The sequence below is a fragment of the Solanum stenotomum genome, chromosome 2, assembly GCF_019186545.1.
Source record: "Solanum stenotomum isolate F172 chromosome 2, ASM1918654v1, whole genome shotgun sequence".
Taxonomy (NCBI): Eukaryota; Viridiplantae; Streptophyta; class Magnoliopsida; order Solanales; family Solanaceae; genus Solanum; species Solanum stenotomum.
In genome coordinates this window covers 40,570,915-40,643,003 of record NC_064283.1, presented here as the reverse complement: position 1 = coordinate 40,643,003, position 72,089 = coordinate 40,570,915, and the positions used below count along the sequence as shown (strand labels likewise).

The window sequence follows — 72,089 nt, the reverse complement described above, 5'->3', positions numbered from 1 at the left end:
GTCGAGTATCCTTGAGTTGAGTCAAGTTGAGTGAGATTAGACGAGGTTAGTATGTTCCTTTTTATCAGTTCAAGCTTATGTTTATGATTTAGAGTTCCCCTTACATGCTCATACATTCAATGTACTGACACCATTTGGCATGAATCTTTCATGATGCATATGGATCCTCCCTAAAGAAGTATAAGCGATCGTTATCAAGTAAAGAACCCAACTTGTAGGTTGGGGTCGATCCCACGAGGAATATGGTTTAGACTTTAACCCGCGATTATATTTGTTTAGTCAATGTACTTCCAAAACAAATATTTAAAGGGGGGGGATTTGTGAAACAAATTCTGGAAATTATGTGAACAATCAGTGAACAAGATTCAAACTTTAGGTGTTATCAAGATGAGAGAGAAACTAGGGTGTACGTGTTCCCCATAAGCTCATAACGCGGTAATCCTAGTAATAGTAATCCTTTCCTAGTGTATTACATGCAAAGTGATAAGTTAGGTATCTCTAATTCCTTGGTCCGGTAACTAGACAATTTCACCCCGTACCTTGGTCCAGCTACGTGTGTATAATTTACTAACCCTTATCTTTACCTCATATTAGACATCACATCAATGTATGGCTTAGTTTTCACCCTCGCACCAATTGACATTAGATTATTAGATAGTATCAAACTAAATCTGTGTTGATAATTTTTTTCTTATTAACTACCTCCTTGGTCTGGCAAGTAGCAACAAGGCGAGTTCTAACGCGTGCACTCGTTAAAAAGACTTCTAAAAAAAAGAATTATCAATGCATGCAATAACACTATTCAAGAATTACTTAGTTACTATTCATACGTTGTTATACGCTCATGATTCCCACAACCCTAGTTGTGGATCATAGTAGCAAGAACACAATTCATATTTTTAGATAAAGAAATCATGAACTTTTGTAATGAGAAGAATAAACCCAAAATCTCAACTTGAATTTCAAAGTCAAAATCTTCAAAACGAACTTAGGAAATCAAGAATTGCTAAAATTGCAAGCTAATCTCCAAAGCCAACTAGAATAAAAGTAATAAGGTTTAACCCCCAAAAACGAGGTTTACATGCCCTATATATAGAAAAACAAGTCCCAACTGAAAAGGAAATGAAATAAGGAAATAAAGTTTCTGGACGCGATTGTGATTGACGAGATTGGCCTACGGACCGTGGACGGACCTACAGTCCATAGGTCCCTTCCGTGGTTTGGGACTTAGACAATATTTCAACTTCACAAATCTTCAACTCTCAGCCACAGTCGACAAATCAGTTGGACGGATCGTAACTCGATTCACGGTCCGTAGATCCTCCTCTGTAGTTTCATACTTAGACTTTTGAAATCAGGTACTGGAACCATCTTCTCTGAGTCATTTTACGAAAATGCAGGACGGGCCATAGGTCGATCTACGGTCCGTCACTCATAACCGTGGTTCCACAGTAAGTTAAAAATTCCCTAACTTTCCTCCAGGCCTTGCCCATCGATCTATGCTTTCACCTACGGACCGTGACTGGACCTACGGTTCGTAAGTCACGTCTGTAGGTGGCTTTTTTTGCAACATTTCTTCAGTTGTCTCTGAACTCCCACGTCCGAACTTATTTCCTGCAAACACGGTAAAAACACATTAATACCAATACAAAATGGCTCTAGACACACATAACTCTTCAATGAAATGTATTAAAAATACTGTTAACTCACGGTATATCAACACCCTCAACTTAAATTCGTTGTTTGTCCTCAAGTGATGCACTAAGACTCTAAACGACACTTGTATAAAAGAAAGTATTCAAGCACAAGCAATCACATGGCTCTCTATCCCCGACTCTCTTTTTGAGTGCAAATCTTTTCTCTTAGGCTCAACAAGCTAACTCATGCGGATCAAAATATGACAAAGATCGACCAATCAACACACAACATACACTGTTTTGCTATCACCAAGGTACCAACTTTCCGACAAGGTAACTAGTTCCCTTACTTCAACCGAAATTCCTTTTTCACACAATGAATATGATTTTGAGTACAAGGATTTATTCAACACTCACGCTCAGAAGTAATTTCAAGTACATTTAGTGCTCAATATCAAAGGCTTGCACTTATTTTCACTGCTTAGACTCTCCAAACTAGTTGCTAGGATCACTATAGGACTTTTCTTAGCTTGTAACATAGGCTCCAGGTCAGGTGTGGTACATTTAGGTACTTTTTAGTGACTTTGTGCCCTCCTTAACATTACATTGGCTATTTACCTCTTACTTGACCTATTTTTGGAAACTTTTCATCTCAATTTCTTTCCCTTAACTCTATTCAACCAAGGATGCAACTTTTGACTTTTTGACTCTTATTTCTCATTTTCTTCTTTTTCTTTTACTTTTACTTTTACTTTCTTTTCACACTTTTCTTTTGCTTCTTTTGCAAAAAGTCACATCCTCTTTAATACTTTTTCCTCTTTTCAACACGAAACTCTTTTCATACCCTTTTTTCATTTGGTTTCCTTTTTCATAGCCACTCTCAACATATACATTTTGCATTAGTTGAGGTGCACGATGTCCGATGTCGGACCAGGGCCAAGATCAAGGTAACTTTTGGGCTTAGCCACCCTCAACTTAGGCTTTTGACCTAAGTCGAGGTGCACATGTCCAAGGAGGGACCGGGGTCAAGACAATGTTTTTAAGGGAGGTGAGCTAGGTGAATCAAAAGAATTGGTCAATTTTAGGCTCAAATATTTGGATCAAAAGGGAATAATGCTACCATTTAGTTAGATCATTTTAGGCTTAAGTGGCACAAAACTGTCTAAACAATCATCCATTCCCACACAGTCTTGGCACATAGTTTCATTATTAGATTATCAGATTACCCAGTTCAAGTTTTAGCTTAAGTCATGAGATCAAGTTGGTTCTTTATCATGTCATACTCAGAGCTAACACATTCAACTCATTCTAGCCTATAGATTTTAGCACATATCACAAATTTTAGACGGGTATCATTTTTCATTCATAATTATGCCATCATGCTTCATTCTTACTCATGCTTCTACACATACACTCCTAACACATACCGGTTCAACACAAATTAAAAACAGTCTCTTAGGGAAAAATAACACAGGCAAGAAAACCCCAAAGAGAGGATTATGAGTTGGGTTACTCAGACTTCACCCTATCACTCAGAATCCATTTACCCCACCCCTAACAAAATATAGTGTAATTGTCCCCAATGCACAAAAAGTAAAGAATAAAGGATCGGGTGAATCAAACATGTGGCACATAGAGCCGAAGAACTCAACAAGCAGGTGGCTCCGGTTTCCCGGAGCCCACTGGAACAACACTTGGGTCATCCTCAGTAGTGCCCACATCATCTATCACATCACCATCAGTAGTGCTATCAGTCACTCAGACTGCACCATCAGTGGTGCTAACATCATCTCCCACAGCAGTCGTAGCCTCAGTGGTGGGCTTAGAACTCGAGGCTCCAAGAGCACTCTCACGAACCTTTTGCTGGCGCAATTCCTTATCCACAATGGAGGCTCTCCTAGCCTACTCATTCTGTTGGCGCTCTCGCTTCTTTGCTCGAGCATCCTCAGTAGTGTCAGAAACATGACTAGAGTGGATCCTCTTCCCACGAGCACAGGTGGGCTCTGACTGTGCTACGTCATCTCTGAATAAAGCATCAAGAACTATAACATCAGCTAATGCAGTATGTGCAGACTCTGGCTCCTCTGTGGATGGGGCAAGGATGGCATCAAGGTCGGCCCGGAGACTGTCTAACTCAGTTCAGAAAGAGGAGAGATTTATGGCGGGGGCTGGTCGTGCGAGGACCCTCAACTCGAAGGCATCCAGGCGCTTATGAACAGCTTGGACCTTCTGGTCCATCATGGTCTCCATCCTAACCTCAGACTATGCAATAAACCACAGCATCCATGGCCTCACATGTTGGAGCAGCGAGGCCATCTCAACCTCCAATTTCTGAACTCGAACCAAGGGCACAACAGCAGCTCCTAAAGATGGGGTGGCTCTGTATGAGCTATGGCCCGACTGGCGGCTGGAGATAGGGAGGCCTGGGCATTATCAGTGTGGGCTAGAAGGGAAGGGTCCTCACCTTGCATCTGCTCCACATCAACCACCAAATCTACTCCTAATGGCGACACCACAATCTGTGGACCACATCGCGGGGTAGCTACGTTGGCCTTATCCAGAATAAGGCCGATATCAAGAGTCCCGGTCGCCTATACCAAAGTGTCACAATGCCAAATAGGCACCCCAGAATCCCTGCACAACTGGAAGATCATACACAGGAAAGGTAAAGTGGTAGTGGTCCTGAATGCCCTCTCATGCATCCCCGCCAACAGCATGCGGGCAAAGTCTATCTCGAACACAGCTACCAAGGCCGCAACCATCACTACTTTATCCCAAGTAAGCGCATTATCGGTCTTAGTGGGCGATACCCTATTCCTCACCAAAAGCCAGAAGAACTTGGCCACCAAATTGAGGGTGGCCTTTTGAATACCCAAGCACGGTGTGCTAACCCACTCCGCACACTCTCCATCCACAATTATCTGCTTGGCTAGCCAAAGTAATACGGCCTCCCTCTGCTTTGCATTCCGCTGGAATGCTCCACTCCTCACAATGTCCCATTAGTAGTCAAATTTGGCAGTGTTGAGTGCCCACTTGGTGCCCATACCTTAGAGGAATCGGTTGATGCTGATCTGCAATATGTCCACCAAAACGCCTCAGACTAGAGTGGAAGTGAGAGGGTCCTGGGTTGTGGGCTTGGACCTTTGTCGATAGAACCACGGAATATAGCAGCATAGGAAGTATAGAATTCTCTCACTATCTCCTTGTTATAGGTCTCAGGGATTCAATCCATCCACTTGCATTTGTGTTTCTGATAGAGCCGGTGAATGTCGGGTATGGTGTGTAGGCTCCCCGTGAGAACTCTATGTTTCTCAGTGATCAGTCGGGCCTTCTTCCTCTTTTCATTTAACATCGAGGCATCCATGTATATCTGACGTTGACCCTCAACGCACCATATATTTGGCTCATCAGCAACCGGAGTAGGGTCGGTGTTTGGTGGCACTGGAACCCCCCCTTCCCCGAACTAGTAGCCTCATCAGACAAGGCATCTCGGCCATGTGAACTCGATCCTGTGGCGGATCCAGAAGCAGACCCTGCAGCAGAGGCAGACTCAGAATCGAAAGCAGACACAGCCGGTGATCCGATCAGTGTATCCTCCTCATCAGACTGGGAGGCAGTGACTACGTCAGGAACCACTTGCTTGGATTGATTCCGAGTAGCCTGGGGTGTTGTGGGTGATGTCCTCCCAGTGGAGGGGACATATTTGGGGTCCTTCTCCGCATCAGTATCCTCGTTGATTAGCCGACGTGTTGGTGCCGTTGATTTGAATCTACCTTTGACAGCTAGAGCTTTTTTCGGGGACATGTTACCTGTGAAGAATTAGTACTAATATAACCTAAAAATACACTCAAAAAATTTTAGAACAAAGAACGAACCAAAAGAAAAACTACAAAAATTTTAGACAATGGCTTCATTGTCCACCTACGGTGGGTACCTACGGTCCGTGAATCCCCTCCGTAGGTCAGAAGTCCCAAAAAGTTAGGCTCTGATGGGAACCACGGATGTCCAGAACGGTCCGTAGATTGACCTATGGACCGTAGTCCACCTCCGTGGTTCCACACTTAGTGGAATTGCTTATGTTCCACAAACCACGGGCCTAATCTATGGTCCATAGATGGGGTCTCGTGGATCAGGTTTGTTCCAAGTATCAGACATGCTTCTATTCTAAACCAATTTTTTTTACGAATTCAAATAAGTGATCTTAGTCTAATCATGCATTTAAACACAATTTATGCTAGTTCGTCATCCCAAGGGTTCCAATTACTCAATTGGTTTATAGATATTACCTATGAAACTAGAAACCCTAAGTCGAAACTTGCATTTAGACTCTTAATTCACTGATTTAACATATTACAAAGACAACACAATCACAATCTATCGTTCCAAGGGAGTTTCTAATTTTAGTTTAACATACAATTTCATACAATCAACAACCCAAGGTCAAGATCCATTTCCTGACTTTCTATAACAACAATGAACCGGAATTCAAAGTGAAGGGAAAGTTGAATACCTTACAAGCAAAGAAAATGGGTGACGGTGTGATGACTCTAGATGTCCAACAACTTCTACTTAGCCTTTTTGCACCGAACCTAGACACCGAAACCTCTGGGGAATGGGGAATGAAGGAATTTGGAGGAGATGAGAGTGAATTGGGAATATGGGGGATGAAGGTGGGGTGATTAATGGGATATGGTGGTAATATGAAGAGTTTTGGGAGAGGAGACGTTACAAAAGTGGTTTGGGTGAATTTTGGCATTGGGGGGAATGTTTAAACAATGGGGGTTTTATTTAAAAGAGGTCCAGGTAGGGTAAGGCAGAACTAGGGTTTGGACCCACGAGACCCCGTCTATGGTCCGTGGGTCAACCTACGGACCGTAGATGGGCTCCGTAGGTCACTTACACACTTAGAAAATTTTTGGAAACTTACCTGGGGTCTACGACTACCATTCACGGTTCATAGTTGGACCTACGGACCGTCAATGGTCTCCGTAGACCTCTACACCAGACATTTTCTACATATTTTGCTTTTTGTCCCTGCACATGTAGCAACCATTAGGCCCTTCTTTTTACATTTTCTGGACACTTTTTAGACATGGACCCTATGTTATATCTAGCCAACACTAACCAAAAAATAAAGCACATACTAAAGAAATACAGAAAAGCATATAAACAAAGAAGACTACTAAACCGAAAAGAAAAACCTATAGTTGGCTAGATTGTACATCTTGGGTTGCCTCCCAAGCAGCACTTGATTTAACGTCGTGGCACGACACAGGCCTCTTGATTACTCAGACTTCATCAAGATAGTAGGCCTCAATAACTTCTTGCACACTTTTCGTATTTCCCATATAGACCTTGATCCTTTGCCCGTTTACCTTGAAACTTGTTCCCTCACTGTTCTCAAGCTCGACCGCTCCATGTGGGAGCACTTGCGTGACTAAGAATGGCCTGTTCCACTTGGACTTGAGCTTGTTCGGAAACAAGCGCAACCTAGAGTGAATAGAAGCACAACATCACTCACAACAAATTCTCGTTTTTCAATCCTTTGATCATGATACTTCTTCATCTTCTCCTTGTACAAGGCTGAACTTTCATAAGCTCTTAGGCGAAACTCATCAAGCACATTTATAAGTCACTCATTCTATGATTCGATGTAGAGCCCAAATCCAAATTTAGCTTCTTTAGCGCCCACATAGCCTTATGCTCTAGCTCTACCGGCTAATGGCAAGACTTCCCAAATACAAGTTGGTAGGGGGGCATACCTATGGGAGTCTTGAATGCGGTGCGATAGGCCCATAGAGCATCATCAAGCTTCCTTGACCAATCCGTTCTATTAGCATTCATAGTCTTTGCCAAAATCTTCTTGATCTCTCTGTTGGACACTTCAACTTGCCCACTAGACTGCGGATGGTAAGGAGTGGCTACATTATGGCGGACACCATATTTCTCAAGTAACGCATTGAACAACTTATTACAAAAGTGGAAACCTCCATCGCTGATAATCGCCATAGGTGTACCAAATTTGGAGAAGATTTTCTTTTTCAAGAATGCGGTGACACTTTTACCGTCATTGTTGGGAAGCGCAATTGCTTCCACCCATTTCGACACATAATCAACCGCAACAAAAATATACTCCATCCCATGTTAACTCACAAATGGACCCATAAAATCAATACCTAATACATCAAACAACTCTATCACAAATATAGGATTCATAGGTAGCTCTTGCCTCTTTGAAACTCCTCCTTCTCTTTGGCAACGGTCACAAGACTTGGCGAAATCATGAGCATCTTGGTGGATGGTAGGCCAGTAATACCCACACTACAAAATTTTATGCGCAGTCCGAATACCATTATGATGCCCACTAACAGGCGACGCATGGCACGCCTCTAGTATACTCAACATATCGACCTCGGGCACACAACGATGAATAATCCCATCAGCACAACTATGATACAAGTAAGGCTCATCCCAAAAGGACTCCTTCACATCATGCATAATATTTTTCCTTTGGTGAAAGACAAATCTGATGGCACCAGATCACTTGCCAAATAGTTAGCAAAGTCTGCGAACCAAGGAATCAGATCATGAGAAGCAGCCAATACTTGTTCATTTGGAAAAGCATCATTTATTTTACCCCTATCACCAAGCTTGAGCATAGCATCTTCCTCTAATCTGGACAACTGATCGGCAACCTGATTTTCTATCCCCTTTCTAGCTTTCACCACAAAGTAACTCTTGCAACAACAACACCTATCTTTCACCACAAAGTCAAACTCTTGCAGCAACAACACCTATCCAATCAACCTCGGTTTTGCATCATTCTTAGCCATCAAATACCTCAATGCAGAATGATCGGTATGCACTATGACCTTAGTACCAAGCAAGTAGGATCAAAATTTCTCGAATGCAAAAACCACTGCAGGAAGCTCCTGTTCAGTCACTGTATAGTTCTTTTGAGCCATATTTAGAACTTTGCTAGCATAGTAAATAGGATGAAGAATCTTTTTTCGCCTCTGTCCCAATACCACACCAAGCGCCACTCCACTCGCATCACACATTACCTCAAACGGTTGTCCCCAATCCGATGAAATAATGATAGGTGTAGTAACTCAACTCCCAAATGCTCTCAGACAAGCATCATCAAAATCAAACTTATACTCATTTTTGAGCAGTTTGCACAATGGATGTGCAATTTTGGAGAAATCCTTGATGAACGTCCTATAGAAACCTGCATGCCCAAGAAAACTTCTAACACCTTTAATAGAGATAGGTGGTGGAAGCTTTTCTATTACCTCAACTTTCGCTCTATCAACCTCAATACCCTTCTCAGAAATTCGATGACCCAGAACTATCCCTTCTTTCACCATGAAATGGCATTTCTCCCAATTAAGCACAAGATTGCACTCTTCACACCTTTTAAGCACCTCAGCCAAATGGTCCAGACAACGATCAAAAGAGTCACCTACCACAGAGAAATCATCCATAAATACCTCAATAGTGTCCTCTACCATATCAAAAAATATCGACATCATACAATGCTGGAAGGTCGCAGGAGCATTTCACAACCCAAATGGCATTCGTTTGAAGGTGAAAGTCCCATAAGTTCAAGTGAAGGTGGTATTCTCTTGGTCTTTTGGAGCTATAGAAATTTGATTGTAGCCCGAATACCCATCAAGGAAACAATACAAACCCTTACCCGCAAGTCAATCCAACATCTGATCCATGTACGGCATAGGAAAGTAGTCCTTTTCTATCCAAGCATTTAATTTCTGGTAGTCCATGCAAACTCTCCATCCAGTCACAGGACGCATCGAAACAAGCTCGTTTCTCTCATTAGGCACCACAGTAATCCCACCTTTCTTGGCACACACTGTACAGGACACACTCAACTACTATATGCAATGGGATAAATAACTCCAGCATCCAACCACCTGATGATTTCCTTCTTAACTACCTCTTGCATAGGCGGATTTAGTCTTCTCTGGTGCTCAATACTAGGCTTGTGATCCGGCATAAGTTGAATTTTATGAGAACAAATACCAGGAAGAATCCTAGTAATGTCTGCAATAGTCCACCCAATAGCTCGCTTGAACCTCTTCAACACGGACACCAATGCCTCAACTTATGTCACATTCAACTTTGTCGCAATGATGACTGGTAAAGTACCATCTCTCCCCAAGAATACATACCTCAAATGTGATTGTAGCACCTTAAGCTCTAATTTCGAAGCCTCATCAACAGACGATCTTGCAGGTGAAGAGTCGCGATTCTTCATGTCTAACTCCAATCTCTTTGGTTTTGAATGGAATTCGAACCTATCAAGTGCGGCGACTAATTCATCATAGTCTTCAATACCATCACCATCAAAGTTCATCATTACCGCTACTAGTGTATCAACACCCAACCTCTCTTCAATAGGCACCTCAAAACCACTCTCTACAATATGTGTCACCATAGATACCGATTTGAGCTCACTACTCTGCTTCAAGGATCTAGAGATATTGAAAGTGGCCTCTTCATTGTTCAATCGAAACTTCATTTGCACTTTCTCCATATCAACCAAGGTGCGCCCAGTGGCTAGGAATGGTCTCCCAAGCATAATGGGAACCTCAAAGTCAACATCACAATCAGGTATCACAAAATCCACCAGAAAGATAAAAGACTCCACTTTCAATAGTACATCTTAGAGCACACCAATGGGCTTCTTCACAGTTCTATCGGCCATAAGCAGTCGCATCACAGTCGGTTTTGGATCATCTAAACCCAACTTCTTGTAAATAGCCAATGGCATCAGATTAATACTAGCACCCAAATCGCACAACGCCTTTGCAAAATGTAGCAACCCAATGGTACAAAGAATAGTGAAAGCACCAGGATCCTTCTTCTTCTGCACAGGGGACCTTGTAGCAATAGCACTACAATGTTGCAACTTATCATCATCTTCAAAACTCACGGCCCGCTTTTTAGTTACCAAGTCCTTCATAAACTTCGCATACCCAGGCATTTGCTCCAAAGCTTCTATCAACAACACATTGATGGAAAGTTGCTTCAACATACTAATAAACCTGCGGTATTTGCCTTCTTTGGTCTTCTTCACTAACCTTTGTGGGAAAGGAGGTGGAGGTCTAGGCATGGGAACAACTTTCTGAGTTATCTCCGCTTCCTTTTCTGTTGCATTCTCGGGCTTTTCATTTACCTCAATCACATCATCATTTCTACTAGCCTCAACTTCAACCCCAGACGACATAGGTGGATCAATGGTCTACTTACCCCCTCGAGTAGTGACTGCATACAATGCCCATAATTCTTTGGATTTTGGATGGTGTTTCTAGGAAGTGTGCCAGATTGACGTGGGTTTACTGTAGTAGACAACTGAGTCATCTGTTGCTCAAGATACTTGATTGACACGGCATGGGCATCAACTTTTTGACCAATACTAGACAAGTCATTTCGCATCTCGTTCACATTCTCATCAATCGAATCAAGCCTCTTCATCATCTTCTGCATCATATCCTCAATACGTGACATATTACCTCCAGCTTCCCTATTACCAGATTCTTGATTTTGAGGAGGAGCATAAGGCCCAACCCGATCATTTCTGTTGTCATAGTTGTTTCGGTTGTAGCTGTTGTCACAATTGTAGTTCCCATCTCGAACATATTAACCCTCTCGGTTGTGGTTGCCATAGTTCCGACCTTGGTTTCCTTGACCTTGGCGCCAATTATCCGTATTGGAACCTTGGGCGTTGTCTCGAAAACCCCCCCCCCCTCCCCCGTCTGATCATTCACCGCATAAGTATCCTTTTCATAGTAACAATCCTCAACCGATGGCGGATTTCTAGTCAAATAATTGACAACATTTACCTTTTCAGTACCTCTGCTCACATGCTTTAACACCAACCCCAGTTCAGTCCTCATCTGAGCCATTTCCTCACGAATCTCATCGGTAGATTGATTAGTTGTAGCTTGAACTGCAAATGTGTTTCTCCCCGTATGCGGCTTTCTAGTGCTCCAAGTTTTATAGTTTCGGGAAATCTTCTCCAGTTTCTCTACAATCTGCTCAAAAGTGTACTGACCATATGAACCTCCAGCGATAGTATCAAGCACCGCCTTATTATTTTCATCCTGACCTCGGTAGAAGTATTCCTTTAGTGATTCATCATCAACACGGTGATTTGGGAAACCTCTTATGAAAGCAGTGAACCTGTCCCAAGAACTACTTACAGCCTCTCCACGTAGTGCTACGAAGTTGTTGAGTTTTATCTTTGTGGTTCAGCTTCTTTGATACTGGAAAGTATTTTGCCAGGAACACATCAGTTAATTAGTCCCATGTGTAGATTGAGTTATAAGGAAGCTCAGCAAACCACACAACAGCATCTCCAGTCAATGATAGAGGGAATACTCTCAATCTAATTACATCCATGTCCAATTCTGGTCGACCCACACAACTTTTGCAAACACTCCTCAACTTGGCTATGTGGGCATATGGATCCTCCGATGCCAAACCAGAGAACAAACCCCTCATTGTAAGCATCTGCATCAAATTGCTAGTCACCATAAATGTATGCCCAGGAGGTAGAGGGGGTAGAACAAGAGGTCCTTCAGATTCAGCGACATTAAAGTTGACCCTATAGTTATCACGCAGTCTTAGTCCTGGTGGATCTAGTACCCTCAATGCATCTCCAGTAGATTCTCACCTTGAACCTCATTATTCTCATCACCAACCCTCGGAGGCTACAACTCAACCCCATCACCTAAGTTTCCTCTGATAGGATTGATTGGGACTCTTTGATTATTCATTCTTCGCAAATTTCTGTACAATTCTGGAACGTAAGGAGTAAGTGGTTCACCTTGGCTCCGTGTACTTGGCGTACACTAGAGTAGGAACCTGAGAGAAACAAAAACAAAAGAAAAAAGTAAAATTAGGAAATATTTTACTAAAGTTCAATAATGTAGTTAAACTTAATCTAAAAGCCTTATTCCCCGACAGCAGTGCCAAAATTTGATACGCTCAAATTACACCTCCGTAAAGAAGTATAAGTGATCGTTATCAAGTAAACAACCCAACTTGTAGTTTGGGGTCAATCCCACAAGGAATATGGTTTAGACTTAACTTTAACCCACAATTATATTTGTTTAGACAACGTACTTCCGAAACCAATAATTAAACGGGGGATTTGTGAAACAAATTCTAGAAATTATATGAACAATCAGTGAACAAGATTCAAACTTTAGGTGTTATCAAGATGAGAGAGAAACTAGGGTGTACGTATTCCCCATAAGCTCATAACGCGGTAATCCTAGTAATAGTAATCCTTTCCTAGTGTATTACATGCAAAGTGATAAGTTAGGTATCTCTAATTCCTTGGTCCGGCAACTAGAGAATTTCACCCCGCACCTTGGTCCGGCTACGTGTGTATAATTTACTAACCCTTACCTTTACCTCATATTAGACATCACATCAATGTATGGCTTAGTTTTCACCCTCGCACCAATTGACATTAGACTATTAGATAGTATCACACTAAATCTATGTTGATAATTCTTTTCTTATTAACTACCTCCTTGGTCCGGCAAGTAGCAACAAGGCGTAACGCGTGCACTCGTTAAAAAGACTTCTAAACGAAAGAATTATCAATGCATGCAATAACACTATTCAAGAATTACTTAGTTACTATTCATACGTTATTCACTCATGGTTCCCACAACCCTAGTTGTAGATTTAGTTACCCATAGTAGTAAGAACACAATTCATATTTTTTAGATGAAGAAATCATGAACTTACGTAATGAGAAGAATAAACCCAGAATCTCAACTTGAATTTCAAAGTCAAAATCTTCAAAACGAACTTAGGAAATCAAGAATTGCAAAAATTGCAAGTTAATCTCCAAAGCCAAAAACTAGAATAAAAGTAATAAGGTCTAACCCCCAAAAATGAGGTGTACATACCATATATATAGTCAAACAAGTCCAAACTGAAAAGCAAACGAAATAAGGAAATAAAGTTTCTGGACGCGGTTGTAATTGACGAGATTTGCCTACGGACCGTGGACTGACCTACGTTCCGTAGGTACCTTCCGTGGTTTGGGACTTAGGCAATATTTCAACTTCACAAATCTCCAACTCTCAGCCACAGTCGTCGGATCAGCAGGATGGACCGTGACTCGATTCACGGTTCGTAGATCCTCCTCCGTAGTTTCATACTTAGACTTTTGAAATCAGGTACTGGAATCATCTTCTCTGAGTCATTTGACGGAACTGCAGGACGGCCCGTAAGTCGATCTACAGTCCTTCACTCATAACCGTGGTTCCACACTTAGTTAAGAATTCCCTAATTTTCCTCCAGGCCTTGCCCATCGATCTACGCCATTCACCTACGAACCGTGACTGGACCTACGGTCCGTAAGTGACACCCGTAGGTGGCTTTTTCTGCAACATTTCTTCAGTTATCTCCTAACTCCCACGTTCGAACTCATTTCCTGCAAACATGATAGAAACACATTAATACCAATACAAAATGGCTCTAGACACACAACTCTTCAGTGAAATGTATTAAAAATACCGTAAACTCACGATATATCAGTTATTATCTACTGTTTCAAAAGATTTTCATATATTGCATATTTTACTGTTGCTTTATCCTTTAGTTGAGTATTCTTGAGTCGAGTTGGGTATCTTTGAGTCGAGTATCCTTGAGTTGAGTCGAGTTGAGTGAGATTAGACGAGGTTAGTATGTTCCTTTTCATCAGTTCAAGCTTATGTTTATGCTTTAGAGTTCCCCTTACATGCTCGTACATTCAATGTACTGACACCATTTGGCATGCATCTTTCATGATGTAGATACAGGTATTCAGGGTCATCAACAGACACTCCGTTGATACCACTTGCAGTTCCAGTTAGCTTTGGTGAGCCTCATTGCTTTCGGAGGGTTCCACTTTTACGTTTCAATTTTTTAGGATGTGATGGGTCTTGTCCCAATAATCCTTCTGTAATAGTAGATGCCTCACCGATAGATTAATGGTCGAGGAGTCTATCATTATTTCCTTTGTTGTTGTAATGGTTTGAGGTCATGGGACATTTAACTAATACTTGTTAAATTATTTTCAGACAATTATTGGAGTTGATTTTAAATTGAGTTTTTAAAGTTATTTATGCATTTGGAGTTTCCATTTTACCTGAGCAAGTCTTTCACTGAGTAATGAGCCAGGCCAAGGGTTCGCTTAGGAACCAGCAATGGTTCTTGAGTGTCAGTTATGCCTAGGGTGTAGGCTTGAGGCATGACAAACTTGGTATCAGAGCAAAAAGTTCAAGTGTCCTAGGGTGTCTACGAATCCGTGTCAAGTAGGATCTTATTTATGGTTGTGAGGGCCCCACTTCTATAAATGAGGGACAATAGACATTTAAGAAAAGTTTCCCTTCTTTCATACACTAAATCGTGCAGTAGAATTGTGTCATAAGGAATTTATTCTGACTTGTGTGTTCTCTTATCCATTCTACTACACCTCTTACTAAAGGTGGTTGAAAAGTAAAGCCCAAGATCCTTATGGATAAGTTATTCAAAGCAAAAGTCTTGAGGAAGTCATGAGACTGTAGAGGGACTTAAGAGGAGCTTGTGAGAGAGTTAACTATTGAGATTCGAAAGAATACACTCATATTCATATGATCGTGCATTTAAGCTGAAAGCGAGATGTACTCTCTTCTCTAAACCTTGTTTCAGTTGAGATCCTTATGAGGAAATGTGTCGTAGAGCTTGGGTAGCATTTTCACCAGAGAGGATAGTATGAGTTATGCCGTTAGAAGCAGTGGTAGTAAAAGTTCCCAGAGTTAGAGAAAATCATGCAGAAGTATAGTAATCTATGAAAGGGAGATAGTGATGGGTCAGATTATGTTATTACAATCATGTACCCAGTCAGTAATAATTGATGAGTTTCCTTTATGGGTAGACTAAAGAATAATAATTTTGTATATAGTTCATGATAAAAAGGTAGAGAGCTAGTTACTAGTTAGGATGAGTTAGAGTGTACTTTAATTGGAAAAAAGTCTATGTCAATGAAACATTGTGTTAGCGAAGGCCAAATAGATGTGTTGAATAAGAGAGCAGAGTATTCATGAAGTGATAGGCCAAGCTAGGCTTATGATTTCTGAAGGGAGAACCCCATGTAATTCAGAGGATTATAGAACTAATTAAGAAATAAGGTATAGTAAGTGAGTAAATAGTACTTAAATTGTGAAATGAAAGGTAAGGATAGTCAATAAATAGGTAGACGGGGAGATGAAGATTGCCTACTTGTCATGAGATCTTAGTGGGCGAGTGTTTCTTGATTTTATCTAATATTCATAAGTTAGTATAGCATGTGAGAAATTGTGTTGATAATTGTGTTAAGTAATAGACACTAAGCTTGAATTTGAGATGAGTGTCGTGATAAAAAAGATGGAAACATGAGGGTGATGATGTTACCTTAAGATCTGATCTAGTAGGTTTGACAAAGAACATGTGAGGAATTAATATGTTAGCTATATTGAATGTGAGTGGTACAAGTGTGGGATTCTGAATCTTGATGAGAGTAATTAAGTGCGGCTAAGTCATTACAGTAACAAGAGTATTAAAAGGTGTACCCGAGATTGTATGTAGTCAGATGAGATTCCCTAAAAGAGTTAGATGAATCACCCTAGAAAGGGGTATTAGTACCTGCTTATGGAGAGTTCGGTAGTCATGAGATAAGCTTTTCTCGAGTATTAGAGTAAAAAGAAGGAATGTAGACTAGTTTAGAGATGCTGGAATAGATCTATAGTTTTCAAGTGTCAGCTTTAGAACTAAGGAGGAGATGATAAGGTGAGAAATCAAGCTAAGTGTTGAGGATTAGATAGTGATGTCTTCATAATGAGTTTTAGTGATATATCGACCTATTCATAATCTTGCGTATTCCTCAAAGTTCAGTCACTCTAATATCTTATTGATGTTCTTATCCCGGCTAAGATTAAAATATGGAGGAGGAATAGAGTGGAGTTTTTCTATGAGTAATAGTTAAATAAGAGCAATTAGTCGGTTCCGGATAGTAATGCATGAAATTTCAGTTGGTATGGTAGGGATGATCAGAGGATGGGGAATTCCTAGGAAATTGGTTAGCAGGAGTCTATGGAGTGGTTAAAGTACTAAACTTGAATGTGGTGTTCTTAACATGTGGGCAACTCGTGATACATTAGGTGGTTCTTAATAAGAGCTTAAGGTTGGTTGAATGTAGTGGTAAGAAAGAGTGTTCTCGAGATAAGATTTCCCAAAAGAGATAAAAAAAAAATTGAATCTGGTGGTTCAGGCTAGCATAAACATCTTATTGTTTATCACCTGTGAATTAGAGATTAGGCTTGAACATAGCAAGAACAAAAAGCATTGAGTTAGATGATTGTAGGAGTAGTCATATACTCTAGTGGGAGTTAGAAGTTGCAGCTAATGAAGTGTAGTAATCAGAAAGGAGAGCATAGTTGAGAAGTGTTGCTAAGCTTAACAGCTACCAGTCATTTTACCCAAAGCATAGTATTCCTATTCTTACTTCATGCCTAGACTTTCTGTGTTTCAGATAAGAGAACTTTAGATAGATCGCAACTTTTGTCAAAACAATATCATTCTTGACTTATGTACTATAAAGCATTCCAACTCTTGGTGAATCAGTTTCGTCTATGTTAGTAGGCAAGTCAAGAAATCAGAGAAATAGTAAGAGTAACCCTTTTCCATTCTCAGTCTAGCCATCATTCGAGGATGAATGTTCCCAAGGGGGAGATAATGTAACACCTCAAAAATTTCTAAGTCAAGACTCAAACCCTTCTTCATTGTGAACGAGATTTTTCCGAGTGATTTTTTAAATTTTCTTAGGTGTTAAGGTCACTAGATATTACACCTCTAGTTTCAAAAAGAACTAAAGAGAAATTCATTCAAGTCACCCATAAGTTTTCTTAAGTTTTAGGTCAAATTCAAACGATCATATCTTTTAGCACATAAAGAGTTAGGTGGCCCATGACCTATCAAATTGAAGGTCTTCAAGTCCTCTTTCCAACACCACCAAGTTTTCCTCAATCTGAGTTTGGAGTAAAAAGTTATGATTGATTTACTAGAGATGCTCTAACTTGGCAGCAGCTCCACGATGGCTTTACGGAGTGACTACGTACCTCATTGTCCACTGGAAAATTATTTCGACTTCCTGCTCATTTTATTTATTTTTAAGGGTATTTTTAGTCCTAAAAACCCTTAGGAAAGTCATCTAAATTACCCAAAATGTCTAGAAAAATTAGTTTTCATAATCAAACCCTCTCATTCACTTTAAAAATTTCTACGCTCAAGAAACTTCAAGAAACGCTAAAGCTAGGGTTCATCTTCCAAGATTCTCCTTCAAGTTTCTTCAAGAACAATGTTCTTCCAGGTATGTAAGCTTTTATAGTGTTGGGTTTGTTTGCCCTCATGCCAATCGTGTAAAATTTCACCCATGAATTCGTTTTGAAGTTGATTGATTGATATTTTGATGAATTCTTGACGTTTAGCTTCACTCTTGATTAATGGAGTCTTGTTGACTTCTTGAGGTGAGGGTTTTGCGAATGAGTGTTATTCTTGATGAGTTTTGTGTGATTTTCATTGAAAACGTTCTGGGTTTATGAAAATTCGTGAATTGGGACCATAGAATTGCATAGGGTATGAATTGAATCGAGTTTGGAGACGAAGAAAAGATTAGGCAAAAGTATTTGCCCAAGTCCGTATCATGGAGGCACTTTAAATTGCAGCCTCCAGATAATCACCCCCTCTCAGCGTCCCGGAGAGGATACGGAGTCCTCTGTCTCAAAATTTATTTCGCGATCAAAAATAGAATGTTATCTCTGCGTCACGCCAGTACCTCCTCAAATTGTATATTCGCTCTCTTCTTACTCCTAATTATCTAAGCCTTCTTTAATCATTGAGAGATACTATATCCAAATCATAACTCTTGAATTCATATTCCAAATTAAAGGTAGAGTTAATAAGAAAGGCCAAGAAGTTCTTTTGAGTCAATTGTGAATTCCTTTGAAATCAATTATAGCTTTGAGCTATGTTTTGAGAAAGTAAGTATAAGAATGAGAAGAATTGTACACATGAGTTCTATATTGTCATTTAGACCCTTAAGTTGAGTCGTTCGTACACATAATTTCGCATGAACCCAATGAGTCGAGCATTCTTGAGATGAGTAGTGTCATTGAGTCCTTGAGTTCTGGAATTATTAAGTTCCGGGTATTGAGTTCTATATATGTTATTGAAACCCTTGAATTGAGTCGTTCACGTCCATAATTCGGCATGAACCCTATTTTGAGAACTCTTTTAAAATTAATTATAATTTATTTTAAGACTTGAGTAAATGAGTATGAAGATGAGGAGAACTGAGTTTTATATTTCAAAATGATTATAAGGGAACTATGTAGTGCCAATCATGTAACACTTTTACATTTAAAACGAGAGAAACATTGATTTCTGCGTGAGTTATGAGGAGTATTGAGTCTCACCTCTTTTAAGAGGATTTTTTTGAGTAATTATCTCAAAATAAGGAAGAGTAATGTTTTTAGACATTAGAGCATGAGTTATATATTATTGGGAGTAGTATTGAGCACTGATATGGGAATGAATTCAGACAACTCAAAATCCTCATAAACCATGTATGCCAGTATGGTAAAGGGTCATACTTTTTAGATGATTCCATATTGCTTTTAAGCATAGCTTAGTGAATCCACTTAGTTGAGGATGTTCTATACTCCGGCAAGGTATAGGACAGTTCTGGCAGCGTGGGTGAGAAGTTATATCATCACGTAGCTCATAATAATGGTTGTCGATTAGAGAATCACTCAAATAAGAGTTATTATTGTATTTTTACATACAATTGAATTACTATTGAAATTTTACATACAATTGAGTTATTATTGTATTTTTACATGCAATGGAGTTATTATCTACTGTTTTAAAAGTTTACCATATATTGCATCTTTTATTGTTGCTTTATCCTTGAGTTGAGTTGAGTTGAGAATTCTTGAGTTGAATATCCTTGAGTTGAGTTGAGTATCTTTGAGTCGAGTATCCTTGAGTTGAGTCGAGTTGAGTCGAGTTGAGTGAGATTAGACGAGGTAAGTATGTTCCTTTTTATCACTTGAAGCTTATGTTTATGCTTTAGAGTTCCCCTTACATGCTCGTACATTTAATGTCCTGACTCCATTTGGCCTGCATCTTTCATGATGCAGATAAAGGTATTCAGGGTCATCAACAGACACTCTGTTGATACCACTTGCAGTTCCAGGTAGCTTTGGTGAGCCTCCTTTCTTCCAGAGGGTTCCACTTATACTTTTCAATTTGTTAGGATATCGTGGGTCTTGTCCCGATAATCTTTCTGTAATAGTAGAGGCTTCATAGATAGTTTAAAGGTCAAGGAGTCTATCATTATTTCCTTTGTTGTTGTAATATTTTGAGGTCATGAGACATTTAACTAATACTTGTTAAATTATTTTCACACAATTATTGGAGTTGAGTTTTTAAAGTTATTTATGCATTTGGAGTTTCTATTTTGTTTGAGTAAGTTTTCCGCTAAGTAATGAGCCAAGCCAAGGGTTCATTTGGGAACCAGCAATGATTCTCGAGTGCCATTTACGTGCCGGGTGTAGGCTCGGGGGGTGACAATGTCAAGCTCTACAGATATATAAAAATAATAACAATAAAGTATACCTATTTTCCGAAAAGAATGTCCTCCTCCATTTGTGAAATCCAATATCTTCAAAATGTGCGGCTGCCCCAGAAATCATATCTCTGATTTGATGAAAGTGATCATTAAACTTATCTGCGTTATATGCTTGTGTTCCTTTTTAAAATTGGTAGATGATTTTTTCATTGTGAAAATTATTTTTGATTTTTTTTTCTGAGGTGCCACATGTAACATCCATAATGAGTTGAAGGGTAGACAATTGAAAACATGCATTTTTTATCAGAAATAATGTACAATTCAGGGGTATCATCTACAAAACTTTCCATTTGCTCAAAAAAGTATCATTGTGAGGTGGGACACTTATAATTGACAACACAAAAATCTACTGAAAAAATATGTTTTTCTATCTTGTGCAACAACAAATAATAACTCTCTACCATACTTTTTCTTTAGAAATATTCCATCGACAGCTATGCCTTTTCTCATATGTCTAAAACCAAGAATTCAAGCCCGTATAGCCACAAGAAAATACTTAAACTTACCATTTTCATCAAGATTCAATATTTTTCTAATTCCCGAATTTACTATGCTAAGCATATAAAGATATGCATCAAGGACTGCATATCCATGCTCATATGTTCCCCTTATTAAAGACTTCGTAATCTCGCTTCCCTTTCATATTTTTCAATAACTGACTTTGTAGCCCAATTCCACACGGATTGAAGTCTTCATATCTTTTATAGATGGGCCTTTATCCTCGGAAAATTTATCTTTGAAGTATGCACCAGTGACTTTTGTTGTAGCGTGTGGATTATGGCTCGTAAGATGTTTAGAACTAGCTTAATTTTTAATCCAAAAAGGAGCAACCCTCTTCTTTTCATCACAATTGTACATGTAAGTGATGACAATATCTGACAACTCACAATCTAATTCACATTTGGTAATGATTTTGTTCGAAAAATCATCATATGCGACATCTCGATGCACAGTCATGCTATTGTCTCGACCAATTATTTACCCTTTCAACGCCAAATAAAATGATTGTCAAACTCAATCCAATCACCATGACAATCAACCCCAAATGTTATTTTGTCCCCCATTAATGATATTGAAGGTACCTTGAGATAATATGATTTAAAAATCAAAATTAGCCATTATTTAAAATTATAATGCAAGAGTTGTTTCATTAGTTGAAGCAACATGTGCAATAGTTGCTATAGATTATTCAACAACTACTGCATATATTTCAAAAGTTGAATATGTTGCACCAACTACTGAAATAAATGCAGCAACTATTGAAACATAGTCAACAGTTGTATATTCTTCAACAGTTGTTGCAATTGATGAAGCAGTTGTTAAAAAATATCTAAGTTATTATTGCATAATTTTCAGCAACTATTTGATCTATTTCAGTACCTGCTGCAACATTGCTGAAACAACACCAGCGGTTGCTAAAATGATAGAAATAACTAAAACTGGAGAAATAGCTCAAATGAACAATGCACACAAAAATTAAATGAATTCACTTACCAAAATGATTAAAAATCACCTCTCAAGTAAATTCCCAAGCTACACAAACAAGAGTTAGTCCATAAATTGAGAAAAAATAATATTTTTTTCTCAAAGAGGAGGAGGAGGAGAGGATGAAGAATGCAAAAGAAAATGGAGCCGAGAGAGAGGAGGAAGAAGAAGAAAAGTGCGGGTAATCCAAGGAAGAAAGAGAGGCAGATTCTTCTTCCATAATTAGAAAAAATAGGGTTTTATTTGGAAGGTTGAAAGTGTAGATAAAAAAACTTGAGGACTTATTTTAAAATGGTCAAATGACATTAAATCCTAATTATAAACTTGTCACCTACACTCAATTCTTGAAACTTGAGTCACTCTTTTAATATTTTAAAATATTTTTGTCACCCTTAATTGATTCTCCCGTCTTTCCTTTCATAATATACTTATTGATGAGAAAAATTCATAAATAGCTAAGAGATGAAACTTCATGAGTCTTCTTAGCTACAGTTTGACTAATTACGTTTCGTATCTATAGTTTCATTTGTTATACTAATTTTTGTTTGTATATTTCATTGTTTTTCTTATAAATTATACAATTGGATTAACACAAATAACATATTATATACAATTATTTGTATTGTATAAAAACTATTAATATAGATAAATAAGTAATTGTATAAAAGTATTGAAATTAGGTCATTTCCAATAAATAATATAATATATTACATTAATTACAAATTATGATACAATACATACTATTACTGAAAATAGCACTAGTTTTATTACCTGAAGTAGCAAAACAATCTTCTCTTTATACTCTCTCTCTTCCATGAATTGTCCATTTTTTGCGTTTTTTTATTGAAGTAATTTATGTCCGTCTTTCTCTTTTCCTCCTTTCTTCTCTTTTCTTTTTCTTTTGTCTCCCCCTCTTTCTCTTTTACCCTCGTTTTTTAAACAAAATAATAGATTATTTTTGTTTAAGACTTGGTTTTGAATTGGTATTATGATAAATAATTTTTTTAAAATTGAAACTTATATGTTAATATTTAAGATTGTTTGGTGAAGACTAAAATTTATTTATTTTGAAGATATTAAAATATGAAGACTCTTTTTTGACGTCATTAATAAAATAAATAAATAAAAATTATACTTGTAATACATTTTCAATACATTATACATATTATAGATACTTATTCAATGCACGTGGTAAATATATAATTCATATATTTTTAATACAATACTAATACATTTTAACATTGTTAATAAGAGAAAAAAGATTTTTTAAAAAAAATTATAATACATTTTGAATTCAATATCTAATACATATTATATGCATGTGCTGAATATATAACTAAAAAAAAATTAATAAAAATGTATTATAAGTATTATGTGTGAATTTCAAATATTTTTGTACAATTTAAATTAATTTCATGTTGTTAAAATGTATTTTATTTGTTGGAATAACAACAATCAAATTTATAACAATGTATAATATTGAATTCAAATTGTATTACAACTATGGTTTATATAATAACACATAAACTAATTTGAATATTTTTTTAATATTTGAAATTCAGGTATAATGTCCTTTTAATGTCGTTTAATAAGAAGGAAAAATAAACAATAATTATAATGCATTTTGAATTCAATACTTGATACCATTAGGGTATACACACACACACATATATATATATATATATCCTAATGGTATGAAGGAGTAAATTAGTACTTCTTTCCCTGAATTATTCTTTAATATCACCATAGTATATATATATATACCCTAATGGTATCAAGGAGTAAATTAGTAGTGATTTTATATATATCCTAATGGCATCAAAGAGTAAATTAGTAGTTTTTTCATTGGATCACTCTTTGATACCACCAGAGTATATAAATATACTCTAATAATATCAAGAAGTAATTTAGTCGTTTTTCACTGAAGTGACTTTTTCTTCATTGGTACCGCCAGAGTATATATATGCTGGTGGTATCAAGTATAAATTTAGGTAAAAATGATACCATTAGGGTATGTGTGTGTGTGTGTATATATATATATATATATATATATTGCCTTAAAAACATGAACTCCTAACTTGAATGTTAAATTACTATAATATCTCTAACTTACGTTGTGACTTTTTCGATGAGTTGTGACTTTTTTCTAAGGGTTGTGACTTTTCCAAAGAGTTGTGACTTTTCCAAAGAGTTGTGACTTTTTCAATAAGTTGTGACTTTTCCAAATGGTTGTGACTTCTCGAAAAGGTCATGACTTTTCAGATAAGACACAAAAAGATATTTGTTCGTACTACCCTTTGTTGACTATAAATAGAAGGACTTCCTTTCATTTTTCAAACACAATTTTTTTAATCTTCTACTCTTCTTCTTCTTGCATTTTAAATGTTTTTGTGTGATTTATTATCATTGAGTGAGTTCGAAGTTTAGCGGAATATGAGGTACCACTATTCTGATGAAGTAAGTCGTTCTATCCTAAGAGGGTATATTCCATAACCTCCAGTACTTGAGGAAAATAATTTTGATGATATAATAATTATTTTTTTGCTTAATATATACATTAGTATATAATGTTTCAATGTATGAAGTTAATATGATGTAGTCTAAATTCATTTGTTTTTGTTAACAATTTCTCTTGTGATATAAATATATGCTTCTGAATATCTTTTCCAAAATTTAGAGAATTGTCATGATTTGGTTTAATGCTCAAGACAAAAGAATGACTTTATTTATCAATGTTACTTATGTGATTTAGACTCTCATGAAATTTGCTTCAAAATAGTTATTATTATATAAACATTGTTTTTTATTTTACTTATTTATATATTTCTTAATATTTCAGTATTTTAGATGAAGAAAAGTTCATATGACTTGTAATAACGTCAGTTGAAGTTTGTATTAGTTTAATTTTTATTATTCATTTAACAATTAATTTTATGAGATAAATATTTTCATTAATGCAAATATATATTTATATTTGGGTAGGTATTTGTATTTAAATTAAAGTATTATATATGTCACAAATGTATTATCAAGTCAACAAGATCTTCTAACTTCAAAATATATTATTTTAAAATGTTCAGAGTTTTTTTATGTTCATATGACATCTAAAAAATTTAACGTGAAAAACACATGTAAAGCACATCTGGTTAGATGACAAGAAAAATACAAAGCAAATATTATCTATAAGATAATATTAGTGAGATAAGACTAATTACATGATTGAACCTCATCAAATTGAAATAAATATATACATTATTGCATTTAACTAATAAAAATTTTCATTGACCATCTTCATAGGTTTGCGTGAATAAGATATATATATGACGATCCACGTTGAACATTCGCAAAAAAATCTGCAATATTATTTTTTGCTAAGATTATTCAAATCTTCGCTTAAATAAGCCATACTATTTACTATAACATATATTTTTGAAATTGGTAATCACGTGCAATGCACGTGTCAAAAAACTAGTATATATATATATACACACACTTGATACTGCTAAGTTATATATATATAACCTAATGGTAGTAAGGCATAATTGAATAGTATTTTCACTGAATCACACTTTGATATCAATAGAGTATATATATATACGCTGATGGTATCAAGGAGTAACTTAGTAGTGTTTTCACTCAAGTGACTTTTTTCCTTGATACCACCAGAGTATATATATACTCTGATAGTATCAAATATCAAATGGTTATTAAAGCTTCAGTTATGTCATAAATGATAATAAATATAAAGTAACATGAAAATGGGTAAATAATCAAATAAAATATATTATTTAAGTAAAAATTCCTTTAAATTATGCAATTGATTTGTATAAGGTATTGTGGGTGATAATATACAAGAAAAAATATCCAACCAAAACTCAAAAAACTATATAGAACCAAACACCAGCAATGGAAGTTTGTATATACACAACTACGCATAGATGTGTACAATATAATAACAAAATCAGTAATGTGTATACAAATACAAAAGTATATACAAATTAATATATAAAAAAACGGTTTATACAAATACCTGAGATTCTTCACATACAAACGAAAATCAATTAAAAAAATGGTTGAAACACGTTTAGGTGGTTATTTGAAATTGAGATGTCACGATTAGGAGGGAGAAAGAGAGCGTTCAAAATTCAAATTTGATATGGTTGAGAGATTTTGAAAGAGAAATCAATGAGCAGAGAGGAGAGATAAATTGTGTTTTGTATAAAAGGTATACAAATCATGCAAGAATATCTTTTCATTCTTGATACAAATTAATTTAGTGAATCCCGAATTTAATAAAAAATTTCATTAAACTATAGTTGTGATTCATAATTATATGAAACTATAATTCTATTAAATAATACATTAGTAATATTTGTCAATTCACATATTTTTTTCATTATTGATTTTTGATGACCACAATTCCACAAGCAAAATAAGATGTTGGTCAGTGCATGAGAAGAAAAAGGAGAATTTTGCAATGAAAATGAAAGTAGAGACTCAAGAATTCTACTTCTACTTCTACTTTTATCGAGAGCCTCGTCCCTATCCCGCACCAGCTTCAAAGCTTAGGTTTTTTCTTCAATTCACCGTGCCCCATATCCGCACCGCCCATTAGCATTCCTAGATGTATGGAGCACATTATTGTGCATTTCTTGATAAAGGTAAATTTTTGGAAATAATTACTATAATGCAAAATAAATAAATAAATAATAATACTCCCTCCGTTCACTTTTACTTGTCACTTATTTCTAAAATAGATTTTTGTTTTTACTCGTCACTTTTGACATATTAAGAAAAGACAATTATTTTTTACCATATTTTACCCTTAATATTAAATACTTATTCTCCAAATTATTTTCCAAGACCTAATACCAAACATCATTTAATAAGAATCGTTTGGTAAAATACTTATATCAGCAATTGTTTTCTTAATGGGTGTGCTAGGTCATACAATAACAAGTCAAATTGAACAAAGGGAGTAATAAATATTTATACAGCAATTTTTTACTGAATTTAAATCCACAAGGAATTAGAATTATAATAAATTCAAAATATATTAGTTCAAATAGATATTTTGAATTGTTATAATTAAATTAATTGTATATTTCAATAAATATAAATTTAATTATAGTCTAATATCATGAGATTAGTCCATTGATTTAGGCAACAAATAATAAGCCCATTTTGCCTAGCCAAAACCTAATTAAATCAAAAGTCAATGAAAATTATCATGCGTACAAGTGGCATATTCTCACCAATCAAATATTATCGTGTCATCCTACAACTATAAATAGGAGTCTCATAATTTAGAAAAAGGGACAAGAAACAAGAAAGAACTCATAGATCAGATTATGCATATTTCTATATACTCGAATATTTCTTTATATTTGAAAGAAGAATGGTAATGATCGTAACATTCAAAGATTAAAATCAATTACTAGAATTGTTGCTAACATTTTAATTTCTGGACAAGAAATTTATGTCAACACAAGTCATTCAAGATGAAAGGTAAAGGAAGAAGAAATTGGCGCATAACATTTATATATTCTAACAAAAACACTTCAACTCCAGACAAAAGACTGCAGAATTGAAAACTTGATATCATCATCTCTGCCAGCAAGGACAGTACACTTATTCAATTGTTTAGTTCTAGAAAGTAAACCATACAGAATATGTTTATGTAATAACAGTTGGGGCAGAACGACTAGTGTATTCCTGCATTTTCGATAGTTTAATAGCAACCTCCACCTGTAATAAAAGATAAATTTGTTTAGCAAAAACACTAAGAAACAAAAAGAAAAAATGGACCACAAACACCATCTTTGCTCCAACGTAAATTACCAGGGGTGCAAGTGCTTCCTGAGAATCTCTCCCAATCTTGGATGAATCCTTCTCGTACTGCTCAATGTAGAGACGGATTGTAGCACCCTCTGACCCAGTTCCAGAGAGACGGAACACCTACCACAGTACCAAAAGTTACACCATATGCACCCAACAACACTTCCCATAAAAGCTTTTCCATTTACTCCACTTTTATTTGTTAGTTAATTCTTTGGAGAAAAACACAACTACAGGCTTGAAGCTTCAAGTTTGAATTTCGGGCTACCACAAGCAAACTCCATTTCAACTGGTAATATCTCAAAAGATCCGGAATATCTTAAGGAATTCATATAAAAAATTTGAGTTGATTTCAGAAGATTTAAGATGGATTCAGTTCAAAGAAAAGCAGCAATTAATGAAGCTTCAAGTTTGAATTTCAGGTTACTGCAAACAAACTCTGTTTAGAGTGGGTGATATCTCAAAAGATCTGCAACATCTCAAAGAATTCATATCAAATATGTAGGTTGATTTCACGAAGATTTAAGATGGATTTGGTTGATAATTCTAATGTGAGGTTGAAGATAAAATTGATTTCCAGATTTTTCTGAAATAGTCACATTTTACTGCACAATTTTGATTTTATCCATTTTTCCAATAACCAAATTACTAATGCAATTTCAAATATGGCCTTTTTACTGCTGTCTTCTTTCTCTGATCCGGAAGCTCAAAGGTAACAGAAGAGAAGAAAAGAATAAAAAGGAGTAATAAATATATTTAATATAAAATCATATTAAAATAAAAAATAAAAAATAGTTTATGCTTCTCACTTTCTCAAAGAGAGTAAAATACTCTCCTTGCCACCTGAGCACCTAAGGTTTCTATTTTTAAATAGTTTGGGGGTTAACAGGATTCCCGAAAAGATAAGGTGTGTCTCTTAAATTTCAATCACAGTTTGGGGTTATTTATGCCTTTTCCCTAATTCTGTTGATAAAAGAGAAATCAAACCAGAACAGAATTTGTATCCCCAGTTATCTGTATATTTCTCATTCCTATCCAAAACAGCCTCTAATTCTCATATTTTGAGTAAAACTAGAGCTGGGGATATTCTGTATATTTTTCATTTCCTATGCAAAACTGCCTCTAATTCCCATAATTTGAGTAATACAAGAGCAGGAGAGATTCCTTACCAATCGTGATCCATCTTCAAATAGATATCTTATACCCTGATGTTTTGAGACCGAACCATCAACTGGATCCTTGTACTCAAATTCATCAGCATGCACGACATTTGAAACATCTGAACGGATTCCCTTTATTAACCTGTATAGGAATTTATCTCAAGATCAAGTATTACACATTGAAAAGACACATCAATGGTATTAATTTTTTCTGCTCAATAACAAATATCTACATGACAACAGGAAATATTACAATAACCATTGCTACCTTCAAAATTCACAAAAAAAAGGTCCAAGAAAACATAAATTGACTGGCATTGGCAAGTAATCTGACTGATAATACAGTAAACACTAAACGTATTTTTGGATAAAAACAAAAAAAAGGGAGCATGCCAATGTTTTCAACTTCAAACAGTGTTGTATCTGATGAGGAAAATCAAATTTTGAAGTTGATTTCTAATACTCTTCTAATTATAAATAAAAAGGAGACCTATTGTTTTAGTCACATCTCTTGATCTTTGGGAACACTTGAAACTATCACAATCTTGAATAGATTGGACAAGCAAATATATGTGCTTTGTAATTCTAGGTTTCAGTGTACAACAGGTTAAACTTCTAGCGATAAGAACATCCAACGCAGACATCCATTTTCTCTTTTTGATAAGTAGTATTAGAGTAATGTGATACTGCAATGTGAGTCGGAAAAAGAATAGAACTTTGCATGTATCTAGCATGAAAATCTGGTATAAAATTTATGAACTTGGAAAACAAGAAAAATGATCAAGCTACTATTATTTAAGATATTAAATATGGAGAACACCGAGCTCTTACATACCCGCAGTGGGACTATATTAAGGAAAATGGAAAACTACCAAAAGCGTGCCAAGCTGGCAAGCTGCCGATATCTAAAAAGGATCTCAATGAAGCAGTCAAAGAAACCAGACACCTTAAGTTACCATTATGCAGAGACCACTATAGCGGAGGAACAACCATAGCAGAACTTAACAGACATGGAAACTTAATTAGAGATTAACCTATTATTGGTTCATTGGTACAGCTAAATTTGAATAGGATGAATCTACCACATAGGGAAAGATGGCCCCTTGAAAGGTTGAATTTGGTTTGGCTGCACGCAAAATCACTAGAAAGCTTATTGATTTGACTCATCACATTTCATTTCTTTTGGCGGAGGAGATTGTGAGTCATCTCGACAAATGTTTCCATTTGTTTATTTGCAAAACCACCCCTTAGAAAAAAAAAACAAGATCTGCAACGATTCTTTTTTATAGGGGAGAAGGGAAGTGCGGGGCTTAAATAAAAGACCAAAAATGCAATCGGTGCCCACATGTAATAGATTTCTGATTTCTCCTATTCATGGCATGCATATCATGGAGTAAAAACAACCCTTTTTCATGAACTCCCATTAGTTGATATGAGAAGCAGATTATGTTTATGATGATAACAATAATACAAATGTACTAAGGGGTGTTTGGTTTGAAGACAACTTATACAAGGATTATAATGCAGGGATTAGTTAGTAAGAATTCGTAGTTATACAGGGATTAGAAATACAAAGATTATTTCTCGTTGGGTGTTTAGTTCATTGCACTAAAATTGGATTACAAGATATCATTTAAAATATTTATTTACTTTCTAAGCTAAAAAGTAATGAGTTTGCAATTATACCCTTGAATGCTTGACCTTCATTGACTTCAGGGAAAAATATCAAGATAGTTTTGTCCTTTTGCTATTTTATCCATATATAAATTATACAAGGATTAGTTATTCCATGATGTTGGTGGTGTAAAATAATACACCATTGGTGTATTAAGTTGTACATAATTCAAATCATGACCAAATATTGGATTAAGTTATACCAAATTATATACCTCATTATTTTCCTTATACATTATACCAAACGACCCCTAAAGATAGTCAAAGATTTGACTTGATGTTCACAAACATGAACCAAGTGATTCAAAAGCTAAAGGTGCTGCAGTGGTCAAACTAAGCTAGGTATTAAAGGCTTTAGGGCTCCAAAATCATCCTGCCAATTAGAACACTTGATGAAATTAGGGAAGGCATGCAGAAGACTATGATTTAGAATAAAGGGTAGAGGGGTGGACCCATTATCCACCGAATTTTGAACTATGCGCTGCTGGCTCTCTGGGATTTCTTGGTTATAAAAAATCACTTTTTGGTATAAAAATTCCCTTTACTTCCTACTACAGAAGGATTTCAGTTTCTAGGTAGGAGTCATAGATTGATCAATGGGGTTATGGGACAAACCTCGTCTCCCAAATGACACAGTAGTTCTTTATTAAATAATAGCACTAGATCTAAAAAAAAGATACACAAATTTGTTATATTCCACCACCTTCCTGTTAACGGTACTGCAACCGTCAAACTAAGCTATGACTAGAAGGTCATGGCTCTAAGCTCATCCTGACAGTTAGAACACTTGATAAAAGTGGAGGGCACGCAGAAGATGACAATTTGGTATAGAATATTCTCCTGAAACTCGTACTACGAAAGGCTTTCAGTTTGAGGGATGGAGTCATAGATATAATATGCTGGTAGGGGACGAAAAACGTCTCCCAAATGACACATCAGGTCTATGTTGATCAGTTAGCGTTATGACAAAGATAAGAAACTTGTCTCTACGATTGAGCACCATATGAAGAACTATACCATCACCAATATTGAGAAAAGCTAAGGTTTTGTGATCTTCAAGAAACTTTCCATCATGAATAAGGTTGAGTGGCCAACCTTCCTCTCTATAACCATTTTAACATTACGAACCAATAAGGCAGCCTTGATTTCTATTTGTAGGACACCATGATCAGTTTGCGTTATGACAAAGATAAGAAACTTGTCTCTACGATTGAGCACCATATGAAGAACTCTACCATCACCAATATTGAGAAAAGATAAGGTTTTGTGATCTTCAAGAAACTTCCCATCATGAATAAGTTAGACTAACTCCTTGTAACTTATTCATGATGGGAAATTTCTTGAAGATGACAAAACCTTATCTTTTCTCAATATTGGTGATGGTACAGTTCTTCATATGGTGCTCAATTGTAGAAGACAAGTTTCTTATCTTTGATCATAGAATCCTACAAATAGAAGTCAAGGCTACCTTATTGGTTCGTGATGTTAAAACGGTTATAGAGAGCAAGATTGGCACTCAACCTTATTCATGATGGGAAGTTTCTTGAAGATCACAAAACCTTATCTTTTCTCAATATTGTTGATGGTACAGTTCTTCATATGGTGCTCAATTGTAGAGACAAGTTTCTTATCCTTGTCATAACGTAAACTGATCATGGAATCCTACAAATAGAAGTCAAGGCTACCTTATTTGTTCGTGATGTTAAAACAGTTATAGAGAGCAAGGTTGGCCACTTTAAATCAACAACAAGATTAAAATAAAGGAAACGCACCCACTAATACATTCTAGTACAGCTGCACCTCTTAGATGCTATGTATAAATGCTCCAAGTGTCATTGAGTACACAGGATCAGTCTAAATGTCACTTTGTTATAATTACAATTTAAGGAAGACCTACTACCCCATGTTTAAGCTAGTTTCTTCTGGAATTTCTCATACAAAGGATGGACATCATCAAAGTATAAAGATAAAGAAATAGAAATATAAAATGAGTGCAAAATTGCATCAAGTCATGCTTTAGAAACATTGGGTATTCCACAGAAAACTTGAAAGTTGAAACTAATAGATAGCTTACTTGTTAACTTCATCAATGGAAGATTGCAGCTTCACCAAATGAGCCATAAGATCCTTAGCACCATCAGCACTGACATTCTAAAAGAAACAAAAGAAATTGACTGACATGATTTGAATTAAGGAGATGCAGAAAATATTCATTTAACATTAAATATGACTGTCAAGCAAAAACCTCGTAGTCATATCGAGTGTAATAGTGACGTCCATAGATTGCCCAGTGTTGGCGAACAATATCTTCAACAGACACAAGGTTACCTTCCCCAAGGTTGTCCTTATTCTTATAGGCAAGGATAGATAACCAAGCCAAAACAGCCCATATTCCATCTTTCTCTCGAATGTGGTCTGAGCCTGTGAAGAGATAATTAAAAAAGATTTAATGCCTTTACATGTCCAATCTACTTGTATCAAATTAAATACAAGAATTAAGTCCAGAAAGCCAACCAGTTCCAAAACTTTCTTCTCCGCAAATTGAACACATTCCAGCATCCATCAAGTTACCAAAAAATTTCCAACCAGTGGGTACCTTAGCAAAGGAAATGGAAAACATAAAATTCAGCATGCCTTCAACCCTCCACCAACAACAGATAAAGTAAATAACATATAAATGTCAATGGAGCTATAGTACCTCAAAAAATTTCAAGTTCACGTGTTTAGCAACTATATCAAGAGCAGCAGATGTGGGCATACTCCTGTAGAAAGATAAGCATTGCATCACATTAAATTTTGACAGATTTCATCACAAGATGAATTGCTCTTGAATAGAAATATTAACAGCATAACAATCATGTACAGCTTAGCTCGAAATGATACAGACCTGGCAACACCTTTCAAACCTCCAGAAAAATAAGGAATAGCTTGTACAGCATTGGCAGCAATTATAGCTACAGAGTCAGAAGGAGTCACAAAGAATCTACAAAATAAACAGAAAAAACAAAATTTAAGATGCAACTCAGGAAAGTGACTAGTTGTAGTTCAAAATAGAAATCAGCAAGAAGTTACCTTTTCCCCAGGACCATGTTACGGTCCCCATCTCCATCAGCAGCTGCCCCAAATTCTGGTGGATTGGGTTCAGAATGCGTTTTAGACAATCCCATACGTGCAACTAACTCCTTTGCATATGTCAGATTGGGATCGGGATGCCCTCCACCAAAGTCTTCCTATTAAATTAATCATACATGTCATAGAAAGAACAAAAGAGTCCTAAAATATAGCATTAGAAGAACAGAAAGCCAAACAGTTTATGCAAGAAAATTCTCAATGGAAGAAGGAAAATCAGAGGACCTTGGGTACACAATTAACTAGAGAGCTTTCATTTGCCCCAAGCTCCTCCACAAATATACGCTTTGCATGTACGCCAGCAACACCATGAAGTGCATCATAGCTACAATAGGCATAGATGTGAGAAACTAGCTGACACTCTTAGCAAAAAAAGGAATTGACTGGAGAATGTACATCAAAAGGTTTCCAACGTGCATACCAGAAACTAAATTTTGGAGAAGAGAGCAACTTCTGGATAGCTGGGAAGTCAAATATTGACCTGGAAACAGATATGCAATGTTAAATATTGAGTCAGAAAAGAAAATTTACTTCAAAATGAATAACTAAATTGAAGTACCGATAAAAAGAACAATACGAAAGGTAATAAAGATGAAAATAAGCTTTAAAACAATGTCAAAAGACATATGCATGAAGCAATATCCCTTATAAATGTTCAGTCAAAAACAAGCCCAAGACATATCACATGGCCTTAAAAATTGGAAGGGAATGACACACAACTTTCAATAATAGCTGTATAGTGCCTTTGCAACAAATTGTTGATTGACCTTTAGATATCAAAGGACACATTTACATGTACAAGCAATACTCGACTGAAAGCAGAAAGACATTTGTTTTTGCACATAAGAGAAGCATTCATACTTCAACAATTTCAGATAATCACTAGTTGAATCAAAAACGTCAACGTCAAATTTCCCCTTTGGACCCTCAAAGCTTGAGACACCTGTTGTAGATATGTCCACCTACATTCAAGTTAGGCCATATCAAAATGTTACTTCATCAATAAAATTAAGACTCAGGAAAATGTACTAGGGAAGCAGTGCATCTTACATCAGGCAGGCCCTCGGCAATCAAGTACTCCTTTATTGTTGTGGTGTTCTCATAGATCTTGTTTGTTATACCTTCCGGAGCAGGTCCACCATTTTCCATGTTGTACTTAATTCCAAAATCCTACAGGTGAATACATATGAGAAACTGTAGTCTTCAGGAAAAGCAGACAAAATTTATCACCTGGGTATTATAAACACTCTTAACAGGTATTCAAAACAAGATAGTCTAAACAATTTAATAAGAATTCTAAAAAATAACTGATAGGATATCCCACATTTATTTTATTTTCATTAACCATTTTCCCACCGAAGGTGTTGTCCTCCAAATAAAACACCTTTCGAGGCTACTAGTTATTTCAAAGGCATTCCGGACGCTCTAATAGGTATACTAGAACAAGTTTGGTCATAAAAATTGTTCAGTTTTCTCTGGAGTAATTTTCACTTTATTTGAAAATTATTGTTTGGCCATGAAAATTCCAATCCAACTTAAAGTTGTATTTCAAATCTGGAAAACAGCTTAAACCTGATTTTTTATGACCAAAATATTAGTGAGCTTGTAACCTGTTCTCCAACTCATTTTTCACTTTTGAAGTTGTATTTAAGTACATCCAAGAACATTATTCCAAGTGTTCTTTGCAAAAAGTATAACCAAACACAACTCCAATTCCATAAATTCCCAAACAAAAAGGGATAAATATTTGGCTATGGCCAAACGCCTACTAAATAATCTGAAAGGAGACCTACAATCATTTCATCAACCATAATGTATTCTTCCCTGCAACATTTTCCCTCCAAATAATAAGAACATGTTTAAAGGGCATGTACATAGATGTCTGTTGTGTGTATATATTTATAGGTTCTTAATCAGCTGCAACAAAGGCACATTTCATCATGTCCCCTCCCCGCCCTCACAAAAAATAGAAAGTGCATACGAACTCCCTAGAGAATAGAAAACAGAATGTGTAAGTTGTGTTTTTCATCTTTTTTTTTTTTTTTTTGATAACCGAGAAATTTGTGTTTTTCATCTTTAAAAGGAAGATGTATATTTAGGCCAAACAAGCAATGAGCAAAACCAGTTCTCTATGAAAAGAAAATGGAAGCATACTAATTTTACAATTCTACAAGCTAAGGGAACGACACTTAGCACGTAGCATGATTTTCAGGTCTCAGAGAATACAATTAAACTATAACAGAGCAAGGGAAAAGCCGTAAAGAGAAAAGAAAAATCCTACTTTTCAACTGTGAATCAAACATGAGCTGATAAAAAGACCATAACAACATCCTAGAATAGAAATTAAAACTTCCCAATTCAATAATAGGTTATCACATAATGTTGGAGAGATGCAGAAACAAAGCATCAAAAAATAAGAAAATATTGTTGGCAATACCTCATGAGGGCCACCTGGGTTGTGACTTGCTGTCAATATAAATGCCCCAGTAGCTTTAGAACCCTGTATTAAGTATGATGTATGTGAGAAGTATAGAGAAAAAATATCATTGAATTGTGTATCTACATAATTTAAACTGGGCTCTATTTATGGACACTACATGACAATCCTTCTCCAAGTAAGATACTATATATAAATCATACTCCTATTTCTATTCTAACACTCTCCCTCAAAGCTAGTGCATACAAAACCATATGTACAGAAATTGCTACATATGTAATTAATACGAGGCTCAAAAGGACTGGGTGAAAATAGCTGCAAGTTGATAACTCAATTTCACAAAATTTTGTAACAATATCTCTGGAGAGTATATTTTTTCTTTGACAAAGTGACAGTCAATCTCAATGTGCTTAGTCCTCTCATGAAATACCGACTTGATGTGATATGAAATGCCACTTAGTTATCACACACAAGTTCTATTTAACTGATTTCTCCAAACTTTACCTCTCTCAGCAACAATTTATCCAAACTAGCTCACAAGTTGCTACAGTTGCTCGATATTCTGCTTTTGCACTAATATCGAGCAACCACACTCTATTTCTTACTCTTCCAGGATACCAAATTACCTCCTACTAAAACAAAATATTCTAATGTAGAATGTCTATCACAAGGTGATCCTACCAAATCAATGTATTTGTATCTAACGATCAGCTCATGACCTTGATTTTTAAAGATAATCTTTTACCTGAAAATAACTTTATATATTGCAGAATGCGAACAATTGCATCACAATGACTATCACAGGAATAATCCATAAACTAACTTACAACACTCCTAGGAAAAGAAACGCCAGGTCTGATCACTATGTGATAATCCAACTTACCAACCAGACACCTATATCTTCAGGATCACTGAGTGTCTCCCCCTATGCTAGCAAGAGTTTACCATTTGAAACTGTAGGAATGCCAATGGGTCTATATCCCACCATTCATGTCTCCTCAATAATGTCTAAGGCATACTTGCATTGAAAAATAGCAATTCTTGATCTGAACAGCACAACCTCAATACCAAGAAAATACTTCAATCTATCGAGGTCTTTAGTCTGGAAATGTTGAAAGAGTTTTAAACTTATGATACCATCTTGATCATTGTCAGTAATAACAATACCATCAATAAAAACCACCAAATAGATACATGGATTTGGAGAAGAATGTCGATGAGTGATCAGCTTTCACTTTGAGACATGTCAAACTCCTGAATTATTGTCCTAAACTTTCCAAACCAGGCTCAAGAAGGCTTTTTCAAACCATAAAGTGACCGGCGCAACTGACACACAAGGCTAGACTCCCCCCTCCCCTCCCCGGAGCAGCAAAACCACATGGTTGCTTTATATAAACTTCCTCTTCAAGCTCACCATGGAGAAGAGTATTCTTACTGTCAATTGATATAGGGGCCAATATCAGACATATGTTATTTTATCATGAGAGAGAAAGTATCACTATAATCAAGTCCAAATATTTGAGTATACCCTTTGGCAACAAGACGAGCCTTATGCTGATCAATTTGGTCGTCCGGACCAACTTTGACGGCATAAACTCAATGCATTAACCCAACAACCAATGATAGAGTAACCTAAAGGAAGAAGAACAAGCTCACAAGTACCACTTGCATGCAAAGCAGACATGTCATCAATCATAAGCATAATGGAGTGATGACAGACAATGATAACTTAAAAGGGTATAAACAGGGATAGTATTATGAGTGGACCGTACACCTTTTCGAATCGCAATTGGTTGATTAAGAGGAGACAAGTGCACAGTAGGTCCAGGGTCGGGTGAGTGATGTGAATCATCTTATCCAGATGTTGGATATGGGCGACATGATAAGTCAGGAGTGGAGGTACTATGGATGGAGATGTAAAAGTAATTGTAGATTCCTCAAAAGTTGATACGGGTAAGATTGGTGGCACTTTGGATGGAGAAGTAAAAGTAACCGCAAATTCTTTAAAAGACAGTATAGGTAAGACCTCACATATGTGAGAATGATCATGATCAGAAGATGTAAAGATCGAGACTCAAAAAATGTGACATCAGCTCACATAAGGTACCAATGAAGATCGAGTGAGAAGTAACGATACCCTTTTTATACATGAGGTAGTGGTAAGGTTTGAGTACGTTCTACCCTCCCCAAACCTCACTAGTGGGATTTAACTGGTACGTAGTTGTTGAAGTTGTGAACAAAACATGTAATCCCAAAGACACGAGGGCGAAGAGAGTATAGAGGTGTTGAAGTTATGAACAAAACGTGTACTCCCAAAGACACGAGGGTGAAGAGAGTATAGAGGTGACTGAGGAAACAATACTACGGCCTCATTTGTTTTGATTAAGATTAAGGCCTCATTTGTTTTGATTAAGATTAAAGCCTCAATTGTTTTTTTTAAGATTTAGACGTCTAAATCTGAATGCACATCTTAATGAATAAGATATTGTCTCTAGATCTGAACACCGATTAATTAAGACTTTGTTTTACAACATCCGAATGTACATAATCTATTAATATGTACATAATAAATATACAATTCAAATAAAAATTAATTAAATATTTAAAAAGAATTAACAACATAAAAACATTATTTGATTAAAAAAATAAAATACTTATACTTGCTAGTGATGGTGGAGATACTTTGTAGTGGTGATGGTGAAGGTAATAGTTGTTGTTAGTGGCTAGTAATGATAGTTGTGACAGTGGAAGTGGTTGGTGTTGTAGTGACTATCATAATGGTGGTGATTGGTAGTGGTGTTGGTGGTTGTAATGATGAAGTTAGTTGATGTTACTAGTTGGCTGTGTTGATGTTGGTGGCTCAAGAATGTCTAGCAGTTGATAATTGGCAGCAGTACTAGTTATGATGATGGAGGTGGTAGGTAATAGAGATTGACCACAATGATGGTAGTGGTTGATAGTAGTGGTAGAAGTGGTGGTGGTGGTGGTGACAAAAAAATGTATGGTGGTAGTTGGCGGTGGTTTTAGTTGTGATGATGAAATTTACTGGTAGTAGAAATTGACTATAGGGGTGATAGTGGTTGATAGTGGTGGGGGAGATGGCGGTGGCTACAAAGACAATGATGGTGGTGGTGGCGACAGCTACAGAGATGGTGGTGGCGACGTCAATGGATATAATCATAATGATGGAGGAGATAAGCATGGTAGCATTTGATAGTAGTAGTTCGCATTGATGGTTGGTGGTAGACGATAGTAATGGTGGTGGTGGTGGTGGTAGTGATTATAAAGATGGTTAGTGATGGTGGCTAGTGATTGTGGATAGAGTGTTGTGAATATTATCCACACAAAAATATCTCTTAATGATATTAAGACTCTGTTCTAGATCTTAATGATTAAGACCTATTGAAACCCATTAAGTACTTGAAATCTAAATGAGAACAAATGCACTCAATGATCTAATGTTTTAACCATTCAGATTCAGACCTACATTAAGTGCAAACAAATGAGGCCTAAGATGTTTGAATTTGAATATTAAGATGTGGTTTATAGATTTGAACACTAAATAATTAAGATCGTTTGTTTTTAAGCATTTGAATATACATTTAAAAATGTATATCAAAATTATTTTTTTTTGATAATAATGTATATCAAAATTATTAATGAACATAATTAAGAGAAATACAATCCTTGAATCTAAAATTAGCTATAACCATTCCGGGCCTCCTCCAGTGTTATCAAAGGCGAAAAGCGCAAAAAAACTCTAAGGTTTGTTCGGGTTTTAAGAGCAAATAAAGTGTGGGCTTTAATGAAAAAAGGCGCAAAGGGAGAAAAAAATAAAAATATATATGTTTAGTCCAAGACTAATATGTATAAACATGAATGACAAATATATGACCAAAGAAATTGAAAAACAAAATTATGATAAAAGTAAAATATCAATTGTTTAGTGTCACTTCTTCATAAGAGGTTCATTGGCAAGGAAAAGTTTGCCTTAGAACCTTGATGACGACACTGAAGCGCACATAAAGCAAGGCGAAGTGCACAACACGTTTTGAGCCTCGCTTCAGGGCTTAAGCGCGCTTAAAGCACGCCTTTGACTACGCTGGTCTCCTCCTCCCCGCCAACATAGTAATTTCAACGAGTGAACTGAACCTCCATTAAAAAAAATTAAAACGTCAAAAGCACCAGTTTCAAAGAAAAAAAGGCAAAAAATAGATTCAAGTTTGCACACATTTTTCTCTCAATCTCATACTCCACTCTACCACAGATTATAGTTGCTTGCTGGAGCCACCATTTTTTGTTGTTGGTCCACCATCTTCCAGAGGATTCACCAATGCTCTTTCCTAGACCATCTGTACTTCCAAAGGTTTCTCCATTTATACACTCGTGCCTTTTGATGAAGGTTGTTGTTTTTGTATGTGATGCTAAGTGCTGTCATGTTAGTACTTTTGTCTTGATATTTTTGGTATAACTTTTGAATTAATTTTAATACAAAGTTCTAGAATGTAGAAGATATTGTAATATGTGGTGGAGCTTTATTTAAGCATAAAATAGGGAGTCAAGTTTCCAGGATTTAAGGGATCTGTCACCACCTTATGTATCTATATATATGTAAGCTTTTGCTGAATGAAATGAACTACTCCTTTTCTCAAAATTATCTCTCTTTATCACATTTGTCTTCTCTTTCTCTCCTTCAATTGGTATCAGAGCTAAATTGATCTTTTAGGGACTGTTTTGAGAGAGAAAAACACAGCAAGATCACCTACCAAGATTAACTTGTCCAAGTTTTTTTTTGTTCAGTTTCCTCACATGGCCTCTAGCAGCTCTCCCCTTTCACCTCCTATCTTTAATGGCGAGAACTACCAAGTTTGGGCAGTGAAGATGAAAACATACTTGAAGGGTCTTGGATTATGGAAGTATGTTGAGGAAGACAGCGCTCCAGAACCTTTGAGAGCAAACCCAACCCTTCAGCAGATCAGAAGTCATGAAGAAGAGATCGCAAAAGGTCCAAAAGCCCTGTCTTTCATTCACGCAGCTGTCTCAGATTCAATTTTTACCAGGATCATGACATGTGAATCTGCCAAAGAAGCTTGGGACATGCTGAAGCAAGAATTCCAAGGAAGTGATAGGACGAGGCAAATGCAAATATTGAATCTAAGAAAAGAATTTGAGATGTTAAGAATGAAAGAGATCGAAAAGGTGAAGGATTATATTGATAGAATCATGAAAATCGTCAATCAGATCAGATTGTTAGGGGAAAAAGTAGAAGAGCAGAGGATTGTTGAGAAGGTGATGGTGACACTTCCAGAAAAGTTTGAAGCAAAAATTTCCTCAATTGAAGATACTTGGGATATGTCTCGTGTCACATTGAATGAACTATCCAACGCTCTTCTAGCAGTGGAAAAAAGGAAAGCTTTTAGAGAGGAAGAGAGTACAAGTGAAATCGCTCTTGTGGCTGCTCAAAGATCCAAAGCTCAGTTGGATGGTGAACCAAAAAGGCAACAAAATGGAAGATATGGTAAGGAGAAGAAGGAGCAATCTAACAACCGAGGGAGATATAGAAGATCCAAGTATCCACCTTGTCCCTATTGTAAAAAGACCAATCATACAGACAAGTTTTGTTGGTACAGGCCTGGAGTTCAATGCAAGTTGTGCAAACAGTTTGGTCATGTGGATAAGGTGTGCAAAATAAATCAAAACCAGCCAGCTCAAGCTCAAGCCCAGCCAGCTCAAGTTACTGAAAATGTTGAAGATTGTGAAGAGAAGTTGTTTGCTGCTTCTATTGCTGGAGAATGCAATGTAGCAGCTCAAGATCAAGATGTGTGGCTTGTTGATAGTGGATGCACGCATCACATGACAGCTAACTTGAACATTTTTGAATGGCTGGACAAAAATTATTTCTCCAAAGTCAGACTTGGAGATGGCAGACTTGTAGATGCAGCGGGCAAAGGAGCAGTTGCTGTTCAAACTCCCACAGGTATGAAGATTATATCTGATGTATTATTTGTTCCTGAAATTAGCCAAAGTCTTCTCAGTGTTGGCCAATTGCTTGATAAAAATTATACCCTGTTATTTAAAGATAAAACATGTGAAATCATGGATCCAACTAGTATAAAATTGCTCTCAGTCAAAATGAACAACAGAAGCTTCCCTCTTGATTGGAAACATACTGACATTGGAGCTTATGTCAGCATACAAGATGAAACTTATGTCTGGCATAAGAGGTTTGGTCACATCAATTTTAAATCTTTAAAATTGATGCAAAATAAGGATCTTGTGGCAGATATGCCTTCCATAAATGAAACCTCTAATGTATGTGGGGTTTGTCAAATTGGGAAGCTAAGTCAATCACCATTTCCTATAAATCAAGCCTGGAGAGCTACTGAAAAGCTCCAACTAATACACACTGATGTGTGTGGACCTATGAGTACTCCTTCTTATAACGGCAGCAAATATTTTCTTTTATTCATTGATGACCTTACGAGGTTTTGTTGGGTTTACTTTCTGAAACATAAATCTGAAGTATTTGCTGCGTTTCAAAGGTTTAAAGCAACTGTTGAAAACCAATGTGGCTCTTTGATAAAAATCTTAAGGTCCGATAATGGGACCGAGTTCACATCCAATCAATTCAAGGATTTTCTTCAAAAAGCAGGAATTCATCATCAACTTACAGTCACTTACACACCACAACAAAACGGTGTAAGTGAAAGAAAAAATAGGTCCATTATGAATATGGCTCGATGTCTTTTGTATGAGAAAGGTCTGCCTAAGGTGCTATGGGCTGAAGCTGTAAATACCGCTGTCTATCTACAAAATAGATTGCCGACGAGAGCTGTTGAAGGAAAGACTCCATACGAAGCATGGATTGGAACAAAGCCATCAGTTGCTCATCTTAAAGTATTTGGCTGTATCTGTTACTCTTATATTCCTGATGTTAAAAGGGATAAACTTGATCAAAGAGCTGAAGTTGGAATATTTGTGGGATACAGCAGCACTTCTAAAGGATATAGGATTTTAAATCCTATTTCACAACAAATCCATGTAAGTAGAAGTGTTAAATTTGATGAGGATGCTGCATGGGACTGGAAGAAGATGGCTGTTTCTTCTTTCCAGATCACTAATCAAGAACAAAGTGCCCAAGAAGAAGAGTTGATTCCAGAGGAAGAGGAGGACTCTGATGATTTTGCAGTAAGAGGTACCAGATCCATTGAAGATATATATAGCAGATGCAATGTCGCTATGTTGGAGCCAACAAATGTAGACAATGCATTGCAAATTCCTGAATGGAGGGCAGCCATGGAGGAGGAGCTCAATATGATTAACAAGAATAATACATGGGTACTTGTACCTAGACCTCCTGACAAGCAGGCTCTTGGAACTAAATGGGTGTTCAAGATTAAACTGAATTCAGATGGCACACTCAACAAGTACAAAGCAAGGCTGGTTGTAAAGGGGTATGCGCAGCAGCATGGAATTGATTTTCATGAAACCTTTGCACCAGTTGCAAGGTTTGATACCATTAGATTGCTACTTGCAGTTGCAGCACACCAAGGTTGGCAAGTATTTCAATTGGATGTTAAGTCCGCCTTCCTTAATGGGTACCTTGAAGAGAAAATTTATGTAGAGCAGCCTGAAGGTTTTAGAGGAGCAGGAGACGAGGTATATTTGTTAAGAAAAGCTCTTTATGGCTTGAAACAGGCACCTAGGGCCTGGTATGCATGGATCGATAGCTACTTACTGAATTTGGGGTTTAAGAGAAGTTGCAATGAAGCAACTCTGTATATTAGACTTCAAAATGATGATTTTCTCCTAGTTTCTCTCTATGTTGATGATCTGTTGGTGACTGGCAGCAGCATACGGTCGATCAAAGACTTCAGGGAGCAAATGAAGAAGGTCTTTGAAATGAATGATCTGGGAAAAATGACTTATTTCTTGGGAATGGAGGTTAATCAATCTTCTCAAGGAATCTTTGTTTCTCAGAAGAAATATGCTACCGAAATATTGAAGAAGTTTTGTCTTGACAAATGCAAACCAGTAAGTACGCCTGCAGTTCAAGGAGAGAAACTGATGAAGGAGGATGAGTCTGGTTTGGTCGATGCTTCAATTTATAGAAGTTTGATTGGTTCCCTGTTGTATTTATCAGCCACGAGGCCTGATATTATGTACGCAACAAGTGTGCTATCAAGGTTTATGCATTTACCAACTGAAACTCACCTCAGAGCAGCCAAAAGAATTTTGAGGTACATTCGAGGCACCATTGATTATGGTGTGTTTTATAAAAGAACCACATCTATGAAATTGTTGGGGTTTACTGATAGTGACTGGGCTGGGTCGCAAGACGACATGAAAAGCACTTCAGGATATTGTTTCACTCTCGGATCAGGTGTCATTTGCTGGTGCACAAAGAAGCAAGGGTCCGTGGCTCAATCAACAGCTGAAGCAGAGTACGTTGCTGCCTCCGGTGCTGTTAATCAAGCTCTATGGTTGAGAAAAATCTTGATTGACTTGGGGTTTCATCCAAGCAAAGCAACTGAAGTCCTTTGTGACAACAAATCTGTTGTTGCCATGGTAAAGAATCCAGTCTTTCATGGAAGGACTAAACACATTAAAATCAAATACCATTCCATTCGAGAAGCTGAAAGGGAAAATGAAGTTCATATTTTGTATTGTTGTGGTGAAGATCAACTAGCTGATATTTTTACCAAGGCACTGCAGAAACAAAGATTTGAGCTTCTTAGAGCTAAGCTTGGAGTATCCAGCAGCACTTGCATCAAGGAGGAGTGATGAAGGTTGTTGTTTTTGTATGTGATGCTAAGTGCTGTCATGTTAGTACTTTTGTCTTGATATTTTTGGTATAACTTTTGAATTAATTTTAATACAAAGTTCTAGAATGTAGAAGATATTGTAATATGTGGTGGAGCTTTATTTAAGCATAAAATAGGGAGTCAAGTTTCCAGGATTTAAGGGATTTGTCACCACCTTATGTATCTATATATATGTAAGCTTTTGCTGAATGAAAAGAACTACTCCTTTTCTCAAAATTATCTCTCTTTATCATATTTGTCTTCTCTTTCTCTCCTTCACCTTTCCATCCACTATCCGCAAGACTCTTTGCAATCTGCATCACCACCTTCTTATTTGACAGATTCGGTGAATTTACAATGAACATATTATTATTATTATATTTGTAAACATTCACCCCATTGACTATGAGGAGTCGACAAAAGCTGAAAGAGGTGAGATGGAGGTTGAGGAGTCCATCACCATGTCGATGATGTTCAAGAGATAGGGTTATAGATTAGAAGGAGAGAGGTTTAATTAATTTTAAAAATATAAATATAAAAGAGCGATAATAAAAGCTCTAAATGATTTTCAGACTCTATTCTAGATCTGATTGAATCAGATGAATTGAGACCCATTAAGTGATAAAGATTTTTAAAAAAACAAATGTACTTAATGGAATGAGATTGAGATCTCAATTATTCAAATTCAAACCTTTATTAAGTGCAAACAAATGAGGCCTAAATAAGGAATTTGAGTCAAAATGAAAGATGAGGGTATCTAATTAATTAAATAGCCCCAAAAACACAACTAAACGTGAAATTGAATGAGGAGTGTGAGCAGCCTCGATGTGCCTAATCTTCCTTTCTGCTACTCCATCCGTTGAGGGGTGTACAAGCTAGAAGACTAATGAATAATTCCTTGAAACTAAGTCATAAACGGTTGAAACTGGGAGGACATATATTCTACGACATCATCACTATGTCAGGTACGAATAGAGAAACCAAATTGATTTTGTATTTCAACATAATAACTCAGATGTATCATCAATGAAGCTACAAAATAACGAAATCCTAAGGTTGAGTTGATTCTACTATGAAGTATGACCCCAAATATCAAAGTGAACTAAGGAAAAAATAGACTCTACACAACTCTCAACACTACGTAGAAAGGTAGTGCAAGTGTGTTTCCTAAGTTTGCACAATTCACAATCTAATATGGACAGACTAGACAAACTAGGCACCATCTTTTGTACATTCAACAAACTTGAATATCCCAAACGTTTGTGAATTAAGTCTGACGCATCTATAACTGGACATGCTCGGGTGGGATTAGGAGAGGTAAGGTAGTAGAGGCCTTGTGATTCATATTCTACCCCAACCGTCTGTTCCGTACAGTGGTCCTACATGATAAAAGAGTCCTAAAAAGAAATAATATGGCACGAGATTAAAAGAACAACCATGGACATATGAACAGAATTTAAAGTGACAGAGGATAGGGGATTAGCTAGCCCAATTCCTTTTTCTTTGGTTTGGATCCCATTGGTTAAAGTAACAGCCAAAAGAGACAGTGAATAAACAATATTTGACAGAAATGATTTATCATCGGAGATATGATCAAAATCACTAGAGTTCACAACTCAGGTTCCAAGTTTGTGCAACCGAGGCTACTTGTGGAGATGTCTGCTTACTTGCTCGATAGTGAAAATACTCATTATATTCCTCTTCAGATAATTAAACTCATTGATGACTTGTAGTGTCAGCCTGAGCAACATGAGCATTCTTGGATGGTCAACCATGCAATGAATAGCATACTTCATGAGTGTGACCCAGCTTATGACAATAACTACACTTAGGTCCAGACAGAGGCGTATCTAGGAGGGGGTCACCGGGTTCACATGAACCCATGCTCCCCTCCTGAAATCATATATAGTAGTGTTATATTTTTTTAAAATATTTAAATATAGATATGTGAATCCAGACTTGAAGTATTATACTGTGCGATTATGTTGGGTGCACCTCTCAAAGTGAGGTTAGAAATTTGAATTTTTTAGTTATCTTGTTTTATTTTTCTTTTTAAAATTGGGTAATGTCTCTCTAAGTGGTTTGGATAGGTAAAAATAACTTTGGACCTATAATTTTAAAATTTTAATTATTTTTTAGTGATAAGAACCTAAATGTTAAATCGATCAAATTTATATCTTAGATCCATCTTTTTGTAATAGTGCACCCATCATCTCAAAATTCAGGATACGCCTCTGGGTCCAGATCTTCCAAATGACCTCGTCATCAATTCTTCATGGATTCTGATGATCAATGTTTTGATTTCCTCATTAAGGATTTTGGATGAATCATAGGACTTAAGCTTCCAGTTCTCATGTTTTTAAAGCCAAAAATATCACACCCAAAAGACATCTTATGAAATTTTACTTGAAAACAGCAAGCAATGAAGATCTGGTTGTACGAGAATTAAGATCTCATCGAAAAATTAAAAGTGACTAGATCTTGAAGAAAATGGTATGGATAGCTCAGAATCTCCAAATGACGCTGACAGTAAAATATTTCTTTGAAAAAATGGCCTAAAGCAGCCTGGAATCGTCGGAACAGTGTTGAAGTTGACGGACACCTAGATCATACCGCTGGACAATGATCAAAATCAGAGAAAATTGGGTAGGATTGGATTGATGGAGCAACCCTACTGGAAAAAAAGATCGCCGAAAATAAGCACGCGCTAGCACGTGGATTTGACATGCTCGCAGGAGAAGTACTTTTGGTTGTGCGTGAGTGCCTACATGTCGCCTATTTTCAACAAATCTGAAAGGTATTCTGGACCCAGTGGCGGGGTTGGAATTTGCACAACACTACCAAAAATTAATTTAATGCAGACAGTTGTGTTGCCACCAAAAAAAATGTTCAGTGACTGATTCTCTTTCATGGAAATTTGTACAACAGTTAATTTCCCACTAATACTCTGATACTATGCAGGAAATATAGGAGAAAATATTACGTATTGAATTGTGTATCTACATTATTTACACTAAGCCGTATTTATAGACACTACGTGACAATCTTTCTCAGAGTAGGATACTACTTACAAATCATATTCCTTTTCCTATTCTAACAACCTATTATGTTGACAGATACTTGAAACAGGTAAACATTAATATGAAAAGAACTATACAAGTGTAACACAAAGAGAAATTAAGAGGAATATGGTTCTTACTTTAGATTTTGACATTTTGTGTAATGTTAAGCTATGTTGCTCGGATCTTCAAAACTGTCAACGGGTGCGTGTTGGATTCGCCAAAAGTAGTGTATTTTTGGTGAACCCGACACGGGTGGGGCATCAAAAGTGAAGAGTCCGCGCAACTAAGATGTGAAGTTGTGAACTCAAAGTCATTTTGAAGTGTGAATTGAAGCCTAAAGGACAAAGACAATAACTAGTAATGTATTGAGATTAATATATACTTATGTACAAGTAAAAGTAGTAAATTACTAGTCTTGATGAGGTGCCTAATCTTCCTCTCTGCTACTCCATCCGTTGAGGGGTGTACAAGCTAGAAGACTGATGAATAATTCCTTGAAACTAGGTCATAAACGGTTGAAACTGGGAGGGCATATATTCGACAATATCATCACTATGAAAGGTACAAATAGAGAAACCAAATTGATTTTGTATTTCAGCACAATAACTCTTGAATTATCATCAATGAAGCTACAAAATAACGAAATCCTAAGGTTGAGTTGATTCTACTATGAAGTATGACCCCAAATATCAAAGTGAACTAAGGAAAAAATAGACTCTACACAACTCTCAACACTAAGTAGAAAGGTAGTGTGAGTGTGTTTCCTGAGTTTGCACGATTCACAATCTAATATGGACAAACTAGACAAACTAGGCACTATCTTTTGTACATTCAACAAACTTGAATATCCCAAACGTTTGTGAATTAAGTCTGGAGCATCTATAATTAGACATGCTCGGGTGGGATTAGGAGAGGTAAGCAGTAAAGGCCTTGTGATTCATATTCTACCCCAACCGTCTGTTCCGTACGGCGGTCCTAAATGATAAAAGAGTCCTAAAAAGAAATAATATGGCACGAGATTAAAAGACAACCACGGATATAATGAACAGAATTTAAAGTGACAGAGGATAGGGGATTAGCTAGCCCAATTCCTTTTTCTTTGGTATGGATCCCATTGGTTAAAGTAACAGCCAAAAGAGACAGTGAATAAACAATATTTGACAGAAGTGATTTATCATCGGAGATATGATCAAAATCGCTAGAGTTCACAACTCAGGTTCCAAGTTTGTGCAACCGAGGCTACTTGTGGAGATGTCTGCTTACTTGCTCGATAGTGAAAATACTCATTATATTCCTCTTCAGATAATTAAACTCATTGATGACATGTAGTGTCAGCCTGAGCAACATGAGCATTCTTGGATGGTCAACCGTGCAATTAATAGCATACTTCATGAGTGTGTCCCAGCTTATGACAATAACTACACTTAGGTCCAGATCTTCCAAAATGACCTCTTCATCAATTCTTCATGGATTCTGATGATCGATGTTTTGATTTCCTCATTAAGGATTTTGGATGAATCATAGGACTTAAGCTTCCAATTCTTGTTTTTTTGGAGCCAAAAATATCACACCCAAAAGACATCTTGTGAAATTTTACTTGAAAACAACAAGCAATGAAGATCTGGTTGTACGAGAATTAAGATCTCACCGAAATATAAAAAGTGACTGGATCTTGAAGAAAATGGTATGGATCAGCTCAGAGTCTCCGCATGATGCTGACAGTAAAATATTTCTTTGAAAAAATGGCCTAAAGCAGCCTGGAATCGTCGGAACAGTGTTGAAGTCGATGGAAACCTAGATCTTACCGCTGGACAGTGATCAAAATCAGAGAAAATTGGGTAGGATTGGATTGATGGAGCAACCCTACTGAAAAAAAAAAATCGCCGAAAATAAGCACGTGCTAGCACGTGGATCTGACGTGCTCGCAGGAGAAGTGCTTTTGGCGGTGCATGAGTGCCTGCGTGTCGCCTATTTTCAACAAATCTGAAAGGTATTCTGGACTCAGTGGTGGTGTTGGAATTTGCACAACACTACCAAAAATTAATTTAATGCAGACAGCTGTGTTGCCACCTGAAAAAATGTGCAGTGACTGATTCTCTTTCATGGAAATTTGCACAACAATTAATTTCCCACCAATACTCCGATACTATGTAGGAAATATAGGAGAAAATATTACGTATTGAATTGTGTATCTACATTATTTACACTGAGACTTATTTATAGACACTACGTGACAATCTTTCTCCAAGTAGGATACTACTTACAAATCATATTCCTTTTCCTATTCTAACAACCTATTATGTTGACAGATACTTGAAACAAGTAAAACTCACATAATTGAAAAGGAAAGGGAAATATGAATAAAGCAATCTGATGTAGCTCTAGAGGCAAAGTACTTACATCAACCCCGACTCTCTCACGAACAACAGCTGATACAGCAGGAGTGGACAAAAGTCCATTTTGGCCAATCCAAACACGTCTTACTCCATTTGCTGCTGCCATTTTTGTAATGATCTGCAATGAAACAGACCAAAGATGTTATACTCTGAATTATATCCTTCAATTAAGACATAAACATTAAGCAAGTTAGGCATCGGGCCTCAATAAAAACATGAAAAAGAAACTTTGCATTTCAGAATGTCCCTTATGCATTTGAGAGAACATTTTTATATTATTGATTGTGTTCAGGCAAACAAATAATGCAAAATAAAGAATTTCATAGGAAAAACTTGATTAATAGTACCTGGATAGCATCCTTCGAATAGTATCGACCATCACCAGAAACCACAAGTGTAGCACCTGCACAATAAAAGTGTGATTAGAAGAAGGGACAAGACAACAAAATCATTCACTGACCCCCAAAAAGGGGGATATTTCTATGCGGCTGATCTATGTAGAAGGGTGGGGTTTCCATGCTACCAGACGCCTGGGTTGGAACTTTGTGTATATATGTATTATAGAAAATAATAAATACTAATTGTGCCACCCAGAGTAATAGTTGAACATATGATGCCAGTGATGAAGAGTCAAATTTCACTGACAAAGGACGCGATTTCGAATCCCATTTGGTGCACTTTTTCTTTAAGCTTTCTGTAGAACTTTTTAACGTGATCTTTGTTGACCTTTTGTCTATTCTTAACTTTTGCTTACTTTCTTTTCTTCCCTTGTATTATTTTATTTTTTTGATAACCGGGAAATCTGTTTGTGACCCACCCTTTGGACCAATCACAGCCTTTTTCCCTTGTTATCAGCATAAAATATAAGTAGTTCCCTTTTTCGAAGTTGTATGTTTTGCAGTAAGTTGTTATAATTATTTCATTCTTTCGTTTGACCAATTCTTCAATATAAATCAAAACAAATAACCCGAAATGAAGCACAAAATTGATCAAACCGGCTAAATTTTTACTTTTATTTGGACTGTATAAATAGCAGCACCGTTACGTTCAAAGCAATGTGGCACCAAAACCTCCAAATCCCAGATTCCCCTCTGCTTCCAATACATGCAAGAAATGTAGAGGAATACAGCTAGACAATGAAAACATAAACTTCCTCACCTTCAACTCTGTCAGCTCCAAGGGCATTGAATGTTGCCTGAACAAAATTTTGCAAGTAATGAGGTTGTATGAACACCTTCACCTGAAACAGTCCAACCACTTCATGTTAGACTCAACAATCAAAAGCAATTAAGATAACAGCGCATAAACAAGCCAAGACTCACTATATGGACAATATATCATGCAGAACTACTGATGTCCAAAAGTTCAGGTTTATTAATGAGTCAGTCAGTCAGCTAACTACAATTTAAACTACCAATCTTACAAATATTCAAAGAAAATGCAGAAAGAGCTGCAAAGAAGATGAACATAACAGATATTAATCTATTGTTCCAGCTTCTCCAGAAGAACCACATGAATGTTTGAGGCTTTCATCCTTACAGGAATGTGAAGGAAAACAAATTAGTAACAAGTCAATTGGCTAAAAACAGTAGAGTTTAAAAACATCACTGTAACTTTTGGTGGGTTTGTAATTGTGCGTCTGTGTGTGCTTTCTCTTTTTAACCACCCACTCCCTCTTAGTATAACTCAAACTAGTCTGATATAGTTAAACATTAAGCTAACACCTCTTGTAAGGAACTATGTTTTGTTGACATAGTTAACACTCTTTTTGCTGGGACGTGAATACTCCCTCCAACCCCAATTTGATCAGTGTTTTTAGCTTAGAAAAAATTTAATTTGACTAATTCACAGATATATTGAAGGAGATTTTTTTTTTTTCCAAAAATAGGATTTTATGTTAGAAATTACCACATAAAGTACTACATAAATTGCATTTCTTCATCACAACAACTGATTCCGTTATCTAATCTATGTCAGCAAGTTTAGATTTTAGGCCTTCCCAAGAATAAATAATGCTTAAGAAAAGAAAAAACTGATTGAGGACTGGAGAAAGCCATCATAAACTAATCAACTGCTATTTGTCCTTAAGCATAGTTCATAGTGTTACTGGCAAGTAAGAATCTTACTTAATCTAATTTAAATAGCTTAGTTTATGTCCAAAGAAGCATGCATAAGGGAAAGACAATATTTTATTTTATTTTGATGACAAGGGAAACCTGCAGCCGCTACCCTTTGGGTGCGCATAGGGTAAAACCCCCGCTCCTATGCAATAGCTCGCAAACCACATAGGAGAAGTAACCTGCACTAGGCAAGCCTGGTGCGACGAGCTCGACCCAGAAGACAAACCCCTTGCTTTTGCTGGCAAGGGGTTTCGAACATGAGACCTCTAACATGGAAGTCCCAAGCCCAAACCACTGGGCCACCCGGAAGAGTAGGGAAAGACAATATGATCAAGTAATTTCTAAAAGACTCGTGTCACACCATTTGATATTTTCATTTCCATTAATACAAGATCTCATTAGATTACAATCTATTCCTTAGATCTATACCTGCTGATTACAATTTGTATACCTTGATAAGTACTTTAACGAAAAGATAATAAGTGCAAGCAAATCCAATGAAAATTGGATTGAACTCGAGCAGCAAAAAAAAGCAACTGGAAATTTCACTGAATCGGTGGAACGTGAAGGAAATAAAACCGTGCTTCCACATAGATCAATTAGAAAATGTATCAAAGTTGATGAAAACATTTAAATTTTTATTTCGAACGAAGTGTTAGTTTGAATTTGCTTTCAGATTTACCTTCTTACGGAGACCGGAAGTACCAGGCTTCTGTCCTTCAAATGGCGTAGTTTCGACGCGAGAAACCTTGAAATTCGCCATTTTCTTCACTGGAAAACAGAATCAACAAGACACAAAATTAGCAGAAAACACAAAACGGAGAGATTCACACACATACAAGCACAAACAATTACATCTACATTGGATAAACGTACACCGTTAGAGAAAGATAGAGAGAGTTTCTTACATCTGAAGATTTGGAAAGATGAGTGAGTGATGGATGTGTGTGGAGCTTCGAAGAGAGCGATTCACTATTATAGGCGTCTATTATTATTATTTATATATATAGTACTTATATTTAGTTAATTTCCTAAATGTCGCACAAGTTCTGAAAATTACTTTCAAATACCAATTTTATTTTATTCAAAACAAAAATATATCTTAAGTATCAATTTGCTTTAAAAATATTAAATGAGTGTTTAACCACGTTTCATTATTTTATTTTATTTTATTTTTTAATCAAAAGATGATTTCATATGACAAAAAAAAAAAAGGGAAATAGTACAACGACTTCCAACAATTCTCGTGAACTTTGAATACTTTATTTATTTTGAATTATGAACAATGTTTCGACAATTTACTTAACATGGATTAGAGGGAATAGTATGATTAAATAATGTAAGTTAACATTATGAAATGATGTATATATTATGGTTCTGTTTAAACTTCAACTAAACTTTTTAGATTGTTGTATTTTTTGAATATATAATTATTCAAAATTGTTGGCATTATAGTAAGTGTTAAAAAGTTGCTCTTCATTGTAGAAAAAAAATAATAATAATAAAAAAAAAAAAAAATATATATATATATATATATATTTCTTAAGCATGAAAATTTCTTCTTAATAAACTAATGTATTTTTAAAAATAATAATAAAATTATATATTTAATTAAATGAGTTGAATAAGTTTATTATTTAAGAAAAATGAGGTTTCATACTGTGACATGTCAACTAGAAGAGAAGGAGCTTTTAGATTTTTTATTTTATTCAGACACTATAAAAGTAATTAAAAATTATTTTGACTTAAAAACACTTAAAATAAATCAAATTAAATAGAATCTGAATATCTTTTATATTATACATATAATTTTTCAGTTTTTAATCTAGATGTATTTATAAATTTTTATGTGGTTTATTTACATGCAAAATAATCATTTTATGATTTATTTATTTTTACAAAATCTAATGATATTTGTTACGATTGTTATTTTAATATTGCATACATTAAGCATATATGTATGTATGTTCAGGCATGCGTGTATATATAATTATTATTCACTTATCTCTTTTTTGTTATTGTCTATATAGATAAATGAATTTTGATTGTCATTAAAAAGATATTTTTAAATTAATATTTAAATATATAATCTTTTAGTATTTGCTACTATAAATTATACCTCTACTTTTAAATTATTTTTGAACTACCAGAATTGAAATACTTGAAGTGTTGTGAAAGACTTGAATGAAAATAAATTAGAATGTATCTAATTGTTAGCATGTACAATCATCAAATCAGAGACCAAAACAGTATGTTTTTAAAAAAAGTTATCGCTCTTTGTTATTTTCAATCGCTTAAATAAAATATTATAAATTTCATTATTATTAATTATAATATTTTCATATTCTGTTAATTTATTTCATTATAAAACAATATTAGCTTAAATACATGCTTAAGTATTTCTCACTTTTCTTATTCTTATCAAAAATAAAATTTATATTTTCTTATAGAATTTTGTTTCCTGAGTTAAATGAAAAATAACATATTTTAAATAAATAATAAAAATATAAAAGTTGAAAATATGTATGGGTAAAATAGATATTTAGAAAATTCAATTAGGAAAAAAGGGAGAGAACGTCTTTCAAAGTTGAGGAAGGGGTGTGATTATTAATGTAAAGTTTGGGTGTGTAAATAATTTTTACCAATAAAAAGCAGAGGAAGAATAGTGTTATAAAATAATATATTGTGGATATCCATTACATCAAGAAGTTACTCCATTATTTTCCTCCATTATGAAGATAATCATAACTTCCACCTTTATAACCATTATTCTTGTAACCTTTCATTTCCATAACCTCCCCCATTATATTCATGTTAATGTCATGTTTATGACTAACCTTTTGTATGCCTCTATGTTACACTATAAATAGAGGCATAAGGGTTCATATTGTATACACTTGAAGATTTGGTGAACACTTGAGAGAAAGAAAATTATCTTATATTGTTCCTCTTGTCTTATATTCTTGTCTTCATCTTTATATTGTTCTTTTGGTCTTAAGTTTTACAACACGTTATCAGCACGATTGTTCTACAATTGAAGGATTGAAGCAAAGTAAATATAAAGAAGGTAAAAATATTTGTGTTTATTTTTCTCTCGGGAACAAGGTAAACTACTATATAATCTATTTTATATTTTACTTTTGATTATGCATCATTAATTTTCTTACCATCTCAAAATCATATGAGTCCAGCAAGTTGTTTTTACTTTGAGCAAACTTTTAANAAATTCAATTAGGAAAAAAGGGAGAGAACGTCTTTCAAAGTTGAGGATTTATAGGTTACTTTTGTACCTATTTATTTTTCTTCATCTAATTATTTACTTGTGGAGTTATTAATATATTATTTGTACTAACAAAGTTTATTTTGTGGTTATTTTAAAATGATTGAGGGTAAGACGATAAATTCAAGTTTAATCGCACCAAGTGGGTAAGACATCAAGTTAAAGTCTGGGTGCGTCATGATAATAAGAAGTTGGGTTCAAGTCCCATTGATTTATGACCAAAGGTATCTTTATATGGGCAAGACATTGGGTTTAAGTCCAAATGCACTATAGTGATGATATGGTGATAACTAACATAAAGTCGTATACTTTTGACTGAAAGTCATAAAATTTGCCCAATTGATTTGCTCCATTTTCTTATGTGAATGTGGTAGTAGGACATAATGTGTCTCAAAATGACAAGTGGTTAAATGCATGAATATGAGTATGGTAAACTATTGATGGTCATCATTGTGGTAATTAAAAGAAAGAGCATTATGGGTTCTTAAGACGGTCCTTCAAATGTGAAGGTAATTTTTATCCATCAAAGTAGTATAAAAAGTTATTGGCACATTGTTGTTGGTGCAATCCAAATTTGAAAAGTTCTGTAAATCCTCCATCAAAATAAAGGAAAACAAAGTGGTAATACATTGGTACATTTGACCTCTTAAAGTGATGTTGAGGTGAGTCACATAAATTTGATAAATGTGAAAGCATGACAATGAGTTTCTAATAAAAATTTATGGAGCATGTTCAAATGGTTATGTTCAATTTCTTAAAGAAAATGTGACTTGTGTTCTTATTGATAAGAACATGTTCATGTATTGTTGGATAAATGTCACATCTCACCTCTACGGGAGGTTTGAGAGATTGAAAAGAAATATTTTGACATAAATGGTCATTTAGTCATATACTTTAAGTACTACACAAATATTGTGGTATGTTTTATTATGAACTATTGGAGGACAAAAGAAAGAAATAATTATTTTCTATAAAGGTTGTGGTCATGACCAAAATAAATATTATTGTGTGGCAACACAAATTTGTCATGGATTGTCAAGAAATAAGTCTTGCATGTAATAATAATAATTTTCTCCTTGAAGGAGATGGTCACCATAAGAATGGTGTTGTGAAATTTGTGGCAGTACACAAACTTAATTAAGAGTTTCGGAAGAACTAATTTGTTACTATCCAGAAATGAAAATAGTTCATAATATTGAGGTTGTAGAAGTCTCAAAAGAAACTTTTTAAGTTTAGGAGGAATTTAAAAAACATATTATAGTGAGACTGTAAATTATTGAAAGATTAAATATATTCAGATTACTACAATCAAAGCGGGTTATGAATATTTACATAAAAGGTTACCTGCCTTTCTCTTATTTGTTGTATACAAATATAGGCATGATGATGGAATCACATGCAAAAGTAAACTAGAAGTTTACTAGAATAAATATCAGTTGGCATAATCGGTTGACCATTTCGGTTCAAATGTGATGCAAAAGAATTGAGAATTAATGTGGTTATATGTTGAAGAAATAAAAGATTCTTCAAGAATTCTCATGTGTTGCTTGTTCTCATGATAAAATGATCATTGTACCAGCTAAGGTTGGGATTGTATCCCCTGAAATTATATGGAACATATAAAAAGGTGAGTATGGGCCCGTTCACCTGTCATGTGGACCTCTTCCTATTATGATTTAATAGATGCATCTATGGTATGGTCACATGTGCATTTGTATCAACTTACAAATTGGTTTTTGTAAGGTTGTTTGCTCAAATTGTTAAATTAAGAGCAAAGTTCCAAACTATAAAATTATATTGATAATACTGGTTGATTTAGCAGGAATTGTTTGCCTCAAATTATAGATAGACCATTGATTATGAGAACAAATCTCTCAAATAAAATTTGGTATGAGATGAGTTTATTTAACGTGTATGCATCAAGCTAACAACGTTCTCACATCACAATTGGTCCAGGGTCAGGAACCAAATAATTTCCATTTAAAAATTTGATGTGTGCACATATGATTATATTGCTCCACCACGCACAAAGATGGATCCCCAAATGAGGTTGGGGTTAAATGTTAGATTTCCTAACATTAGGGGGAGATATGTTTAGCAGCTGAAAATTATGTGTGGGGTGAATTATCTAGATCCTCGTTAAAAAAATGTGAACTTGAAGTTCAAGAGATAATTCATTTGCAAAATATTGCAAATAATTTGCCAGATGTATTTGCTGACCCAATATTTTAATTAAGTTGCAAATGCTCCAATAAATAGTCCTTAAAGGACAGAGTCTATGGTACGCCAGAAGCGTGATAGACCAATCGATTCCAAACGTAAAACTCCTTGAGGAAGTAGATGAGCAAATTATCAAAATGGTCATGATAATGAGGTAAGTGCTTTGAAAGAGCACTATGACATAACACTTCATAAAACCTTGGCAAAGGTTTAGGTACTTGAAAATGATAAAAAATGAAGAGATCTCGATAAGTTATATTGAAATCGATATCAAAATGACCGCCGGCGATATCTTTTATATGAAGTAGCAATCAATGATATAAATGGTTACGAGGATCTTAAATTCAAATATGTCATATAGTGTGGACAAATAATTATTGGCACTATTCAAGTATATTTTGTTTCACTTAGAAAAGTGATGTTTTTTATCATATAGTTCATGGATCAAAATATAATGCCAATGTGGTACAAATGAATCATTGTGCGAAAGTATAACCGTAAGATATAAAGTGAGGTTTGTGCCTCGGGGCATAAAGGGTTTTCGCAAAAATTCTGACATTATTAAATGGAGATATATTCTCCATGATGGATGCAATGAAACTTGTTTCAGTCTGACAATAGATGAAATACTTGAATATGCGTAATGAATGATTATTATGTCTAACTAGACGATTAAGGTTATATGAAAATCCTTGAAGGATTTAAAAGGTCTTAAAGCAATTCCATTGAGTACCCAATGATTTTGAGACTGCTTAACACAGGGAAAGAACCTTTTTGATCTCATGAAAATGATTTTAAAATGTCATATATTAGTGCAATTGGTGCACTTATAAATGGCTGGTTATGCAAATGCTAGAAGATTATTTGATATACATAACGAAAGTTGTGTGAAAATATTGTCATAGTATCATTCAAGTTATGACAAGAAACTAACAAAGCAAGTGACTCAACACATAGAAGATGTATGATTTTCTTTCAGAAGAAAAGACGAGCTTCAATAAAATTGAAATGATCAATTCCAGAGTCAGAATGATTTGATTATGTAGATGCAGAATATTTATTTGATCTGCATAAAGCTCGATCGCAAATGAACTATTATTTACATATGGAGACACAACAATATTTTGGAAATTCAAAGAATCACATTAATAACCACTTCTTCAAATCATGCAGAAATAATATTGATCTATGAATTAAGTCGGGAGTGTGTTTGGTTGGAATTATGATCTATCATATTCAGAAAATATGTGATTTTCTTTTGAAAAGGATATTCCAGCCACCATATACGAAAATGATAGATAGCTCAATTGAAGGGAGAATACAATAAAAGGAGATTGGACAAAATTTATTTCACCAAAAGTCTTTTTCACACATGATCTTCAACAAAATGGTGATATAGATGTTCAAAGATCCATTCAAGTGATAATCTTGTAAACTTATTCACTAAAGATTGCCAACATCAATATTTGAGAAGTTGTGATATAAGATTGGAACGCATTGTTTTTGAGATATCAAGTAAAGGTTTTATCAGGGGAGAAAATACGTGTTGTACTCTTTTTCTTAACCATGATTTTATCCCAATTGGGTTTTCCTGCTAAAGTTTTTAATGAGATAACATTCAAAGCGTATTAAAAGATATGTGTACTCTTTTTCCTTCACTAGGATTTTTTCCCACATGATTTTTTCCTAGTAAGGTTTTAATGAGACATATTATCTATGGACATCCAAGGGGAAGTGTTATAAAATAATATATTGTGGATATCCGCTATATCAAGAAGTTACTCCATTACTTATAGGACATTTTGTAGGCTATTTTTTTTATGAGGTTGTTAGTATTTATGGAAGAGGGAAACTTTTGGTAAGAACTAAACAACAAAATAAAAATGTAACCATTAAATAATAATTTGGATCTCCAAGAATGCCCCCCCCACACCCACTCACCCACCCACCCTCACCCTCATTTTATTTCAAAAGTTAAATGATCAGGTAAGCCTTATTATGTAAAATCAAAATAACCCCAAAATCTAGTTCAAAATAGCTAGGTCGAAACCTGCAAATAGCAAAATTAGGAACCAGGAAAACAACAAAAATGAAATAGGGAACAAAAAAAGACGCTCTAAAATCATCTAATCATCTTTCTTCATCTACTAACAACAGAACTAACGTGAATCACAGGGATATTTGAACATCTCATTTTTCGTCGACACTACTGCTAAGTGATAAAGAGTAAATATCAATATTAGCTATGGCTAAGCTTCAACTAGTGGTCTAAAAGTTTTGTCGGTACCCTCAAACTTGTTTGTCACGATCCTGACCCGTCATGAGTCACAATCACACTAACTTTCTGGTGGGAAAACTAACTATCAACTTAAATTCAACCATCAAACCACTTAAAAAGAAAAGTCATCATAATAAACATTATGAAAATTCATTTTTAACAATTGAAAGACCGAGTTTACATACAAACAATATTATATTATTATACGAGTAATAAAAATATGATACTAGACATAAATATTGGGTTTTAAATGTGTGAATAGGAAATGAAGGGTTGTGACTCTCCTGAAGGGTTGTGACCTTTATGAAATGTTGTGTCTTTTCTAACCTTTTCCAAAGAGTTGTGACATTTTTGAAAGGTTGTCTTTGTTTTTTCAAAGAGTTATGACCTTTACCCTTTGTTGGCTATAAATAGAGAGACGTTCTCTCATTTTTCTGCATTGAATTCTTCCCTTCTTCTACATACATTTCTTACAAAACAAAATCGATCGATCGTGTCTATGTGTGAGATTCGTTGTTGTCTTTTTGAGTTCGTTAAAATTATTGAAGTTTGAGGTACCGCTACTTTTTTAATAATTAATCTGTTTTATTGGGAGAAATTATCTACAACCTCGTGTATTTGAGGGGATTAAATTTCTTAAGGATACACAGTGGGTTCTGTGGACTTGGATAGTTTTTTTCTTTTCATCTTTAATTATTTCTAGTTTGCTAATCTGAATAAAAGAGATAACAAGCATAAGAAATTTAATATTGTTGGTATTTTCTGTGGTAAGAAAATTACTTTTATTTACTGTGTTCTTTTTGTTGGGAAAAAAAGAGAATTATTTTATCATATGATAAAAGAGATTTGGAATGAATTAGTACTACTTTAATATGTTCAAGTATATTTTTTGTAGTAAGTTTTTCTTGGATGGGTAAGATTATTTTTATTTTCTTCCCAAGTGCATTCAAACATTGCACCCCTTCAGTTTTCTTTTCAATGAGAAAATTTTATTTTGTACATAAAGACTAAGATGTGCACTTTTAATGATTTTTTCTATATTCTTGATTTTATATAACTATGAGAATAATTAAATGAACCAATGTTGTCTCCGAATTTGAACATGAGTTTAGTTTCTCGTTGAAATTCAATGTCTTCTAAGGCAAATTGGAATATGATGGAAACTGAGAAAGAAAGAAAAATTAGCAAGAAAAGTGACTTGGATGAAATCATTGTTGACAAATAGAATATGATTCAATGGGAGTAAAAATCAGGTTCTATCTTTATTTCTTTGGATTATTATTTTTTTCTATCCTTTATAAGTTATGAGATTTATTTCATAAATGTTAGGATATATGGTCATTATGTGATGATTTCAGAATATATCTTTATTATTACTAATATGTATTCTGTTTAGAGGAAAAAAACTTTTGTAGTTTTCTACTCCATGTGAAATTTGATTGTGTCTGATTTTTGGAGACTAAAATCTTCTGATTTTACTCCTTTGGTTTGAAGCATATAAGAACTTCACCAAAAAAATTAGATTGTGCATTGGTTTGAAGAATATAGAAATTTCACCAATTTGTTAAATACTTTGTTTGAATATATCCTTACTTGAAGAGTACAAAATCTTCGTTAGAAATATTAAGGCTAAATGATTTGAAAAATATAAAATCTTCACCATTAGCTTGAAACAGTGTTGTATTTGAGATTTCTGGAGATTAAAACCTTTTTGATTTACTACTCAGAATGTGAAACTAATTCGAAGTTTATAAAAACTTCATCAGAATTCAAGGTTTATTCGGTTAACAATTAGAAGTATATAAAAACCTAATTGTGACAGAGAGGAGAAAAAAACCTAGTGACATAAAATTAGTGATTTTTGTGCATGCAATGAGTGTTTCTATGGATTAAATCGCCAAAAGAAGTCTTTTTGTTGCCAATGTGTATTTTGATGGTATACAATTTGAAAGCATGAAAAAAAATATGTGGAAAATAATTTCAAATACTTGAAAATAATTTTTGAGAACATATTTAAAATTTGGGGGGTTCTTTGCTTGTGGAGCACTAGTGGGAGTGCTTTACCCTTAACCAGATGTCTCGGGTTTGAGCCTTGGGTATGGAGAAAATCCTGTTGGGAGCGTCACCCCTGAATGGGCCCTGCAGTGTGCAATCCGAATTTAGTCGGAGCTCCAATGTGGGCTCCGGACACCTGGTGGAAAACCAAAAAAAAAGATAAAGACAAAATTAGACTTACTATCTAATTTAAATTTAAAAGTACAAGACATGAAATTTAATGACATTCTTGTATCATGTTAGACCCACAAAATTCTTGGAGTAGATTTGATTTTGTGGTCATTGAGTCTCTCTTTACTAGTATATGATATGACTAGTATAAAACCACAAAAATTATATTATCATTCAAAAGAATTGTGTTCTTTGGTGAAAAAGTGTGACTTAAAATATTGTGATTTTTCATGAAAAGATATGTCTATTAAAATAAATTTATTTGTATAGACATGAACATTGGTGAAAAGTGATTTGTCATGTTTGTGTTGTAAAATAAATATTTGGGTCATTATTACCCTTATTAGACCGATGAGACTATGGTCATGGGTAATTCTATAACAACCAAATTGAATGTTATGGAAAGGTCCTTCTGAAAAGGACATGTCTTTATTTGACAAAGTTATAAAAAGTGAAGAACAAAACATTTGTGGGACAAAGTTACTTCATAAAAGGTCTTTTCAAACTCAGTATTTTTGTTTGTTCTTACTTGCTTTAATAAAAAAATTTTGTAACATGAACTCTTGGGACATGTCAATTAAAAAAACCTTGTGAAAACTTATCAACTTAGAAGTTTTGCTTAACTTTGAGTGCAATAAATAAAATGTCAAGTTTGTGTTGAATCTAAATATGTTAAGCATACTTATAAATTTGTTGAAAGGAGTTTTAATCGATTAGAATTGATTTACACTGACATTTGCGATATGAAGTCAACACCATCTCATGGTGAGAAAAAGTGTTTCATAAATTTTATTGACAATTGCACTAGATACTGCTATGTTTGTTTGCTTAATGGTAAGGATGAAACAATAGAAACAACTAGGCAATATTAAATTGAAGTTGAAAATCAGTTGGATAAAAAAATTGTCATGATTAAAAGTGGTAGATGTGGAGAATATAAATCTTCTATTGCAGAAATATATTTGAAAAATGGAATCATCCATCAAATTATTGCACATATTCACCTCACTCTAAATTGTTGACATGAAAAAAACCGAACTTTGAAGGAAATGTTGAATGTCCTACTTATAAGTTCAGGTTTACCACAAAGTTTGTGGAAGGATGCTATCATTATAGAAAAAGAGAACAACAAAAAGTTTGTTTGTTCAGAAAGAGAGAAAAGAAAAATTTTGTTTGTTAAAATAGGGAGCAACAAAAAACTTTTGTTTGTTAAGGGAGCAACAAAAAAATTTTGTTTGTTAAGGGAGCAACAAAAAGTTTTGTTTGTTTAGGCTTTGTTGTATCTTGATAGAGAATTGTTTGTCCCCCCTTAAAGTATATACAAGCAATAACTCTTGAAATACAGTGATCTAACAATTTCCAATAAGTCTATTCCATATAAGAAATGGAAATGAGGGAAATCCAACTTGAAATATTTCATAGTGTGGGGTGTCCAGAAAAAATTGAAGTTTATATTCCTAAAAGGGTCAAAATAGGACCTAAGAATATGGATTGTATGTTCACTGGATATGCTACAAATAGTAAAGCATGTTGATGTATGGTCCATAAGTCCAAACCGTTGAATAGTTAATTAAAGGGTCTAAATGACCTTGGAATGAACCAAAGGAGGAATGTACTTAATAAATAGATTTAGAGGTGTAGTAAATGTCAAAGGACAATTAGTTCCTTTGGGTTAGATTTTGTAACATTTCTGTAATGCCTCGGTATTTGTAAGAGCTAAAAATAGAAAGAACGAATTTGTAAAGAGACAATTTGAAATTTTACAAGTTATGCTTGAGTTGTGAGTTTTGGGTCAACTTCAAATGACCATAACTTTTAATACATGATGAGTTAGGTGATCCATAAGATATCAAATGAAAGGTCTTTGAATCCTCTTTCCAACGCTACCAAGTTTGCTAAGTTTCGAGCTTGTATTAGGGAGATATGCTCATTTGAAGTCTGCCTTTCCAGTTAAGGAAATTTACCCCAAATTATGAGGGGTATTTTGTTTTTTTCCTTGCCCTTTCGGATTTAAGAGTTTTTAGTAAGGTTTTAGGGGTCTAAACGGATTTGGTTCAGTTTTCACAATCCTAATTACGCTTGGGGTTTTAGAAGAGAGTTCAAGAAGAGAAAAGATGAGAGAAGAGGGAAGGTTCAAGGCGTTCATCAAGATTTCTTGCGAATCGAGGATTGTTTTGCCAAGGGTTTGATCCCTAAGAGGTATGTGAGTTCTCATAGTATTGGGTTCGTTCACCGATACGCCAATCATGCTATTTTAAAGCAAAATTTCATTCTTGAGGTTGAAGAGTCTGAGTTCTTGATGAGTTTTCTTGAAACTTCCTTCAAAATCTTGATTGTTGGGGTTTTGATGAACTTCTGAGATGAGTGTTAGTAATTTGAGGGTTGTTTTGAGTAGATTATCGTGTACATATGTTGGGTATTCGAATCTAAGTGAGTTGGGATGAAACTATTCAATTCTAGGCGAATTAGGGTCAGAAAACGAGAAAGAAAATTTGTCCAGATTTCTGGGCAAGAGGCTGGCGCGTCGCACCAACAATGCGCTAGAAAAAACATTCTCTAGTTTGGGGGCTGGCGCACTGCGCCACTCAGTGTGCCCCAAACCACCTTCAGAAGTTCAGGGGCTGGCGCCCCGCGCCACTCAGTGTGCCAGGGTCGCCAGCTCCCCTACCCCTCCGACCTCCCTTTCGTGTGAGCTCCCTCGAATCGTACCGATGTTTCTACTTGATGTCCACACTCTAAACTAATCTAAACATCGAGAGAGCATTAATAACATGAATCATAACCCTTGAATTATTAATTCAAATTCAAGGTAGAGTTAAGAGTAGAGTCTTAAGAGTTCTTTCGAGTCACTTTGAGAAGCCTTTTACAATGTTTTAAAACTTATTTTAAGACTTGAGTACTTGAGTTTGAGGAAGAGTAGAGTTGAGTTCATTTTTCAAAAATAAATATATGGGAACTAAGTATTCCCAAGAGAAAATGTTTTTACATTTAAGAAGAGAGGAAATATCGATTTCCAAAAGAATTCATGAGGAGTTTTGAGTACCATCTCTTTTAAAAGAAATCTTTTGAGTAATAATCTCAAAGTTGAGGATGAGGAAATGTTTTTTTAAAACATATGAGCTAAGTTATATTATGAGAGTAGTATTGAGCACCGATATGGGGGAAAGTTCAAACAACTCACAGCCCCATAAATCATGTAGCCAACGTGGGTAGAAAGGGTCATACTTTTTAGATGATTCCTTATTTCTTTTTAAGCATAGCTTAGTGGATTCACTTAGTTGAGGAGTTCTAGACCCTGGCAAGGTATAGGACAGTTATGGCAGCGCAGGCGAGATGATGTATCATCACATAACTCATAGTGATGATTGTCGGTTAGAGAATCTCCTAAATAGAGTGTATTTTGTATTTTTAGATACGAACTGAGTTATATTGTATTTTCCAATACATCGAGTTGTTATCAACTGCTTTAAAAACTTTTCTTTATATCACATTATTGTTATTGCTTTTATATTGAAATGAGTTGAGATTGAGTTGATTTGAGACGAAGTAAGTTGTTTCTTCAGTTCCAGTTCCAGTTCCAGTTCAAGCTTATGTCATGTTTTAGATTTACCCTTGCATGCTCGTACATTCCATGTACTGACGTCATTTGGCCTGCAACTTTCATGATAACCAAGATCATCAACCAACGCTTTGTTGATCCAGTTGAGTTCTAGAGTTGTTTGGTGAGCCTCCTTGTTCCAGAGGATCCCTCATTTATTTTTTGTTATTCAGTTTGTTAGGATGATCGGGAGTCTTGTCCCGACATCCCTCATAGTATTAGAGGCTTCATAGATAGATAGACTAAGTCATGAGTCTTTTCATTTTCAAATGTTAATGTTCTAGACTTAAGTTGCCTCTTTGGCTAGTGAATGTCTTATTTCTAAAATATTATGAGTTTACTTTTGAGACAACTAAGTAAAGTTTATCTTTTGAGATTATTCTATGTTGAGTAAGTCTTCCGCTGAGAGTTGAGCCAGACCCAGGGTTCACTTGGGGCCATCAATGGTTATCGAGTGCCGGCCACATCTAAGGTGTAGGCTCGGGGAGTGACAATTTCTTCTTGAAAATGAGTCCACGCATTCGAAGAAGCTATGTCTTCTAAGGACGCATCCCTTTTGGAAAGAGGTTGTCAATAGTAAGATAGATTCAATCTTGAGCAACCATACTTGAGAGTTGATTGATCTTCCTCTAGAAAATAAACCCCTGGGCTCAAAGTTGATCTACAAAAGGAAAAGAAAGTTGATGGAACTATTGACATTATGGACTAAAACCAAATACCCAAATAATGACATGCGAAGTTTGACCAAACTATGTTGACAAATGAATTCAAGATTAATGAATGTGATAAATGTTTTTACCATAAAAACACTCCAAATCACAAGGTCATTTTTTGTTTTTATGTTGATGACATGTTGATCATCAAAAGAGACATTTCTGATACAAATGCTACTAAGCAAATGCTAGAAAGTATCTTCGATATGAAAAGCATTGAAGTTGTTGATGTAATTGAAAAGGTACTTCACAAGTTCAAGTATTTGAATTTCAATATTGTCGAGACTCCGATAAATGTGAGCTTTGTACTTTAAAAGAATGAAGGCGAAAGTGACTCACAATTGGATTATGCTAGAGTATTGAGAAGTATGATATATATCATTAAGTGTACGCGATCAAATTTAGCATGTGCTATTAGTAAACTGAGTCGGTTCACGAGTAATCTCAATCAATCTCATTGGATGACAATGAAAAGAGTTTTGGAGTATTTAAAACATACTTAAAAACTATTGTTTTGCATTATAACTAATATTCAACAATATTGGAAGAATATAGTGATGCAAATTGAATCACCAGGTCAAATGGAGTAAAAACCATGAGTGGATATGTATTTACTCTTGGTGGAAGAGCAGTCTCTTGGAAATCTTCCAAATAGAAATATATCACTCGCTCTACTATAAATGAGTTTATCACTCTAGATAAGGCCGGTGAAGAAGTTGAATGACTCCAAAAATTCTTGAAAGATTTTTGGCCCAAACTTTAGCTCCAGTATGCATACACTGTGAGAGTTAATTTACAATAGGTAGGGCATGAAGCATGATGTATAACGGAAAGTCTCGTCATATATGACGTAGATATAATATCGTTAGAGAACTACTCTCTAGTGAAATTATCATAATTGACTATGTAAAGTCAATGGATAATGTGTTAGATCCACTTACAAAAGACCTAACTAAGAGGGAGTTGATAGATTATCAAAGGAAATGAGACTATGGCCGAGGACAAGTCATTGTGGATGTAACTCTACTTAGAAGACTAGAGATCCCAAGATCTAGTTTTAAGGAGATCAAACAAAGTCATTGATGACGATTCAACATTATCAAAATATTTTTTTTGGCCCATTCTCATGATAAGACAATGTTCAGTAACAAGGATAAAGACATTAGGACTTTTTAATGGTTTTTAAGTTTGATAAGAGGTATATCAAATGATGTATCTACGGGATAACACATTTAGAAATCACCTATGTAAGTGTGAAGTGTAATCCGCTTCAAGGAGAATCCGGTAAAGCCAGTTCTCTACGCACTTATAAATCAAGATGTGTTCATGGCTAAAACGAACAAAACAATGAGAATAAAAAATAGTTCAAGGGTTGATTGTGTGACTTATGTTGTCTAGGTATACACCAAAGCTCGATAGTTCAAAGATATCAAATCTACTGATTGACCGAGTATATCCGATATATGTTCACTATGGAAAGTTCAAAGGGAAACCCACTTATCTAGATGCAATCAATCCTTACTTACGAATCACACAATTTTTCATGCATATGTTTTAACAATAGTCATTCCCTATTCATATGGGGAATTGTTGGGTTTTAAAGGTGTGAATAGGAAATGAAGAGTTGTGACTCTCCGGAAGGGTTGTGACCTTTATGAAAGGTTGTGTCTTTTCTAAAGGGTTTGTGCCTCTAAAGGGATATGACCTTTCTGGAAGGTTGTCTTTTTTCCAAAGAGTTGTGACCTTTACCCTTTGTTAGCTACAAATAGAGAGACTCTCTCATTTTTCTGCATTGAATTATTCCCTTCTTCTGCATACATTTCTTACAAAACAAAATCAATCGATCGTGTCTGTATGTGTGATTTGTTGTTGATTTTTGAGTTCGTTGAAATTGTCAAAGTTTGAGGTACCGCTACTTCTTTAATGACTAATCCGTTTTATCTTGGGAGGAGTTAATCTACAGCCTTGGGTGTACTTGAGGGGATTAAATTTTCTTAAGGACACGTGGGTTCTGTGGACTTAGATAATTCTTTTCTTTTTCTTTTCATCTTTTATTATTCTGATTTGCTAATCCGAATACATGAGATAACATTAATGACAATATCGATAATAATAATAATAACAATAGTAATAATAATAATTCACCATTCTCTTGGATCCTTTTGTTGATTTCAAACATCATAACTTTTCTAGTATATTTGATTCTAATCATGCCTTAAGAATGTTTTTCTAATGTCAGGATAAGTATTAGCACGAGTAAGCGAGACTTAGGGTTTCACAAAGAGTCCTACGATTTTTTTTGACATACATTTCAAGTATGTATAAACTGGTTTGGTCTCTAAAATCACTCGACATCTTCAAAAATCGGTCAAAAACTCTACATTATCGTTATTAGTTCGCTTCAATTGACTAAATTTTAATTTATGGTGAAAAAATATTGAATATCTCCCTATTATAGATAGTTTTACTCTTGCCGACTAACTTTTGTTTTCTTTTATATATCACAAAGAATAATATATTGAAAACTTAACATTAGACTGTGGTGGACAATTATAATGTACGATATTATTCTCAGGAATGATTTCACCGTTCAAAATAATGTACCCTAACATTTTGAATATTTGACATTTTTCAAAAGGCTGAAAAATATCAAGAGATGTGTACGAGAAGAGATTTAAATACAACAATACTAAAATTTGGTATATATTGTGTAACACCATAAAAATTATCTGATTTAGCAAGATTATTTAGATCTATTTGGTTCAATAATATCTGATGAATATATCTTGTATCTATTGTTGTTTGAACTCTCATCAAAGTAAATTATTTTTATTTTCTTTATAAAATAATGTTTTTGTGGAAAAAAAATAATTAAATTATAGTATAAAATGCAAAGGCCTAAATTGTCTGCCTCCAAAAAAATTGTACTCATATAATGAAATAGTATGAATTGCTTGCCTTCCAAAATAAAAATAAAAATTCAAGCTTTAAATTGAAGGGATGGAAAATTTATACTCCATGTGCAATGTGTTGATACATAAAATTTGAAATATGAGAGTGGCTCTAATATTATGTTTGGGACTTTTGGTTAGAATTATTGAAATAAAGTATTTTTTTAGTCCACGTGAATTGTTGTGGTATGACACATTTGTAGTTATAATTATTGAAATTAAGTATTTCATTTTAGTCCATGTGAATTGTTGTGGTATGACATATTTCTTAAGAAATTTTTTTAACGACATAAATTAAATGTTATCTTTTACTATTACCTTTTTGATTAGTTTTTTAAATTATTTTTCTAAAAAATGTAAAATAGTTAAGAAATATGAAAAATGATCATACTAATTTTTTTAAATTTTACATTTATATGAAAAAGGTTTTAATAACTTTTTTTTAATAACGTGCAAGTGAAGGCAGGGAGTAAGTCAAAATAATTGGTAAAACCATTTTGTGGGGAGTGGGGAGATAGAAAAGAGAGGAAAGCTTGCTGAGAAGGAAAGCAAGAAAAAGGCAAAAGAGCACCAAAAGGGAGGGTTGCTGCTTCATTTTCACGTCCTAAGATTTCATCCACATCCATTTCCAACAGGTCCCACTCTCGTATATATATTGGTTTCTACAAACGGGTCCATTTTGCCATGCAATATAAAATCATGATATGATATTATAATATGAAATCATGAGATGAAGTTGAAGTTTTGTTTGGACATGCGATATGAAATTTTTGTGTTGTATATTTTTTCATAAACATAAGAATCACATAAGTTGTAAAACTATTAAAATAGCCTCAATTGTTTATTCAATCTTATCAAATAAACAAAGATTTATAAAATCACATAATAAATTATTACAAAACTATTTGTTCTCCACTTAATTAATTGTTCCATCTAACTTTAATTTATCAAACTTTAATTCAATAAAAAAATTGAACATAAATTGTAGCGTATTAGTCTTTAATATATCCTCCCACATAGTATGGACAATCTTCTTACGTTGAACTTGCATTTCTCGATCATATGACTGAGAAGACGAACTAACATTGTTATTTTGAGACATTTGTTGATCAATATCATTCACAACTACATTTTCATGCTCATAGACCATAAATATCTCATCACCCCTTTAATATTATTGCAAATAATTATGTAACACTGTACACATTATGACAATTTTCACTTGTGTGTCAATATCAAATGATTCATGCCTTGTTTCACTTGTGTGCAATTGCACATTTTCAGTGCATTATCAAACATACATCACCATTTTTGTCTATTTTCATATTAAATTGCTTTAAATATTTTCATATGTAGTTGAAAGAGAAGTTTTTGTATTATGAAAAACCAAAAAAGTATTACTCTCTCCGTTTGTATTTATATTCACCAAATCAATTCTTACTTTATCATTTATATTCACCAAATTGAAAGCAATAATAAATTTTATGTCGGTGAGAATAATAAATTTTAAAAAGTAATGATATGATTATTAATTTATTTACATATGAAATAAATGTTCAGCAGATATAATGTGGAGTTATTTTAACAAAATATAAACTTGTGGGTCAACTTTTGTATTAAAAAAAATCCCAAATCATGATATGGAATTCCCATATCATGATTTTTGGAGAATATGATATTCCTTCTCATGATATGAAATCATGAGATGGAATCAGCGTGGAATTGCATGTCGAAACGCTGATTCCATCTCACGATTTCGTTAGTTTAATTTGACACGAAATTTATAAAAGAAAGAATATTTTTTGAAATTTGTGGTTTAAAATAAGTATAATAGATAGTTGTGTGAGTATATATATCATTTCATTAAAAATAAAATGAACATTTTAAAATTAAATTATATTATATGTTGCCTTACTTGTTTGTGTGATTAGTTAATAATAGGGTAGGAGGCTAGTGATTTGGAATTACAGTATATTTGTGGAATCCTGTTTGTTTTCGCCAGTACAATTGCGGTTTTGTGATATAATAAAACTAATCACCAATTTAGATTTGCTATTCATGGGTAAAGTTGTTCAATAATTAGTTGACGTGGAAATGGTGATGCAGCAATAAGATGCTTAGACAATCACAAGAGAGGGCCAAGTCTTGGAGGAGGGACAAGGAATAAAGATGATCTTGCCTTGTTTAAAGCAGAGAAAGAGAGAATTTCTTGCTTCAAAGACGAATTTGCCTTGTTTTATATTTCGTCTAATCGTTACTCTTCCCTGATCAATACTAGAAACTCATTCTTTATCATTAATTGAGCTACTTCTCGATCGTGGGTTGTAAGCTCACGATATCCATTC

At 35.0% G+C, this 72,089-nt stretch overlaps 1 protein-coding gene across 2 annotated transcripts; it reads right to left on the bottom strand.

The window, feature by feature from the left end:
• Window positions 1-27,367: 27,367 nt before the first annotated feature.
• LOC125854432 (phosphoglucomutase, cytoplasmic) lies at window positions 27,368-53,481 on the bottom strand. 2 transcript variants are annotated; one of them, XM_049533976.1, is made up of 19 exons: window positions 53,387-53,481; window positions 53,161-53,249; window positions 51,517-51,598; window positions 50,706-50,761; window positions 50,363-50,476; window positions 36,097-36,159; window positions 34,710-34,829; window positions 34,521-34,621; window positions 34,081-34,140; window positions 33,885-33,984; window positions 33,603-33,760; window positions 33,418-33,513; window positions 33,229-33,292; window positions 33,045-33,126; window positions 32,776-32,951; window positions 32,605-32,681; window positions 28,866-28,998; window positions 27,700-27,816; window positions 27,368-27,606 (listed from the first exon to the last, which is right to left on the bottom strand). In XM_049533976.1, exons 2-19 carry the CDS (start codon window positions 53,239-53,241, stop codon window positions 27,535-27,537), a joined length of 1,752 nt encoding a protein of 583 aa, XP_049389933.1. In that variant the 5' UTR covers window positions 53,242-53,249; window positions 53,387-53,481; the 3' UTR covers window positions 27,368-27,534. The 2 variants fall into 2 exon arrangements, with proteins under 2 accessions (XP_049389933.1, XP_049389934.1); XM_049533977.1 differs by having other exon boundaries at window positions 53,161-53,244; window positions 53,387-53,463.
• Between the last annotated feature and the right edge of the window lie 18,608 nt (window positions 53,482-72,089).

Coding starts and splice junctions, on each gene's coding strand:
- LOC125854432 (XM_049533976.1), bottom strand. CDS start 53,241: ATGGCGAATTTCAAGGTTTCTCGCGTCGAAACTACGCCATTTGAAGGA. Junction 33,293..33,417: donor GGTTTGAAAGGTGTTGCCAG/GTCTGTATCATT, acceptor ATCTTTCTACAG/GAGTATGCCCACATCTGCTG. Junction 32,952..33,044: donor AGAAGAAAGTTTTGGAACTG/GTTGGCTTTCTG, acceptor ATCTCTTCACAG/GCTCAGACCACATTCGAGAG.